Raw genomic sequence first — 72,089 nt, forward strand, 5'->3', positions numbered from 1 at the left:
GGTCACGAATTAAAGTCCTTTTCGCCCTAGGACGTATATTTAAGGAGATATGGGCAAAATAACTTTTTCATATAAAAATTGCAATTTTTTAGGTTTTGAGTGGATTATTAATTTTTTTGGGGTGTTACGAATTAAAGTCCTTTTCGCTCTAGGACGCGTATATACGAAGATATGGGCAAAATAAGTTTTTCAGATAAAAATTTCATTTTTTTTAGATTTTGGGAGGATTATTCAATTTTTTTGGGGATGGTCATGAATTAAAGTCCTTTTCGCGCTAGGGCGCTTAGTTTAGGAGATATGGGCAAAATAAGTTTTTCATATCAAAATTTAAATTTTTTTAGGTTTTGGGTGGATTTGTCAGTTTTTTGGGGGTGGTCACGAATTAAAGTCCTTTTCGCGGTAGGGCGCTTATTTTACGAGATATGGGCAAAATAAGTTTTTCATATCAAAATTTAAATTTTTTTAGGTTTTGGGTGGATTTGTCAATTTTTTGGGGGTGGTCACGAATTAAAGTCCTTTTCGCCCTAGGACGTATATTTAAGGAGATATGGGCAAAATAACTTTTTCATATAAAAATTGCAATTTTTTAGGTTTTGAGCGGATTATTAATTTTTTTGGGGTGTTACGAATTAAAGTCCTTTTCGCTCTAGGACGCGTATATACGAAGATATGGGCAAAATAAGTTTTTCAGATAAAAATTTCAATTTTTATAGATTTTGGGAGGATTATTCAATTTTTTTGGGGATGGTCATGAATTAAAGTCCTTTTCGCGCTAGGGCGCGTAGTTTAGGAGATATGGGCAAAATAAGTTTTTCATATCAAAATTTAAATTTTTTTAGGTTTTGGGTGGATTTGTCAATTTTTTGGGGGTGGTCACGAATTAAAGTCCTTTTCGCCCTAGGACGTATATTTAAGGAGAAATGGGCAAAATAACTTTTTCATATAAAAGTTGCAATTTTTTAGGTTTTGAGCGGATTATTAATTTTTTTGGGGTGTTACGAATTAAAGTCCTTTTCGCTCTAGGACGCGTATATACGAAGATATGGGCAAAATAAGTTTTTCAGATAAAAATTTCAATTTTTTTAGGTTTTGGGAGGAATATTGAATTTTTTTGGGGGTGGTCACGAATTAAAGTCCATTTCGCCCTAGGACGCATATTTAAGGAGATATGGGCAAAATAACTTTTTCATATAAAAATTGCAATTTTTTTAGGTTTTGAGTGGATTATTAAATTTTTTGGGGTGTTACGAATTAAAGTCCTCTTCGCTCTAGGACGCGTATATACGAAGATATGGGCAAAATGAGTTTTTCAGATAAAAATGTCTTTTTTTTAGGTTTTGGGAGGATTATTGAATTTTTTTGGGGGTGGTCATGAATTAGAGTCCTTTTCGCGCTAGGGCGCTTATTTTGCGAGATATGGGCAAAATAAGTTTTTCATATCAAAATTTAAATTTTTGTTTAGGTGTTGGGTGGATTTGTCAATTTTTTGGGTGTGGTCACGAATTAAAGTCCTTTTCGCCCTAGGACGTATATTTAAGGATATATGGGCAAAACAACTTTTTCATATAAAAATTGCAATTTTTTAGGTTTTGAGCGGATTATTAAATTTTTTGGGGTGTTACGAATTAAAATCCTTTTCGCTCTAGGACGCGTATATACGAAGATATGGGCAAAATAAGTTTTTCAGATAAAAATTTCAATTTTTTTAGGTTTTGGGAGGATTATTCAATTTTTTTTTTGGGTGGTCATGAATTAGAGTCCTTTTCGCGCTAGGGCGCTTATTTTGCGAGATATGGGCAAAATAAGTTTATCATATCAAAATTTAAATTTTTTAGGTTTTTGGTGGATTTGTCAATTTTTGGGGGTGGTCACGAATTAAAGTCCATTTCGCCCTAGGACGCATATTTAAGGAGATATGGGCAAAATAACTTTTTCATATAAAAATTGCAATTTTTTTAGGTTTTGAGTGGATTATTAAATTTTTTGGGGTGTTACGAATTAAAGTCCTTTTCGCTCTAGGACGCGTATATACGAAGATATGGGCAAAATAAGTTTTTCAGATACAAATTTCAATTTTTTTAGGTTTTGGGAGGATTATTGAATTTTTTTTGGGGGTGGTCATGAATTAAAGTCCTTTTCGCGCTAGGGCTCTTAGTTTAGGAGATATGGGCAAAATAAGTTTTTCATATCAAAATTTAAATTTTTTAGGTTTTGGGTGGATTTGTCAATATTTTGGGGGTGGTCACGAATTAAAGTCCTTTTCGCCCTAGGACGTATATTTAAGGAGATATGGGCAAAATAACTTTTTCATATAAAAATTGCAATTTTTTAGGTTTTGAGTGGATTATTAATTTTTTTGGGGTGTTACGAATTAAAGTCCTTTTCGCTCTAGGACGCGTATATACGAAGATATGGGCAAAATAAGTTTTTCAGATAAAAATTTCAATTTTTTTAGGTTTTGGGAGGATTATTGAATTTTTTTGGGGGTGGTCATGAATTAAAGTCCTTTTCGCGCTAGGGCGCTTATTTTACGAGATATGGGCAAAATAAGTTTTTCATATCAAAATTTAAATTTTTTAGGTTTTGGGTGGATTTGTCAATTTTTGGGGGTGGTCACGAATTAAAGTCCATTTCGCCCTAGGACGCATATTTAAGGAGATATGGGCAAAATAACTTTTTCATATAAAAATTGCAATTTTTTTTAGGTTTTGAGTGGATTATTAAATTTTTTGGGGTGTTACGAATTAAAGTCCTCTTCGCTCTAGGACGCGTATATACGAAGATATGTGCAAAATAAGTTTTTCAGATAAAAATTTCAATTTTTTTAGGTTTTGGGAGGATTATTCAATTTTTTTTGGGGGTGGTCATGAATTAAAGTCCTTTTCGCGCTAGGGCGCTTAGTTTACGAGATATGGGCAAAATAAGTTTTTCATATCAAAATTTAAATTTTTTAGGTTTTTGGTGGATTTGTCAATTTTTGGGGGTGGTCACGAATTAAAGTCCATTTCGCCCTAGGACGCATATTTAAGGAGATATGGGCAAAATAACTTTTTCATATAAAAATTTCAATTTTTTTAGGTTTTGAGTGGATTATTAAATTTTTTGGGGTGTTACGAATTAAAGTCCTTTTCGCTCTAGGACGCGTATATACGAAGATATGGGCAAAATAAGTTTTTCAGATACAAATTTCAATTTTTTTAGGTTTTGGGAGGATTATTGAATTTTTTTGGGGGTGGTCATGAATTAAAGTCCTTTTCGCGCTAGGGCTCTTAGTTTAGGAGATATGGGCAAAATAAGTTTTTCATATCAAAATTTAAATTTTTTTAGGTTTTGGGTGGATTTGTCAATATTTTGGGGGTGGTCACGAATTAAAGTCCTTTTCGCCCCAGGACGTATATTTAAGGAGATATGGGCAAAATAACTTTTTCATATAAAAATTGAAATTTTTTTAGGTTTTGAGTGGATTATTAATTTTTTTGGGGTGTTACGAATTAAAGTCCTTTTCGCTCTAGGACGCGTATATACGAAGATATGGGCAAAATAAGTTTTTCAGATAAAAATTTCAATTTTTTTAGATTTTGGGAGGATTATTCAATTTTTTTGGGGATGGTCATGAATTAAAGTCCTTTTCGCGCTAGGGCGCTTAGTTTAGGAGATATGGACAAAATAAGTTTTTCATATCAAAATTTAAATTTTTTTTAGGTGTTGGGTAGATTTGTCAATTTTTTGGGTGTGGTCACGAATTAAAGTCCTTTTCGCCCTAGGACGTATATTTAAGGAGATATGGGCAAAACAACTTTTTCATATAAAAATTGCAATTTTTTTAGGTTTTGAGCGGATTATTAAATTTTTTGGGGTGTTACGAATTAAAGTCCTTTTCGCTCTAGGACGCGTATATACGAAGATATGGGCAAAATAAGTTTTTCAGATAAAAATTTCAATTTGTTTAGGTTTTGGGAGGATTATTCAATTTTTTGGGGGTGGTCATGAATTAAAGTCCTTTTCGCGCTAGGGCGCTTAGTTTAGGAGATATGGGCAAAATAAGTTTTTCATATCAAAATTTAAATTTTTTAGGTTTTGGGTGGATTTGTCAATTTTTTGGGGGTGGTCACGAATTAAAGTCCTTTTCGCCCTAGGACGTATATTTAAGGAGATATGGGCAAAATAACTTTTTCATATAAAAATTGCAATTTTTTAGGTTTTGAGCGGATTATTAATTTTTTTGGGGTGTTACGAATTAAAGTCCTTTTCGCTCTAGGACGCGTATATACGAAGATATGGCCAAAATAAGTTTTTCAGATAAAAATTTCAATTTTTTTAGGTTTTGGGAGGATAATTCAATTTTTTTTGGGGGTGGTCATGAATTAAAGTCCTTTTCGCGCTAGGGCGCTTATTTTACGAGATATGGGCAAAATAAGTTTTTCATATCAAAATTTAAATTTTTTTTAGGTGTTGGGTGGATTTGTCAATTTTTTGGGTGTGGTCACGAATTAAAGTCCTTTTCGCCCTAGGACGTATATTTAAGGAGATATGGGCAAAACAACTTTTTCATATAAAAATTGCAATTTTTTTAGGTTTTGAGCGGATTATTAAATTTTTTGGGGTGTTACGAATTAAAGTCCTTTTCGCTCTAGGACGCGTATATACGAAGATATGGGCAAAATAATCTTTTCAGATACAAATTTCAATTTTTTTTTTTAGGTTTTGGGAGGATTATTGAATTTTTTGGGGGTGGTCATGAATTAAAGTCCTTTTCGCGCTAGGGCTCTTAGTTTAGGATATAGGGGCAAAATAAGTTTTTCATATCAAAATTTAAATTTTTTTAGGTTTTGGGTGGATTTGTCAATTTTTTGGGGGTGGTCACGAATTAAAGTCCATTTCGCCCTGGGACGCATATTTAAGGAGATATGGGCAAAATAACTTTTTCATATAAAAATTGCAATTTTTTTAGGTTTTGAGTGGATTATTAAATTTTTTGGGGTGTTACGAATTAAAGTCCTCTTCGCTCTAGGACGCGTATATACGAAGATATGGGCAAAATAAGTTTTTCAGATAAAAATTTCTTTTTTTTAGGTTTTGGGAGGATTATTGAATTTTTTTGGGGGTGGTCATGAATTAAAGTCCTTTTCGCGCTAGGGCTCTTAGTTTAGGAGATATGGGCAAAATAAGTTTTTCATATCAAAATTTAAATTTTTTTAGGTTTTGGGTGGATTTGTCAATTTTTTGGGGGTGGTCACGAATTAAAGTCCTTTTCGCCCTAGGACGTATATTTAAGGAGATATGGGCAAAATAACATTTTCATATAAAAATTGCAATTTTTTTAGGTTTTGAGTGGATTATTAAATGTTTTGGGGTGTTACGAATTAAAGTCCTCTTCGCTCTAGGACGCGTATATACGAAGATATGGGCAAAATAAGTTTTTCAGATAAAAATTTCTTTTTTTTAGGTTTTGGGAGGATTATTGAATTTTTTTGGGGGTGGTCATGAATTAAAGTCCTTTTCGCGCTAGGGCTCTTAGTTTAGGAGATATGGGCAAAATAAGTTTTTCATATCAAAATTTAAATTTTTTTAGGTGTTGGGTGGATTTGTCAATTTTTTGGGTGTGGTCACGAATTAAAGTCCTTTTCGCCCTAGGACGTATATTTAAGGAGATATGGGCAAAACAACTTTTTCATATAAAAATTGCAATTTTTTTCATATAAAAATTGCAATTTTTTTAGGTTTTGAGTGGATTATTAAATTTTTTGGGGTGTTACGAATTAAAGTCCTCTTCGCTCTAGGACGCGTATATACGAAGATATGGGCAAAATAAGTTTTTCAGATAAAAATTTCTTTTTTTTAGGTTTTGGGAGGATTATTGAATTTTTTTGGGGGTGGTCATGAATTAAAGTCCTTTCCGCGCTAGGGCGCTTAGTTTAGGAGATATGGGCAAAATAAGTTTTTCATATCAAAATTTAAATTTTTTTAGGTTTTGGGTGGATTTGTCAATTTTTTGGGGGTGGTCACGAATTAAAGTCCATTTCGCCCTGGGACGCATATTTAAGGAGATATGGGCAAAATAACTTTTTCATATAAAAATTGCAATTTTTTTAGGTTTTGAGTGGATTATTAAATTTTTTGGGGTGTTACGAATTAAAGTCCTTTTCGCTCTAGGACGCGTATATACGAAGATATGGGCAAAATAAGTTTTTCAGATACAAATTTCAATTTTGTTAGGTTTTGGGAGGATTATTGAATTTTTTTGGGGGTGGTCATGAATTAAAGTCCTTTTCGCGCTAGGGCTCTTAGTTTAGGAGATATGGGCAAAATAAGTTTTTCATATCAAAATTTAAATTTTTTTAGGTTTTGGGTGGATTTGTCAATTTTTTGGGGGTGGTCACGAATTAAAGTCCTTTTCGCCCTAGGTCGTATATTTAAGGAGATATGGGCAAAATAACTTTTTCATAAAAAATTGCAATCTTTTTAGGTTTTGAGTGGATTATTAATTTTTTTGGGGTGTTACGAATTAAAGTCCTTTTCGCTCTAGGACGCGTATATACGAAGATATGGGCAAAATAAGTTTTTCAGATAAAAATTTCAATTTTTTTAGGTTTTGGGAGGATTATTCAATTTTTTTTTGGGATGGTCATGAATTAAAGTCCTTTTCGCGCTAGGGCGCTTAGTTTAGGAGATATGGACAAAATAAGTTTTTCATATCAAAATTTAAATTTTTTTTAGGTGTTGGGTGGATTTGTCAATTTTTTGGGTGTGGTCACGAATTAAAGTCCTTTTCGCCCTAGGACGTATATTTAAGGAGATATGGGCAAAACAACTTTTTCATATAAAAATTGCAATTTTTTTAGGTTTTGAGCGGATTATTAAATTTTTTGGGGTGTTACGAGTTAAAGTCCTTTTCGCTCTAGGACGCGTATATACGAAGATATGGGCAAAACAAGTTTTTCAGATAAAAATTTCAATTTGTTTAGGTTTTGGGAGGATTATTCAATTTTTTGGGGGTGGTCATGAATTAAAGTCCTTTTCGCGCTAGGGCGCTTAGTTTAGGAGATATGGGCAAAATAAGTTTTTCATATAAAAATTTAAATTTTTTTTAGGTTTTGGGTGGATTTGTCAATTTTTTGGGGGTGGTCACGAATTAAAGTCCTTTTGGCCCTAGGACGTATATTTAAGGAGATATGGGCAAAATAACTTTTTCATATAAAAATTGCAATTTTTTTAGGTTTTGAGCGGATTATTAATTTTTTTTTGGGTGTTACGAATTAAAGTCCTTTTCGCTCTAGGACGCGTATATACGAAGATATGGGCAAAATAAGTTTTTCTGATAAAAATTTCAATTTTTTAGGTTTTGGGAGGATTATTCAATTTTTTGGGGATGGTCATGAATTAAAGTCCTTTTCGCGCTAGGGCGCTTAGTTTAGGAGATATGGACAAAATAAGTTTTTCATATCAAAATTTAAATTTTTTTTAGGTGTTGGGTGGATTTGTCAATTTTTTGGGAGTGGTCACGAATTAAAGTCCTTTTCGCCCTAGGACGTATATTTAAGGAGATATGGGCAAAACAACTTTTTCATATAAAAATTGCAATTTTTTTAGGTTTTGAGCGGATTATTAAATTTTTTGGGGTGTTACGAATTAAAGTCCTTTTCGCTCTAGGACGCGTATATACGAAGATATGGGCAAAATAAATTTTTCAGATAAAAATTTCAATTTTTTTAGGTTTTGGGAGGATTATTGAATTTTTTTGGGGGTGGTCATGAATTAAAGTCCTTTTCGCGCTAGGGCGCTTAGTTTAGGAGATATAGGCAAAATAAGTTTTTCATATCAAAATATAAATTTTTTTAGGTTTTAGGTGGATTTGTCAATTTTTTGGGGGTGGTCACGAATTAAAGTCCTTTTCGCCCTAGGACGTATATTTAAGGAGATATGGGCAAAATAACTTTTTCATATAAAAATTGCAATTTTTTTAGGTTTTGAGCGGATTATTAATTTTTTTGGGGTGTTAGGTATTAAAGTCCTTTTCGCTCTAGGACGCGTATATACGAAGATATGGGCAAAATAAGTTTTTCAGATAAAAATTTCATTTTTTTTAGGTTTTGGGAGGATTATTCAATTTTTTTTGGGGGTGGTCATGAATTAAAGTCCTTTTCGCGCTAGGGCGCTTATTTTACGAGATATGGGCAAAATAAGTTTTTCATATCAAAATTTAAATTTTTTAGGTTTTGGGTGGATTTGTCAATTTTTTGGGGTGGTCACGAATTAAAGTCCATTTCGCCCTAGGACGCATATTTAAGGAGATATGGGCAAAATAACTTTTTCATATAAAAATTGCAATTTTTTTAGGTTTTGAGTGGATTATTAAATTTTTTGGGGTGTTACGAATTAAAGTCCTTTTCGCTCTAGGACGCGTATATACGAAGATATGGGCAAAATAAGTTTTTCAGATAAAAATTTCAATTTTGTTAGGTTTTGGGAGGATTATTGAATTTTTTTGGGGGTGGTCATGAATTAAAGTCCTTTTCGCGCTAGGGCGCTTAGTTTAGGAGATATGGGCAAAATAAGTTTTTCATATCAAAATTTAATTTTTTTTTTAGGTTTTGGGTGGATTTGTCAATTTTTTGGGGGTGGTCACGAATTAAAGTCCATTTCGCCCTAGGACGCATATTTAAGGAGATATGGGCAAAATAACTTTTTCATATAAAAATTGCATTTTTTTTAGGTTTTGAGCGGATTATTAAATTTTTTGGGGTGTTACGAATAAAAGTCCTTTTCGCTCTAGGACGCGTACGAAGATATGGGCAAAATAAGTTTTTCAGATAATAATTTCAATTTTTTAGGTTTTGGGAGGATTATTCAATTTTTTTGGGGGTGGTCATGAATTAAAGTCCTTTTCGCGCTAGTGCGCTTAGTTTAGGAGATATGGGCAAAATAAGTTTTTCATATCAAAATTTAATTTTTTTTAGGTTTTGGGTGGATTTGTCAATTTTTTGGGTGTGGTCACGAATTAAAGTCCTTTTCGACCTAGGACGTATATTCAGGAGATATGGGCAAAATAAGTTTTTCAGATAAAAATTTCAATTTTTTTAGGTTTTGGGAGGATTATTAAATTTTTTTGGGGGTGGTCATGAATTAAAGTCCTTTTCGCGCTAGGGCGGTTAGTTTAGGAGATATGGGCAAAATAAGTTTTTCATATCAAAATTTATTTTTTTTTAGGTTTTGGGTGGATTTGTAAATTTTTTGGGTGTGGTCACGAATTAAAGTCCTTTTCGCCCTAGGACGTATATTCAGGAGATATGGGCAAAATAAGTTTTTCAGATAAAAATTTCAATTTTTTTAGGTTTTGGGAGGATTATTCAATTTTTTTGGGGATGGTCATGAATTAAAGTCCTTTTCGCGCTAGGGCACTTAGTTTAGGAGATATGGACAAAATAAGTTTTTCATATCAAAATTTAATTTTTTTTTTTAGGTTTTGGGTGGATTTGTCAATTTTTTGGGGGTGGTCACGAATTAAAGTTCTTTTTCGCCCTACGACGTATATTTAAGGAGATATGGGCAAAATAACTTTTTCATATAAAAATTGCCATTTTTTTAGGTTTTGAGCGGATTATTAAATTTTGTGGGGTGTTATGAATTAAAGTCCTTTTCGCTCTAGGACGCGTACGAAGATATGGGCAAAATAAGTTTTTCAGATAAAAATTTCAATTTTTTTAGGTTTTGGGAGGATTATTCAATTTTTTTGGGGGTGGTCATGAATTAAAGTCCTTTTCGCGCTAGGGCGCTTAGTTTAGGAGATATGGGCAAAATAAGTTTTTCATATCAAAATTTAATTTTTTTAGGTTTTGGGTGGACTTGTCAATTCTTTGGGGGTGGTCACGAATTAAAGTCCATTTCGCCCTAGGACGCATATTTAAGGAGACATGGGCAAAATAAATTTTTCATATAAAAATTGCAATTTTTTTAGGTTTTGAGTGGATTATTAAATTTTTGGGGTGTTACGAATTAAAGTCATTTTTGCTCTAGGACGCGTATATACGAAGATATGGGCAAAATAAGTTTTTCAGATTAAAATTTAATTTTTTTTAGGTTTTGGGAGGATTATTCAATTTTTTTGGGGGTGGTCATGAATTAAAGTCCTTTTCGCGCTAGGGCGCTTAGTTTAGGAGATATGGGCAAAATAAGTTTTTCATATCAAAATTTAAATTTTTTTAGGTTTTGGGTGGATTTGTCAATTTTTTGGGGGTGGTCACGAATTAAAGTCCATTTCGCCCTAGGACGTATATTTAAGGAGATATGGGCAAAATAACTGTTTCATATAAAAATTGCAATTTTTTTAGGTTTTGAGCGGATTATTAATTTTTTTGGGGTGTTACGAATTAAAGTCCTTTTCGCTCTAGGACGCGTATATACGAAGATATGGGCAAAATAAGTTTTTCAGATAAAAATTTCAATTTTTTTAGGTTTTGGGGTGGTCATGATTTAAGGTCCTTTTCGCGCTAGGACGCTTAGTTTAGGAGATATGGGCAAAATAAGTTTTTCATATCAAAATTTAAATTTTTTTAGGTTTTGGGTGGATTTGTCAATTTTTTGGGGGTGGTCACGAATTAAAGTTCTTTTCGCCCTACGACGTATATTTAAGGAGATATGGGCAAAATAACTTTTTCATATAAAACTTGCCATTTTTTTAGGTTTTGAGCGGATTATTAAATTTTGTGGGGTGTTATGAATTAAAGTCCTTTTCGCTCTAGGACGCGTACGAAGATATGGACAAAATAAGTTTTTCAGATAAAAATTTAATTTTTTTTTAGGTTTTGGGAGGATTATTCAATTTTTTTGGGGGTGGTCATGAATTCAAGTCCTTTTCGCGCTAGGGCGATTAGTTTAGGAGATATGGGCAAAATAAGTTTTTCATATCAAAATTTAAATTTTTTTAGGTTTTGGGTGGATTTGTCAATTTTTTGGGGGTGGTCACGAATTAAAGTCCTTTTCGCCCTAGGACGTATATTTAAGGAGATATGGGCAAAATAACTTTTTCATATAAAAATTGCAATTTTTTTAGGTTTTGAGCGGATTATTAAATTTTTTGGGGTGTTACGAATTAAAGTTATTTTCGCTCTAGGACGCGTATATACGAAGATATGGGCAAAATAAGTTTTTCATATAAAAATTTCAATTTTTTTAGGTTTTGGGAGGATTATTAAATTTTTTTTGGGGGTGGTCATGAATTAAAGTCCTTTTCGCGCTAGGGCGCTTATTTTACGAGATATGGGCAAAATAAGTTTTTCATATCAAAATTGAATTTTTTTTAGATTTTGGGTGGATTTGTCAATTTTTTGGGGGTGGTCACGAATTAAAGTCCATTTCGCCCTAGGACGCATATTTAAGGAGATATGGGCAAAATAACTTTTTCATATAAAAAGTGCAATTGTTTTTAGGTTTTGAGCGGATTATTAAATTTTTTGGGGTGTTACGAATTAAAGTCATTTTCGCTCTAGGACGCGTATATACGAAGATATGGGCAAAATAAGTTTTTCATATCAAAATTAAAATCTTTTTAGGTTTTGGGTGGATTTGTCAATTTTTTGGGGGTGGTCATGAATTAAAGTCCTTTTCGCACTAGGACGTATATTTAAGGAGATATGGGAAAAATAACTTTTTCATATAAAAATTGCAATTTTTTTAGGTTTTGAGCGGATTATTAAATTTTTTGGGGCGCTTAGTTTAGGAGATATGGGCAAAATAAGTTTTTCATATCAAAATTTAAATTTTTTAGGTTTTGGGTGGATTTGTCAATTTTTTGTGGGTGGTCACGAATTAAAGTACATTTCGATCTAGGACGCATATTTAAGGAGATATGGGCAAAATAACTTTTTCATATAAAAATTGCAATTTTTTTAGGTTTTGAGTGGATTATTAAATTTTTTGGGGTGTTACGAATTAAAGTCCTTTTCGCTCTAGGACGCGTATATACGAAGATATGGGCAAAATAAGTTTTTCAGATAAAAATTTCAATTTTTTAGGTTTTGGGAGGATTATTCAATTTTTTGGGGGGTGGTCATGAATTAAAGTCCTTTTCGCGCTAGGGCGCTTAGTTTAGGAGATATGGGCAAAATAAGTTTTTCATATAAAAATTTAAATTTTTTTTAGGTTTTGGGTGGATTTGTCAATATTTTGGGGGTGGTCACGAATTAAAGTCCTTTTCGCCCTAGGACGGATATTTAAGGAGATATGGGCAAAATAACTTTTTCATATAAAAATTTCAATTTTTTTAGGTTTTGAGCGGATTATTAATTTTTTGGCGTGTTACGAATAAAAGTCCTTTTCGCTCTAGGACGCGTATATACGAAGATATGGGCAAAATAAGTTTTTCAGATAAATATTTCAATTTTTTTAGGTTTTGGGAGGATTATTCAATTTTTTTGGGGGTGGTCATTAATTAAAGTCCTTTTCGCGCTAGGTCGCTTTGTTTAGGAGATATGGGCAAAATAAGTTTTTCATATCAAAATTTAAATTTTTTTAGGTTTTGGGTGGATTTGTCAATTTTTTGGGGGTGGTCACGAATTAAAGTACATTTCGCCCTAGGACGCATATTTAAGGAGATATGGGCAAAATAACTTTTTCATGTAAAAATTGCAATTTTTTTAGGTTTTGAGTGGATTATTAAATTTTTTGGGGTGTTACGAATTAAAATCCTTTTCGCTCTAGGACGCGTATATACGAAGATATGGGCAAAATAAGTTTTTCAGATAAAAATTTCAATTTTTTTAGGTTTTGGGAGGATTATTCAATTTTTTGGGGGGTGGTCATGAATTAAAGTCCTTTTCGCGCTAGGGCGCTTAGTTTAGGAGATATGGGCAAAATAAGTTTTTCATATCAAAATTTAATTTTTTTTTTTAGGTTTTGGATGGATTTGTCAATATTTTGGGGGTGGTCACGAATTAAAGTCCTTTTCGCCCTAGGACGTATATTTAAGGAGATATGGGAAAAATAACTTTTTCATATAAAAATTTCAATTTTTTAGGTTTTGAGCGGATTATTAATTTTTTGGGGTGTTACGAATTAAAGTCCTTTTCGCTCTAGGACGCGTATATACGAAGATATGGGCAAAATAAGTTTTTCAGATAAATATTTCAATTTTTTTAGGTTTTGGGAGGATTATTCAATTTTTTTGGGGGTGGTCATGAATTAAAGTCCTTTTCGCGCTAGGGCGCTTTGTTTAGGAGATATGGGCAAAATAAGTTTTTCATATCAAAATTTAAATTTTTTTAGGTTTTGGGTGGATTTGTCAATTTTTTGGGGGTGGTCACGAATTAAAGTCCATTTCGCCCTAGGACGCATATTTAAGGAGATATGGGCAAAATAACTTTTTCATATAAAAATTGCAATTTTTTTAGGTTTTGAGTGGATTATTAAATTTTTTGGGGTGTTACGAATTAAAGTCCTTTTCGCTCTAGGACGCGTATATACGAAGATATGGGCAAAATAAGTTTTTCCGATAAAAATTTCAATTTTTTTAGGTTTTGGGAGGATTATTCAATTTTTTTGGGGGTGGTCATGAATTAAAGTCCTTTTCGCGCTAGTGCGCTTAGTTTAGGAGATATGGGCAAAATAAGTTTTTCATATCAAAATTTAATTTTTTTTAGGTTTTGGGTGATTTGTCAATTTTTTGGATGTGGTCACGAATTAAAGTCCTTTTCGCCCTAGGTCGTATATTTAAGGAGATATGGGCAAAATAACTTTTTCATATAAAAATTGCAATTTTTTTAGGTTTTGAGTGGATTATTAAATTTTTTGGGGTGTTACGAATTAAAGTCCTTTTCGCTCTAGGACGCGTATATACTAAGATATGGGCAAAATAAGTTTGTCAGATACAAATTTAAATTTTTTTAGGTTTTGGGAGGATTATTGAATTTTTTTGGGGGTGGTCATGAATTAAAGTCCTTTTTGGCCCTAGGACGTATATTTAAGGAGATATGCAAAATAATTTTTTCATATAAAAATTGTAATTTTTTTAGGTTTTGAGCGGATTATTAATTTTTTTGGGGTGTTACAAATTAAAGTCCTTTTCCCTCTAGGACGCGTATATACGAAGATATGGGCAAAATAAGATTTTCAGATAAAAATTTCAATTTTTTTAGGTTTTGGGAGGATTATTCAATTTTTTTGGGGGTGGTCATGAATTAAAGTCCTTTTCGCGCTAGGGCGCTTAGTTTAGGAGATATGGGCAAAATAAATTTTTCATATCAAAATTTAATTTTTTTAGGTTTTGGGTGGATTTGTCAATTGTGTGGGGGTGGTCACGAATTAAAGTCCATTTCGCCCTAGGACGCATATTTAAGGAGATATGGGCAAAATAACTTTTTCATACAAAAATTGCAATTTTTTTAGGTTTTGAGTGGATTATTAAATTTTTTTGGGGTGTTACGAATTAAAGTCCTTTTCGCTCTAGGACGCGTATATACGAAGATATGGGCAAAATAAGTTTTTCAGATAAAAATTTCAATTTTTTTAGGTTTTGGGAGGATTATTATACCCTTCACCACTACTGTGGTACGGGTATAATAAGTTTGTGCATTTGTATGTAACGCCTAGAAATATTGCTCATAGACCCATCTTTTAGTATACCGATCGGCTTATAATTAAATTCTGAGTCGATTTAGCGATGTCCGTCCGTCTGTCTGTCTGTCCGTCCGTCTGTCTGTCTGTCCGTCCGTCTGTCTGTCTGTCCGTCCGTCTGTCTGTATATGTAATTTTGTGCACAAAGTACAGCTCGCAATTTTAGTCCGATCGTCCTCAAGTTTGGCATAGGGCCGTTTCTTGGGACAGAGACAATCGCTATTGGTTTTGGAAAAAATCGGTTCAGATTTAGATATAGCTGCCATATATATTTATCCCCGATTTGGTCATAGTTAGCGTGTTTATCAACTGATTTTCTTGAAATATCGTTCATCCAAATATTTTACGAGTCTCGAAAATCTTGCAAAATATCAGCCAAATCGGTTCAGATTTAGATATAGCTCCCATATATATCTTTCGTCCGATTTAGACTCATATGACCACAGAGGCCAAAGTTTACTACCGATCTTCGTGAAATTTTGCACAGAGGGTAGAATTGACATTCTACCAATGCTTGGTAAATTTAATTGAAATCGGTTCAAATTTAGATATAGCTCCCATATATATCTTTCGTCCGATTTAAACTTATATGGCCACAAAAGCCAGAGTTTTGTCGTGATTTGCTTCAAATTTTGCACAAGGGGTACGTTTAATAGTATCGTTAAGTGTGTCAAATTTTGTTAATATCGGTTCAGATTTAGATATAGCTCACATATATATCTTTCACCCGATTTGGACTTATATGGTCTCAAAAGCCAGAGTTTTGCCCTGACTTACTTCAAATTTTGCACAAGCGGTACTTTTAACGATACTATTGTATGTGCTAAATATGGTCAAAATCGATTCAGATTTAGATATAGCTCCCTTATATATCTTTCGTCCGATTTGAACTTATATGGCCTCAAAATCCAGGGTTTTGCCGTGATTTGCTTCAAATTTCGCACAAGCAGTACGTTTAGTAGTATTGGTAATTGTGCCAAATTTAATTAAAATCGGATCAGATTTAGATATGGCTCCCATATATATCTTCCGTCCGATTTGCACTCATATGACCAGGGGACCAAAGTTATACTCCCATTTACGTGAAATTTCGCTTAGATAGCAGAATTATTATTCTAACTATATGTTACTTGTCAAATTTAGTCAAAATCGGTTCAGATTATATATAGCTCCCATATATATATAGCACCCCACTGTTATACATTTGAGACCCATTTTCAATGGAAGTTTCCTCCAATTAAGTGGATAGCGTTAGCCTATTTCCATTTTAATTCTAGAGATTTTGTAGAAGTAAAAAAATTGTCTCCTTTATATAGCTTCCAGCAAATGTGAAGTAGTTGAGATGGTAACACAAATTTTGGCCTACATAGGGGTGAAGGGTATAATATAATCGGCCCCGCCCGACTTTAGACTTTAATTACTTGTTCAATTTTTTTGGGGGTGGTCATGAATTAAAGTCCTTTTCGCGCTAGGGCGCTTAGTTTAGGATATATGGGCAAAATAAGTTTTTCATATAAAAATTTAATTTTTTTTAGGTTTTGGGAGGATTATTCAATTTTTTTTGGGGGTGGTCATGAATTAAAGTCCTTTTCGCCATAAGACGTATATTTAAGGAGATATGGGCAAAATAAATTTTTCATATCAAAATTTTTTTTTTTTAGGTTTTGGGTGGATTTGTCAATTTTTTGGGTGTGGTCACGAATTAAAGTCCTTTTCGCCCTAGCACGTATATTTAAGGAGATATGGGCAAAATAACTTTTTCATATAAAAAGTGCAATTTTTTTAGGTTTTGAGCGGATCATTAAATTTTTTGGGGTGTTACGAATTAAAGTCCTTTTCGCTCTAGGACGCGTATATACGAAGATATGGGCAAAATAAGTTTTTCAGATAAAAATTTCAATTTTTTTAGGTTTCGGGAGGATTACTCAATTTTTTTGGGGGTGGTCATGAATTAAAGTCCTTTTCGCGCTAGGGCGCTTAGTTTAGGAGATATGGGCAAAATAAGTTTTTCATATCAAAATTTAATTTTTTTTAGGTTTTGGGTGGATTTGTCAATTTTTTGAGGGTGGTCAAGAACTAAAATCCTTTTCGCCCTAGGACGTATATTTAAGGAAATATGCAAAATAACTTTTTCATATAAAAATTGCAATTTTTTTAGGTTTTGAGCGGATTATTAAATTTTTTGGGGCGTTACGAATTAAAGTCCTTTTCGCTCTATGACGCGTATATACGAAGATATGGGCAAAATAAGTTTTTCACATTGTTCGGGGATGAACTGATGAAGAGCTGGAATGTGAAATAATTTTGCCTTCCGAAATTATTACACGTGAAGAAATTTTAGTTTTAAATTTTAAAATTCAGGAATATTTATTTACAATTGGTTTAGGGTGTAATTTTAATCTAAATTCATTATTTATTATTAGATTTAAGTTTTAAATTAGATTTTGAGGTTTACAATTAGATTTAGAAATTATTTACAAAAGAAATTCAATTTTAGTTCAACTTTTGGAAAGGGTGTAATTAAGGGTTGTTTCAATTTAAATTCATTTGACAATAGGGAATTGTGCAATATAGTTTTAAGTGAAAATATTATGTGCAATTACATGGAATTTTTGTGCAATATAGTATTAAGGCAAATTAATGTATTTTTGTGTTGTGATTTTGTTCTGATGATTTTTTGTTGATGATGATTGTTGTTAGTGGCCGGCACTTTTCTTTTTGGGTTTATGAGTGGGGAATGGGTTGTTATGGTGTTGATGTGTCTTTATGTATCACTGTGTATTAATCGTCTTCACTAATAGTTTACCTGTAAATGTTCTTTATTTTTAAATGTTCACTTCAATGTTTATATGTTTCAAAGTTTGTTTTATTTTTTCAATAACGAATGTTTCACTACACTTGTTTATCACGGGGGAAGATCGGCAGCGCGCACGCGAGTTGATGGTTGGTTCAAGATTGGTTCGTTGCCCTCTTGAGTGATGCTTAGTAGCCGATGCAAAGCTTAGCGACAAAACTACAAGCATCGATCAAAGGGCAACTTTCCAGGTAAACAAATAGAAAAACAAAAGGATACGACGATTAAAAATTATTTGTGCCGCTACGCACAGTGTTTCAAACCGAGTTCAAACAAACTTTGAACATTCTGCCCCCCGCGAAAGAGTGTAGTTTACCTTACCTTATTGGTTGCTGACTTCGGTTGGACTACTGACGGGCCCCACGAAAACATAGCCCCAATCGGTGAGTTGGGCAAAAACTCTTCCCAGGCCCGTCTGTACGACTCCATCTCGCCGCAAGTAGGCATACGCACTTGCGCCCACTTCGACGTCAATTGACTCGTTGCCTCTGGGATCTATATCTGCCAGTTCATGAGCCTCCATATTTGTGGCTGGGTCCTCAAGGATGGGGTCTGAGTATGGGCGTCTGGGCAGGTCGCGGGTCACCAATGCTTTAAGTTTGTATACCAGCCGACTTCCATAGCGTCGTGCGCGTAATCTAATGGTGGCAAACGTACGACCATCCTTTTCCCTTGTTGGGATGCGAAGCCGGGTGACGGTCGATGCAGCGACTCGGGTGTGTGTGGCAGCTTGGCATAACAGTACTCTTACACTGGCCCAGTCCTCAGACTCCTCAGCCATCATATCCACCTGGGCTGTCGGAATAAAAACTGAAGACCGATGGTACGGTAGCTCTACAGGCGGTGGCGTATAGCGTCCAAAGGTTTCACGAAGCTGAGGAGCCCCATGCAACATCGTATGGTGACGGAGGTTGCATTCACGACACGCGGTGAGGACTGGGCAGTCCGGAGCCAAATGACTGCGCGCCAAGCAGTTACGGCAGTAGCTGCGCCTCTCGACTGCATCATACCGCTGGTAAGGGGTCTGTCGACGGAAAAAAGCACATGACCTGATTGGGTGGTCGTCTTGGCACAGCCCACATGCATACTGCCAGTGCGCAGGTCGGTGTCGTCGATTGGGGCGAAAGGGTCCATTTGGTGATGGGTCGCGAACTGGTAATACTCCGGCCATTTCTGTAACAAAAGTTTTGTGAGTACCGTGTTTTTTGATGAATTTGTGATATGCTAGTCAGTCCGAAAACAGTTTTACTATTTTCGTTATGGGTCGGCTGAGCATACCGCTAGCGGTTCTAATGTCTACTACACGAATATTTTTGTCAGCGCCTTCGTAGGTTTTGACAATCCTCCCTAGTTTCCATTCATTTGAAGGTAAGTGATCATCTTTTATAATAACTAAATCATTTATGGCAAGGGTTTGTTGTGGGTATTTCCATTTGTATCTACGGTGTAATTCATTCAAATATTCCGATTTCCATCTTTGACAAAAATTCTGAGAAATAACTTTTAATCGTGTCCACCGATTGATTAATGTCACATCCCCAACAGAAATATCGGGTTCGGCCGGGGTCAATAATGGAGAACCTATCAGAAAATGTCCTGGTGTCAAAGGCTCTAAGTCTGAAGGGTCATCACTAGTTGGACTAATCGGACGTGAATTAAGACAAGCCTCTATGCGGGCTAAAATAGTTGATAATTCTTCAAACGTAAAATTCATTTTTGGCATTGTTTTACGAAGGTGGGTCTTGAACGATTTAACCCCCGCCTCCCACAGACCTCCCATATGGGGAGCCCCTGGAGGAATAAATTTCCATTCTAAATTTTGATGCGTGTGTCTTTGAATAGTATTGTCTTGAATTGATTTCATAAATGCGATCCTATCTTTTTTAATAAGTTCCGCGGCACCTATAAAGTTTTTCCCATTATCCGAGAATATTTTTTCCGGACACCCTCTTCTGCCTATAAAGCGATCTAAAGCAGCTATGAAGGACTGGGTCGACAAATCACTAGTAGCTTCTAAGTGGATTGCGCGAGTCGGAAAACAAACAAATATACAGACATAACCCTTTGTAATAAGACAAGCTCGAGCAGTCAAACTTTTTATCCCAAAGGGTCCAGCAAAATCTACCCCCGTATTTTGAAAGGGTCTAGATAACATAGTGCGTTCTGGTGGCAGGGATGCCATAATTTGAGTTTGGGTCCGGTGTCGATGTATAGAACATATCCGACAATTGTGAATAACCTTTTTTACTAATTGTTTCACACGAAAAATCCAAAATTCCGATCGAATGACACGAACCATTAGTTGATTGCCACCGTGCATTGTGACCTTATGAACAAATTCTACAAATAAAAGAGCAAACCGAGAGTCGTATGGAATTAAGATAGGATGGCGCTCGCTATATGTAAGAGCCGGAGATTGAACTAAACGACCGTTTGATCTAAGCACTCCTTTTGAGTCGATGAATGGGTTAAACGATAAAATGCTACTGTTTGGCGAGAGTCGCTTCTTTTGAGTCAAAGCTAAATATTCTTCAGCAAAATAATGTTTTTGAGTAACGATGATTAGACGAGTCTTTATATCATTGAGTTCAGATGAGGATATGTCCTCCGACGCAATTCGAGACCGATTTGAACCTGTATTCCGCCAAAAACGCATTACATACGATAGCACTCGATAAGCGCGTGATAAAGATGAGAAGCGGGTCAAAGGGTCTTCGAAAACAGTTGTCGCGAAAACTTTAACTTGTTTAGCTTCAACATTCGTATCTGCGTTGAGTTGAGTTTTGGGCCACTGATCTCTGGGCAATTTCAACCATTCTGGCCCCGTCCACCACAAATGATGTTCTTTTAACTCATCTGGTGAACAACCACGACTCGCGATATCGGCTGGGTTCGATTCAGAGTCCACGTGATTCCAGTTTTCATTACCGACGCTTTCTAAAATTTCAGAAACCCGATTTCCAACAAAAGTGCTCCAAGAACACGGCGGTTTACGAAGCCATGCTAATACTATGGTGGAGTCAGTCCAGAAATGTGTCGTAAATTGCGCTATTTGTAGATTTGGAATGATTGCATTTGCTAACTTTGATAACATAACCGCTCCGCATAACTCTAATCTCGGTAAAGAAATTTTCTTTATTGGGGCCACACGAGTTTTGGCTGCTAAAAGAAAAGTGTCTACTTGGTTTCCGATTTCTACTCGAATATAAAGCGTTGCAGCGTACGCGCTTTCCGACGCGTCACAGAAACCGTGTAGTTCGACCGCGCTTGAGGGTGAAAATCGAATCCATCTTGGTACAGATATAGTATTAATAGTCGGGCTATTTTTCACAAAATTTCTCCAATTCATAGTAGTTACGGGTTTTAATGTGTCATCCCACCCTATTTTATCTAACCAGACTTGCTGCATCACTAATTTGGCAACTATAATGATCGGAGCAAGCCAGCCGCAAGGGTCGAAAAATTTAGCAATTGTCGATAAAACTTCGCGTTTAGTGAAAAGTTCTCTTTCTTCAACATTTGGCGCTTTAAATGAGAAAGCATCGGTCGCTACATTCCAACGAATGCCAAGGGTCTTGGTTGACGATCCTTCAGAAAGATCTAACCAATTGACAGGCAACAATAAATCATGATGTAGATCATTTAATAGACGTGGGTCGTTAGAGGTCCATTTCCTCAACTCGAAACCAGCAGAGTCTAAAACAGATGTCAATTGTTTTCTAGCGGCGATGGTGTCTTCAATCGTGTGTCCCCCCGCTAATACATCATCAACGTATAAATTTTCTTTGATTATTTTTGAGCCCAAAGGGTATGAGTCTTGTACATCTTCAGCTAATTGAAGCAGGGTTCTTATTGCCAAAAACGGTGCGCAATTTACGCCAAAAGTTACGGTTAACAATTCAAAATCTTCCACTGGATCATTTTCGGAGAATCGGAAAAGTATTCTTTGAAACGAAGCTTGATTTGGGTCTATTAATATCTGCCGATACATTTTTGTGACATCGGCGTTGAAAACGTATTTGAAAAAACGCCATTTTAAAATTTGTAACACCAAATCCTGTTGAAGAATAGGCCCTGTATGTAAAATATCATTAAGACTCTTTTTATTTGAAGTAGGGCTTGATGCATTAAATACCACTCTAAGTTTGGTGGTCGTTCTATCTGGTTTAATAACTGCGTGGTGCGGTAAATAGTAATGAGGGGTCTTGTAAATATTTTGTGGATCAACTTTTCGCATGTGTCCCAATTGAAGATATTCCCTAATAGCAGCGTCGTATTCCGCCTTTATATCAGGGGTCCTGGCCAATTTCTTCTCCATTCTGTGAAATTGTGCAAGTGCGATGTTTCGAGATGCACCAATTTCTGCGCAACTTTTGAATGGTAGAGTCACTATGTATCTTCCCGCTTCATTACGTCTCGTCGTAGACGTGTAATTTGTTTCACAATAAATATCTTCAGCTGACCTCAAAATCTTTTTTGGGGTTTCTTCCACCTCCCAAAAACGTGTGATTATTTTTTCCAAAGATGAGGCACTGTGAAGAGCAATTTTTCTAGTTGTCTCAATATTATGTTGAATGGGTCCGCCAACTATCCATCCAAATACAGTGTCTTGTGCCAATATTGAGCCAAAAGATTTCATAGGAACATCATGAGTGTATATGAACGGTCCTATATCAAGCCCGATGAGCATATCAACGGGTCGACTATCAAAGAACTGCGGATCGGCTAATCTAAGATGCCGGAACTCATCAAACAATGTTCGATCAAGAGTATGCGTTGGTAAATTAGACGGAAGAGTCTTTAACACGGGTGCCCAAACCTCTAATTCAAAAGTAGGGTCTATGCGTGAACAAAGATTAAAAACACAAGCCTTTGTAGATGTCTCAGCAACTGTGTCACTCAAACCTGTGACGTGAACTAAATTCCTGACTGTAGGAAGTTGTAATCTGTTTTTGATTCTTTCAGAAATAAATGTCGATTGTGACCCAGGATCAATGATTGCCCTGGCGTCATATCTCTGTCCCTTTGATTCGATTTGAACGATTGCGGTAAACAAAAGTGTAGTTTCGGGTCGTGGAGTGGGTCTATCTTCTTGCAACGTAAGAGTCGTTATACTAGGCGTTTCGTTAGTAGAAGTGGACTGTATACTAGATGAAATCGATGATTGAACTAGAGTGGAACAAGTGGCAGCACTTGCACTAGATTGTGCTCCACCTTGAACCTGATTAACAAATGTGTTGAGAGCGGCAGCACTAGTGCTAGGTTGTGCTCCGTCTCGTACTTGATGAACTAAAGTGTTGAGAGCAACAGCACTTGCACTAGATTGTGCTGCGTCTCGTGTGTGTGTTGTGTTGGTAGGGGTAGAGCCAACATTGCCCTTATGTAACAGACTGTGGTGTCGCTGATTACATTCCCTACAACTATAACGACTTTTGCATTCCCGAACTCCATGATCGGCCAATAAACAATTGTAGCAAAGATGATTTTGTTTTGTTATTTGTATTCTGTCATTGGGTGACCTTTCCAAAAATTTGGGACAGTTTCGCAACAAATGATTTGTCCGACAAATTGGACAAACGCTTTCATTTTGTTTGCGACTAGGATTATTAATATTTTTCGAATTATGGTTGGCTTGTGAATTACTATTGAGTCTTGAACCCGAAGGATTATGTCTCTGAGTGACATTTGTATGAAAACTATTAACGCGATTCCCCCTTCTATCATTATCCGATCTTGATTGATTATGTTTCGAATTTTGAATTTTAATATTCCCCACCGATTCCAAAGTTTTAAACTTGTGTGACAGAAAATCGTCTAATTTCTGCCAACTTGGAAGTGTCGAACAATCCTCTAAACTGTTCTCAAATTCTTCCAAAAACGTACGAGGTAATTTTGTTGAAACAAGGTATACTAATATCGGGTCCCATTCCCCCGTGTCTACTAGCAAAGACTCTAACGTTTGTGTACAAGTGTTAATTGTGCGTTGTAATTTTTGTATCGTTGACGCGTTTTCAACTGATACTGTAGGCAAATTAAACAGAATCCTAAGCTGTTCGTTAACTTGCATCCGTTTATTTTCGTATCTATTTTCTAAATTTCTCCATGCGATGTCGAAACCCTCATTAGTTAAGGGTACATTCGTTATAATTTCTCGCGCTTCTCCCGATGTCTTTTGGGTTAAATGGAATAATTTCTCGACTTTACTCAATCTTGGGTTATTAATGTAAATTGCAGAGAATAAATCTCTGAATGTAGGCCATTCGCTATACCCGCCCTTAAAAGTGTCGGTGTCGCATGGTGGTAATCGTAAATTTGGGGTCGAATTTGGGTCTACTGCCATATTTTGTGTCGTTAATGATTCCCTAGCTATTTTTTCCTGATTCTCCCGTTCCTGCCGCGCCGAGATCTGTGAGTTGATCGTACTTAAACCTGTCTTATAGACGTCCATACCGTTTTTATAATGACCGCGAAGCTTATCCTTATCTATAGGAGTCTCTCCCTCAACTGGAACCCTATCTCGACAGTTTACATAAGCCCGCCTAACTTGGTCCCATAACGTATTTAGCTCCACTCGAGCCGCTTCCAACGCGTGTAAATCTTCGGTGGCCGCCTTAACAGATAAAACGCTTTCAACATCCACGAGATCATTTAAACAATTGGCAAATTTTTCTTTCAAAATTCTATCCATAATGTATTTTAAACTTTTTTGCACCGGTCAAAAAACTAAAATATATTATAACTCGCGAAAGAATCAAAAACTAGTTTTATTCAGAAAAAGCACGAATTTTCTACAATAAACTATTTCAAATCAAAATATTCTTTCAAACGGGACAAAACTTGTAGTGTCGAAAATATTTTCTAATCAAGAAAAATTAAAAACGAGTCAAATTTAACAAAAAAATTGGGTCAGTAGACAAATTGGGCCAAAATTACGTAAAACCAAAAAAAAATCCCAAAAATTTACGTTTACAACGAATGTTCCAAAGAATTTCCAAAAAAAATCTCGAAAAAAAATTTAACGAAAAATTTCCCAAACACACAAAAAATCAAAAAACAGAAAAGCAATATTTTGTTAAAGCACGATGCTCAAAAATATATGGATTTTAGCAATTTTGCAATACAAATAAACGAAATTAAAAAAAAGCTGAAAAAATTTGTTTAAAAAAAAAAATGTGTCAAAAAATTTCAAAAACCAACTATCTCCTACCTTTTTGTGGGTCAGAGGGTCGAATAGATAGATTGGCTTTGAAATAAAGGTTGATAAAAAATATAAATAGAAAATAAATTGTTTTCTTCAAAAAAAGTTTAAATTGTTGCCGATTGATTCAATGGTAAATTTTTCCAGGGTCTCTTTTTTTTACGGTGTACGGGAAATAAAATGATAAATTCCCAATTAAATAATTCCAAAATCCAAAAAAAATCAAAAATCGATTTGATGAAAAAAAATCCAAAATTTTTATGAATTTTCCAATTTGATGTTTTTTTATGATTGAAGAAAACAAAATAAATTAAATTTTTTGAGCAAAAATAAAATTTAAAAAATGTTTGTAATTTTTTCCAACAAGAATTGAGGAAAAAATTTCTTTTAGTGTAACCGCTTTTTTTCCAAAATCATTCGTTTTCCAATTTTTTCTCAAATTACGTAATAAAATATATGTCCAAATGTATGTGTCATGAGCATATCACAAACTCTAAGTTTTTTACTTTTTTTTACGGGTTATACAGGGTCTTTGCAACAACAAGCTCCCAACTATGAGCTCAGCAAAAACTGTATACCAAAAAATCCACAAAAAAAATCAAAAAATAGGTACTCACTTTGAAGCTTTGTAAATTTGTATGTATGTGTGTAATTGGATGTATAAAAATGGCGTCTGCTTTCTGCCGCTGTGTTGTTGTGTCGCTTTGTAGTGCTGTTGAAGATTTTGTTGTGTCGCTAGGGACTGTTTGTGTCGTGAAAAACTGTAAGTTTTATTGTTGGACAAAATGTAGTTTTTAAAAAACCGTTGTTACGGTTTTGTCCAAATTCACCAAAAATGTCCAAAGTTCAATGTTTATTTTTTGTTGTTGTTTTATTTTACACGACCGAACCGAGAATTGATTGTTATAAAAATGCACAAAAACTTGGGTTAATTTTGTATGGGTCACTTGTATGTAATTTTTTGACCAATTTTGCAAAAAACTGATTTTTTAAAATATCACAAATAGAAAATTTTACTTATGCCAAAAAATACATAAATTCACTTTTTCATTGTTTTTTACAGTGTAAATCAGTTTTTCTTTGATTAATTGATCAAAAAATTACGAAAAAACACTTTTGTATACTGGGTCACTAAATTTTGAAAATTTCGAAAAAAACACTTTTTTCTTTAATATACACTATTTTTCCAAAAAAGTACATAATTTTTACGAAAAACACTTCAAAATTATTATTGTCCACAATTTTTTACTATTTTTCAAACATTTTACTTAAATGTCATAACCTTTTATTTTTACAGTGTAGTATTAATGTCATTACCCTTTATTTGCCTTCTCTCTATGCTTTATATGTTTGTATGTACGTATGTGTGTTTGAATATTTTTTTTTGCTGTCCGCTTGTTGGTCAGTCAATGCATCACTAGCTGTGTGGTCACCGTATGTTGTTGTTGTTGTTTATTTTGTTTTGCATAGAGTTACTTACATTTGAAGGGCATGGGCATTTGAATATTTTTTGACTCTTGGGTTTTTTGTTTGTTGTTGTATTACACTGGGGTTTTTGATATTAATATTACACTGGGTTATGATCACTTAATAATTTTTTCTTTTTTTATATACTACAGTTTTTTTTTCTTTTTTAAAAACAACACTATTGGGTCACTGGGTTTTTGAACTTTTACATTTAGAACAAAATCACAATACACTTGGAGAAAAAATTTTATATTATTTTTTAATCAATTTTATTGTTTTTAATAATTTAAAAAACACAAATCCGGTTCGCAATGGACCAAAATGATCGGGGATGAACTGATGAAGAGCTGGAATATGAAATAATTTTGCCTTCCGAAATTATTACACGTGAAGAAATTTTAGTTTTAAATTTTAAAATTCAGGAATATTTATTTACAATTGGTTTAGGGTGTAATTTTAATCTAAATTCATTATTTATTATTAGATTTAAGTTTTAAATTAGATTTTAAGGTTTACAATTAGATTTAGAAATTATTTACAAAAGAAATTCAATTTTAGTTCAACTTTTGGAAAGGGTGTAATTAAGGGTTGTTTCAATTTAAATTCATTTGACAATAGGGAATTGTGCAATATAGTTTTAAGTGAAAATATTATGTGCAATTACATGGAATTTTTGTGCAATATAGTATTAAGGCAAATTAATGTATTTTTGTGTTGTGATTTTGTTCTGATGATTTTTTGTTGATGATGATTGTTGTTAGTGGCCGGCACTTTTCTTTTTGGGTTTATGAGTGGGGAATGGGTTGTTATGGTGTTGATGTGTCTTTATGTATCACTGTGTATTAATCGTCTTCACTAATAGTTTACCTGTAAATGTTCTTTATTTTTAAATGTTCACTTCAATGTTTATATGTTTCAAAGTTTGTTTTATTTTTTCAATAACGAATGTTTCACTACACTTGTTTATCACGGGGGAAGATCGGCAGCGCGCACGCGAGTTGATGGTTGGTTCAAGACTGGTTCGTTGCCCTCTTGAGTGATGCTTAGTAGCCGATGCAAAGCTTAGCGACAAAACTACAAGCATCGATCAAAGGGCAACTTTCCAGGTAAACAAATAGAAAAACAAAAGGATACGACGATTAAAAATTATTTGTGCCGCTACGCACAGTGTTTCAAACCGAGTTCAAACAAACTTTGAACACACATAAAAAATTCTTTTTTTTTAGGTTTTGGGAGGATTATTCAATTTTTTTGGGGGTGGTCATGAATTAAAGTCCTTTTCGCGCTAGGGCGCTTAGTTTAGGAGATATGACCAAAATAAGTTTTTCATATCAAAATTAAAATTTTTTTTAGGTTTTGTGTGGATTTGTCAATTTTTGGGTGTGGTCACGAATTAAAGTCCTTTTCGCCCTAGGACGTATATTTAAGGAGATATTGGCAAAATAACTTTTTCATATAAAAATTGCAATTTTTTTAGGTTTTGAGTGGATTATTAAATTTTTTGGGGTGTTACGAATTAAAGTCCTTTTCGCTCTAGGACGCGTATATACGAAGATATGGGCAAAATAAGTTTTTCAGACAAAAATTTCAATTTTTTAAGGTTTTGGGAGGATTATTCAATTTTTTTGGGGGTGGTCATGAATTAAAGTCCTTTTCGCGCTAGGGCGCTTAGTTTAGGAGATATGGGCAAAATAATTTTTTCATATCAAAATTTAAATTTTTTTTAGGTTTTGGGTGGATTTGTCAATTTTTTGGGTGTGGTCACGAATTAAAGTCCATTTCGCCCTAGGACGCATATTTAAGGAGATATGGGCAAAATAACTTTTTCATATAAAAATTGCAATTTTTTTAGGTTTTGAGTGGATTATTAAATTTTTTGGGGTGTTACGAATTAAAGTCCTTTTCGCTCTAGGACGCGTATATACGAAGATATGGGCAAAATAAGTTTTTCAGATAAAAATTTCAATTTTTTTAGGTTTTGGGAGGATTATTCTATTTTTTTGGGGGTGGTCATGAATTAAAGTCCTTTTCGCGCTAGGGCGCTTAGTTTAGGAGATATGGGCAAAATAAGTTTTTCATATCAAAATTTAATTTTTTTAGGTTTTGGGTGGATTTGTCAATTTTTTGAGGGTGGTCAAGAACTAAAATCCTTTTCGCCCTAGGACGTATATTTAAGGAGATATGGGCGAAATAACTTTTTCATATCAGTCTGTCTTTGACCTTCTTCGTGAGCAGTCATAAGTCGCGCTTGAATACACTGATTGTGCCGTTGGCAATTAATTAGTAGAGAACCGTTATAAAACTCTCTTTCAGTTTAAATTTTAAGAAAAACAAAAACAAATATCTAATAAAGTGAGAAAGGATTTACGTGTGAAAGAATAACAAAAGATAAATAAGTGAAGTGTTTCTGATAAAAAATTGGATTTTTAAATAAAAAGGAAAAAACACAAATAGTTAAAAAAGAAGATATTCAATTTTTATGTTAAATTTGTGATACAAAATGGGTGAACCACTTGACCCTCATCTCTCAACGAGGATTGACAAGACAAATAAATTAAAAAAACATTTCTATGGGACCAAAATATTTGGTAATGAGCAGAGTTAATAGTGAAAATAATACATAATCTCAAGTTTCCCCATTCTTGTTAAAGAAAACAATTGACTATGTTTGTAATGGTGAAATTTAAAGTTGCAAAAAATTAAGAAATGGTAACATTTTGCTAAAAACCAAAAACTTAACTCAAGCAACCAAACTCGTGCAGCTTACATCTCTTACCCCTTCCATTGAAGTAGAAGTCAAAGAACACGAATATTTGAACAGTTCTAAAGGCGTTATATATTCAGGTGATTTGATTGGTACGAAAGATGAAGAAATTCTTGAAGAAATGAAGCCTCAGAGTGTCTCTGAGATAAGACAAATAATGAGAAAAGATGGTGAGCGATTAAATGAAACGGGACTTATCATTCTTACATTTTCGAAGCCAAAACACCCAGAAGAAGTAAAGGTTGGTTACGAAATTACGCCTGTTCGTACATTTATTCCCTTTCCCCTGAGATGTTTCAAGTGTTTTAAATTTGGTCACCCAACAAAATATTGTAATGCAGAGAAAAAATGCTGCAATTGCTCTTTGCCATTCCATACAGATCCAGATAAAAACGAATTGTGTCAAAATGAGAAACGCTGCATCAATTGTGATGCCCATAATATGGAGAATAAGAACCACAACACAATGGATAAAAAATGTCCAATATTCTTAAAAGAGAAAGAGATCCAAGCAATAAAAACAACTAAAAAAGTCGACAACAAAAAAGCAAGAGAAATATATCTCGAAAGACATCAAACCCACTCTTCCTTCGCTTCTGTAGTCCGACCATCGGTTAGCTATAGCAACATTGATATGTTTGATAAAAGTATGACGTCATCAAACCTTCCATCGGGCTCCATGCCCCCATCGAACATGTCCACTCATACCAGTTGTTCAAACCATAGCCAACCTACTCCAAGCAGTATACCACACACAGCAACAACAACAACAAAGCACACAACCCCATCGAAATCATCAACAATAAAAATTGCACCCAAGAATTTGTCTAGACGAAAACAATTGGAGCTCAAAGCCAAACTTCGAAAGACAACAACACCAACAACTAAAGCGTCGAAAATAAAAAGCACACCAATGAAGTCTCCGCTGCCAATGGACATTCTTTTATCAGATGGTGAAGAAATTTTTGATATCACATAGAATTTTCTTTTTAATTTTTTATTAAATAACTTATTTTAGTTAGTATATTTTAAACAATTTTCTTTTTTATATATATAGTTTATAATGCCATTAAAAATAATTCATTGGAACATGAAAGGATATTTGAATAATTATCAAGAATTGCAACTTATCATTAAGTCTCATAGCCCACACATCATTGCTTTGCAGGAAACACATTTACAAACAACATTGGGAATTCCAGTGCCTTTAAATTACACACTTTATAGTAAAAATAGTTCTGATAATTCTTATGGAGCTTCAGCAATTCTGGTGCATGCTCAAATTCAGCATAATGTACACGACATAGAGTCGAATTTTGATATAGTTTCGATAACTGTCGAATCAAAAGTAAAATTTATGATGACATCGGCATATATTTCTCCTAGTACGACTTTTGACAAGGACACTCTAGAAGAACTTTTTCCATATTCGAACCAACAACATTTTGTAGTTGGGGATTTTAACGGCTGGAATCGCCTTTGGGTATCTTCGGCCAATAATAGTAGAGGTAATAAAATTGCCTCATTTTTAAATGATTCTAATTACATTTTGCTCAACGACGGCAGTCCAACACATTTTACCACTCATGGTACGTTTACTCATATTGATTTGACATTTTGTTCTCCAAGACTAGCTTTGAACAGTCAGTGGCAAATCTTAAATGATTTGCACGGGAGTGATCATTATCCGATTTTGACCACACTTTTCCCTCGAGAATTTAGTAAAAATATTAGACTTAAGCCCAGATTTAAGACGGATCTAGCAAATTGGGATGCTTATATGGAAAACGTCAGCAGGTTTAGCGCAGAAATTCCTATATCTGAAGAAGTAAATAAGGAGGCAGCAAATTTGACTAGGATTATACATCGTGCCGCAAATATTTCCATACCACAAAACCATAATAGACAGAGTAGTTTTCAAGTTCCTTGGTGGAATAAAAAGCTAGAAAAATTAAAGAAGGAGCGAAATAGTATGTGGAACATTGTTAAAAGGGACATATCGAGTGTAAATATTATTAATTTTAAACGGGCAAACGCTATTTTTAAACGGGAATTGAAATTATCTAAGCGATTAAGCTTAGACAAGTTCACTTCAGAAATTAATTCTAAAACTTCCACTTCGACGGTATGGAGAAATATAAGGCGCTTGTGTGGCGTCAAAATGCGAGCTGGTATTCATTGTATCAGAGCACACTGAAAAAAAAGCATACTCGGTTCCAAAGATTTTGTCTTTACTTTAAAAAATTTGGTATTGATTCCGAGCCAAAGAAGCGGAGAATACAAGTAAGGATACTTTTAAGACACAATTCTCTTTTAAATTTAGGTTTTGTGTACATGCTTCTAGGAAGCAAATTTTAATTTTTCGCTTTCTCAGTTTTTTTTCTTCATATGCTATCAAAGTCCTTTAAAACCGAGTTAACGGCAACTTTATTTTCCAAATTAGGACTCGACTCCAGTAGAAATTATGCTATGTTTGAAGTAAAAAACTTCTTTAAAACAAAGTTTTGAAAAACATGTCCTATATTTGAACGATTTTTTGCTTTGTAGTCAAGATGCAAAAAGACAACAAATTTAAAGACAATTTCATTAAATTTAAAGAATTTTTCTGAATTATTAAAGTCAAGTTGACCTTAGCCTTTTTTTCTTTCATGTTAAGATACCCATTTTTAAATCAAATCACTTAATTATAAGGACAATACGACTTCATTGAAAAGTTTATCGACTTTTGGACAAGGAAAATAACTTTATTTTAGAGAAATGCGTCTTCTATGCTAAGCAAAATTTGTATTCGTATTTTAAAGACATGAAATCTTTGACCTCACGACAATATTTTTTTCAGTGCAGAAAATGAGCCTGACAGAGGAATTACCGACAAAGTAGAGATTGCGAATTTGTTTGGAAATTATTGGTCTAATGAGTCAAGGGATAACAATTTTGATCAAACTTTTAAAGAACGGAAATCAGCTATAGACTTATCTATTGATTACGTACCCCTCCGAAGATCTCGTATTATAGATGGGAACATAACCTATTTAGAGATGAACTCGATTATTGAAAGTTTTAGGGGAAGGACTCCAGGAAAGGATCGCGTAAATTATGCTATGATTAAGAATTTACCGTATGACGTTAAAAGGAGACTATGTGGGTTATTCGATAATATTTTCCATAGCTATATACCTCAGTCCTACAACCGAAGTCTTGTAACTCCGGTTTTGAAACCTAATTCCAGCAAGGAGATACTAACTAGCTATAGACCCATATCCCTAAACTCATGTTTTTCAAAGGTTCTTGACAAAATTGTGGCGAAAAGACTATGGTGGTTTGTTAATACATACAAACTTATTAGTAGTCAGCAAATCGCATTTAGACAAGGAAAGTCAGTAGCTGATAATCTACTTTATGTAGATAATCTGATTACTGATTCGCTTTCAAGGAAAGGACACTTATCCATAATATCATTAGATTTTGCTAAGGCATTCGATAGAATTGGTGTGCATACGATTATTGACCAGCTTAAGGAATGGAAGCTAGGACCGAACATAATTAAATATATTTTTAATTTCATGACTAAGAGACAATTTAGGGTTAAAATAGGAAATAACACATCTGATACTTTCAATGGAATACCCCAGGGTTCGCCTATCTCAGTTATTTTATTTTTAATATCTTACGAAAAATTATGTTCCAAGCTTACTCTTTATAAGGATATTTCATTTTGTGCATATGCAGATGATTTTTTAATTATAAAAGTGTTCCGAGGACGATCCAATAGATGCAACTTGGATCATGTTTTTCGTGAAATATCTGATTGGTCCAAGTATTCTGGTGCCCGACTTTCGATACCGAAAAGTATGCATCTACACATATGTCGGAAACGTATTTGCACTATATCTGTTCCTTTACGCAATAATTCTATCGAACGAGTCCTGTCTCTGAAGATTTTGGGAGTTACTATTGACTCTCGATACAGATGGCTATCACACATAGAACACTTAATTTCCTCTCTAATGAAGCGGTTAGATATAATTAAATGTCTTTCTTCATTAAAGTTCAAATGTGACATCCTTTCAATTTTAGGAGTTATTAATGCGATGATTAGAAGTAAAATAGTTTATGGTATCTACCTTTACGGTTATACAACCAAGAGAAACTTAGACAAGGTAAAGGCTATATACAACAGCGGTATACGTATAGCACTAGGAGCATTCAAATCAACCCCAATCCGTAATTTATATTTTGAAGCGGAAATGCCCTCTATCGAGGACCTTAGATCACATGCTACAGCAAAGCTATATAAATCTATATTATACTCTTACAGCACGCCCAATCATTCGCACTTGAAAAAGATTTTTGGAAGGAAAAGACCTACGAGAATTGAAACGACTAATCAGAAAGTTATTCGAATTTGCAGGCGATATGACTTACCCTATAAGCCATTCACCGTTGACAAATTCAAAAATCCCCCATGGCATTTACAGGATTCTATATTAGAATCATTACGTTTACACAGAAAGGACAATACACCACAAGAGATATATCAACAGAATTTTAAAGAATTACAAAACAAACTGCAAGAATACGCATTTTTATACACGGACGGATCAAAAGATGAATTTAGTACCGCTTTCAGCGTGACTAAAATTGACAGTACCATTACCACATCATTATTACCTCATTATAGCTCTGTATTTACTGCAGAGATTATAGCAATTTTTAAAGCCATACAATACATTAAAGACATAGATGAGAAACACGTGATTTGCACGGATTCTTTATCAGCCATTGATGCAATCAAGAATATCAACAATCGTGATTACTATCCATCCCATATTAGAGGAGAATTGATTGACCATTATCCAAATATTAAAATTATGTGAATTCCCGGTCATGTGGGCATAATCGGAAACGAACATGTGGATTCTATGGCACGTAGTGCCAAATCATCGCCAGTATCAATGATACCAAACTTTAATACAAGAGATATCAACCGGTTATTAAATTCCAAACTTAGAGAGAAAGTTCACTTTGGACTGAACAATACCACAGAATGGTACAAGAAGGTAAACGTTGAGAAAAATACAATTAAGAAACTTGCCCATGCTAATATTGACAGATACGAAATGACCAAAATCGTACGACTAAGACTCGGACATACGTTGATCACACATCAAAAATACATGGATAGAAATAACCCGACCGATTGCCCTCTTTGTCATGTGGAAGATGTTGGTGTTGAGCATATATTGGATATATGCCCAAATCTCCACAAAATTAGAACTGAAATATTTAACTCTCAGAAACCTTCATTGGTTTTAAATTATGAAGACAATGATAACACACATAAACTTCTTGAATTCCTTAGACAAACAAATTTGATGCATTCTATTTAGTTAAGTTTAACTGACTTTTTATGTTCCATTGTGCTTAGGGCCGCCGTTGCCATAGCCCTAATTAATTTAGTTTGTAATTTTAATTATAATCTAAATATGTAAATAAATAAATAAATAAATAACTTTTTCATATAAAAATTGCAATTTTTTTAGGTTTTGAGCGGATTATTAAATTTTTTGGGGTGTTACGAATTAAAGTCCTTTTCCCTCTAGGACGCGTATATACGAAGATATGGGCAAAATAAATTTTTCAGATAAAAATTTCAATTTTTTTAGGTTTTGGGAGGATTATTCAATTTTTTTGGGGTGGTGACGAATTAAAGTCCATTTCGCCCTAGGACGCATATTTAAGGATATATGGGCAAAATAACTTTTTCATATAAAAATTGCAATTTTTTTAGGTTTTGAGTGGATTATTAAATTGTTTGGGGTGTTACGAATTAAAGTCCTTTTCGCTCTAGGACGCGTATATACGAAGATATGGGCAAAATAAGTTTTTCAGATAAAAATTTCAATTTTTTTAGGTTTTGGGAGGATTATTCAATTTTTTTGGGGGTGGTCATGAATTAAAGTCCTTTTCGCGCTAGGGCGCTTAGTTTAGGAGATATGGGCAAAATAAGTTTTTCATATCAAAATTTAAATTTTTTTAGGTTTTGGGTGGATTTGTCAATTTTTTGGGGGTGGTCACGAATTAAAGTCCATTTCGCCCTAGGACGCATATTTAAGGAGATATGGGCAAAATAACTTTTTCATATAAAAATTGCATTTTTTTAGGTTTTGAGTGGATTATTAATTTTTTTGGGGTGTTACGAATTAAAGTCCTTTTCGCTCTAGGACGCGTATATACGAAGATATTATTTTTTTTTTATCATTTAAACATAAAACGATTGCTTAAATATATGCACTACAACTAGTCTTTAATTTCAAGTAAGACTAACTAGTAATTTATTTAGGTTAAATTATAAGTTAAGTGCAGCTTAGATTAGTTTGTTTAATGTATTTGCTGGGTGAAACGCTGCTTCAAATCATTGGGCTTGAATGGTCCCAATCGACGCAGTATTTGTTTGTCATCTAAGAGATTTGGGATTTCCTCATTTTTATGGGAAATAAGTCTTTTTTCGTGGGATTTTGCCAGAAGAGTTATTTCGTCTCTCACTGAATTTATTTTGAGGTCTCGGTGTAAATCCGTATTTCGTATGTACCATGGCGCTTTGACTACATTCCTCAATACTTTATTTTGGAATGTTTGAATAATATTAATAGTCTCGTCTTTGGCACAGCCCCAGAGTTGACTTCCATATGTCCACACTGGCTTTAGTACTTGCTTGTAAATCATTAATTTGTTCTGAGTGGAGAGTCTAGAATTTCTACCCATAAGCCAATTTACGAAGATATGGGCAAAATAAGTTTTTCAGATAAAAATTTCAATTTTTTTAGGTTTTAGGAGGATTATTCAATTTTTTTGGGGGTGGTCATGAATTAAAGTCCTTTTCGCGCTAGGGCGCTTAGTTTAGGAGATATGGGAAAAATAAGTTTTTCATATCAAAATTTATTTTTTTTTAGGTTTTGGGTGGATTTGTCAATTTTTTGGGTGTGGTCGCGAATTAAAGTCCTTTTCGCCCTAGGGCGTATATTTAAGGAGATATGGGCAAAATAACTTTTTCATATAAAAATTTGCAATTTCTTTAGGTTTTGAGCGGATTATTAAATTTTTTGGGGTGTTACGAATTAAAGTCCTTTTCGCTCTAGGACGCGTATATACGAAGATATGGGCAAAATAAGTTTTTTCAGATAAAAATTTCAATTTTTCTAGGTTTTGGGAGGATTATTCAATTTTTTTGGGGGTGGTCATGAATTAAAGTCCTTTTCGCGCTAGGGCGCTTAGTTTAGGAGATATGGGCAAAATAAGTTTTTCATATCAAAATTTAAATTTTTTTTAGGTTTTGGGTGGATTTGTCAATTTTTTGGGTGTGGTCACGAATTAAAGTCCTTTTCGCCCTAGGACGTATATTTAAGGAGATATGGGCAAAATAACTTTTTCATATAAAAATTGTAATTTCTTTAGGTTTTGAGCGGATTATTAAATTTTTTGGGGTGTTACGAATTAAAGTCCTTTTCGCTCTAGGACGCGTATATACGAAGATATGGGCAAAATAAGTTTTTCAGATAAAAATTTCAATTTTTTTAGGTTTTGGGAGGATTATTCAATTTTTTTGGGGGTGGTCATGAATTAAAGTCCTTTTCGCACTAGGGCGCTTAGTTTAGGAGATATGGGCAAAATAAGTTTTTCATATCAAAATTTAAATTTTTTTAGGTTTTGGGTGGTGTTAGAGCCTGTAAGCTTTTTTACAGGCTAGTGCGAAAAAATAAAACAACGAAATTTTTAAAGTTTTCGATCGAATTGGTTTTATTTGAATTCTGCTTGGCAACTAAAAACTAAAAATCAAAATTCAATATGCAAATGAAATGTTTGTATGTATATTGCATTGATCGTTTTCTTTTTGGTTACACCGCTAGATTTTATGGCCCTTAACAATGCAATGCATGTAGGTGTGTTTGGTTGACAATTGCAATTTAGCTAGCAATGTAAAAGTCATACACACAGCGATGTACATACTAATTCGAAGATGAGAGCACGCATAGCGATGCACCAATGCTTTGGGCATTTGATGCTGCTGTTGTCGCTGCATATATTTCTGCTGCTAATTATTTGGACAATTTTGCTCGCACAGTGGTTTCTCAAAACATCCTCCCCCCGTTGGAAGGCTTTGACTTTCAACAGTGTTATCTTCGATGGGTAAAGGGGCTAGTTTGGACACCGAGCGACGTGAAACACCATTTGATGTCTTAACAATAAAGACTCTCACTATGCCATCACTGCCACATATAGTTTCCACAATCCGACCCAGTTTCCATTTTAGTGGTGGAAGATTATCGTCTTTCACGAGAACCATAGCCCCAGTTGCAATATTATTTTTGCTACTCTTCCATTTCGTACGTTCTTGCAATAGGTTTAAATATGAACAGCTCCACTTTTTCCAAAAAATTTGTTGTATATAGCAAACCTTTTGCCATGTAGATAAGGTGTTTATATTCAAACTGCCGATGTCAGGTTCTGGAAAACTTGTTAGTGGTGCACCTACTAAAAAGTGACCGGGGGTCAATACTTCTAAATCATTTGGATCATCTGTAAGTGGAATCAATGGTCGAGAATTTAGTATTGCTGAAATTTGGCATATCAAGGTTCGCAATTCATCGAATGTTAAAATGTTTTTGCCGACGGTGCGGTAAAAATGGTACTTAGCCGACTTCACTGCGGCCTCCCAAAGGCCGCCGAAGTGTGGTGAACGAGGAGGTATAAATTTCCACTCAATTTCATCCTCCAAGCACTGAGTGTAAATTCGCTCCATTTGACATTGGTCGAAAAATAACTGCCGAAGGTCTGCTAATTTGTTTTTTGCCCCGACAAAATTTGTGGCATTATCAGACCAGATAGTTTTTGGCTTTCCACGAATTGAAATAAATCTTTTGAGCGACAATAAAAAAGATGAAGTTGACAAGTCTGGCGCTGGTTCTAAGTGTGTCGCCTTTGTTGTGAAACACACAAATATACAAACATACGATTTTATAGGAGATCGATTCCTTACTTCCGACTTATAATAAAACGGTCCACAAAAATCTAGTCCAGTTACTTGAAATGCTCTACTTGGCTTCACTCGTTCTTCTAGCAAATTTCCCATTAAGTGTTCGGCTATTGTTGGCTCAATTTGAAAGCATCGAATGCATTTATTTATAACTGTACTTACATATTTTCTGCCTCCAATGGGCCAATATTTCTGACGAATGTTGGCAAGTAAACATTGTGCCCCAGCATGCAATAAATTTTGATGGTAATGCATAATCAACGATGAAGTGACGGGATGTGATTTTGGTATTATAATTGGGTGTTGTGCTTCAAACGACAAAATTGAATTCAGCAAACGCCCGCCTACTCTGATCAATCCATTTGAATCTAAAAAGGGCGAAAGTGAAAAAAGTTTACTGGATGATGGTATATTTTCATTTTTTGTTAAAGCCTTGAACTCCATGGTAAAATTAGTTCGCTGTATATTTCGAATCAATAGATATGTACCCATCTTTATTTCGTATTCTGACAATTTTCCAAAATTTTTCATTTTTATGGAATTCAAAAATCTAAACACGTAAGCAAATATACGTTGAATCTTAGGAAATGAGTTGGCGTACTTGCATGTAATCGATAAATCATAATTTGATGAGATTAATAGGGCAACACGACGACGTTCTGGAAGATTTTCAATGAAGTTAAAAGATTTTGGCCATAGCTCTGGACCTTTAGTCAAAAAATCTGGACCCTCTTTCCATAGACTGGATTTAAGGAGTTCTTCAGGAGTAGCTCCTCTTGACAAAATATCGGCTGGATTGAATGCCGTCGGAACATGGTGCCATATCATATTTTTTGTTATCTTTTGTATGAGACTTACTCTGTTAGCGACGAATATGTTATAGTTGGATGATTCCTCCCGAAGCCATGACAAAACGATCATTGAATCAGTCCAACAGTGATATTGGTATTCAGTACCAAGCGCAGATGAAATGGTTTGTAAAAGTTCTGCAAGCAGCGCTGCAGCAGATAACTCTAACTTAGGTATTGTTAGAACCTTCAATGGGGCTACACGCGATTTTGAGCATAGCAACACAATTTTCACCTGGCCTTGCAATTCTGATCTTGCATACACACACGCTCCATATGCAGAAAGACTGGCATCGCGTGGATTTGAACACTGGAGCCTGCAATGGAAACAAATCTTGGAAATACAAATTTATCAACAATATTAAATGTGGATACGTATTGCTGCCAAACCGAGTGCAAATTTTGGGGCAAACTTTCATCCCACTCTAATTTATCCTTCCATAGCATTTGCATAAAAACTTTCGCCCTTGTTATTATAGGTCCAACTAGTCCCAGCGGGTCATAAAATCGGGCGATGGATGATAAAATATTTCTTTTCGATATTGGCTTGTTGTCACTAATGTGCGAAAATGTTAAAACAAAGTTGTCTAAGTCTGGATTCCATACCAGTCCTAACGTCTTAGTGATATCCGTGCCATCATGAAATTCCAGGAAGGTCTCACGATCAGCAAGTGGCACTTCATCTAAAACAGAGCAGTCATTTGAGCACCATTTCCTTATTTGAAAATTGCCTTTTTGTAATAGATGAGAAACTTGCTTCCTAATTTCATAAACTTCGGCCACTGAATTTCCGCCCGATATCAAATCATCGACATAAAAGTCACGCCTGACAATTTCTAGTGGGAAAGAATCTTCTTCATCTATAGAAAGCTGATGCATCGCACGAATTGCGAGAAATGCTGCAGGTTTTGTTCCGTATGTAACGGTGTTTAATATGTAAATTTGGATTTCGTTTTGTGGGTCATTTCTCCATAAAATGCATTGTAGGTAATCATCTGGGTGTGTGACATAAACACACCGATACATTTTGCATATATCCCCACTCAGGGCAATTTTAAAGAAACGAAATCGAATTAGTATGTCAAAAAGTTTCGATTGTATGGTTGGTCCCGAATGTAGGGTGTCGTTAAGTGATAAACCTGTTGTTGTTTTAGCCGAACCATCGAAGACAACTCTAAGCTTTGTTGTTGTACTATCTTCCTTATGAACATAATGGTGGGGAAGAAAATACGTGTTTGTTGATTTGGGCATAGATACAATTGGCGACATATGTTCTAGCTGGGCATATTCGTTCATGACGGCAATATACTTTTCCTTAGTTTGTGGCATCTTTTTGAGCTTGTTCTCAAGATTCATAAAACGCTTGAGGGCGCGATTATAAGATTCGCCAAGTTCATTAAAGTTTTGGTTTTTTGGTAAAACAACAGAATATGCTCCAGATTTCAAACGCGAAGTATTTTTCTTAAAATGTTCTTCACAAAAAATATCGTCTACCGACTGTTTTGAGCTCTTTTCGAAGTTGTGTTCTACTTCCCAGAAACTTTTAAGAATATCTTCCAAATTTTCATTTGTCATATTTGAATGGGTTTTACCCGCCACTGTTAATGAGTATGACTTTGATAAGCTGGATCCTCCCCCCGATACCACCCAACCCAGCTGAGTCTTTTGCAAAATTGTTGAAGTGTTTGCGCATCTTATTTGACCCACACTCATTAGATCAAAAAAGAGACCGGCTCCAATTAAAATATCAATTCTACCCTTTTTGTAAAATTCTGGATCAGCTAAGCTTACATTTTGGGAATTTTCATTTGGTTTACATCAATATTGGGATTAGGTTGATATTCTGTTATTGTTGGAATAACAACGGCAACAAAGGAAGCAGAATAATTATTATGGCAAGATTTGATCAAAATTTCTACGGATTTATCAGCTACTAAATTACCCTCTCCAATACCAGATATGGAAAATTGTGATGGATTTAATTTAAGTTGGGCTTGAGCAGCAAAACGGCTGGTAATGAAGTTTAACTGAGAAGCCGAATCTAAAATTGCTCGGCAGGGAACAAAGGTACCAAATTTATTTTTTTCCAGAATGATGGCCGTAGCTAATAAAACATCATTATTTGAAAGAGAGCCTGTGGGTTGTTGCGATGGGTTAAATGAAACAAGAGAGGATTGGGATATTGTTGCAGTTTGGGGAGTTGTTGTTTGTGGATGGTTAGTTGGGTGATTGGAGGTTTGTTGTAATGCAAAATTCTCTGAAATGCTATTCACCATATGTAATAATGAATGATGCTTCATAGCGCAATATCGACATGTACTAGATTTACATTTTGAAAGTCGATGGCCTTTTCTTAAGCCATTAAGGCAGAGATCTAGCTTTTTAGCCTCTTTAAAACGCAATGTTGGCGAAAGATTTGAGAACTTAGAGCAATTTGTAATTAAATGATCCTTACCGTCACAAAAGTTACAAATTTGGAGTGCATTTCCAGATGTCACAAGTGAGCTTCGAATGCTATTAGATTTTTATTTCCATTTGAGTGGGTACTTTCAATATTGATGAGTGTTCCAGATTTTCGAGCATTCGAAACCGTTTGTCAAGAAAGTTTGTCATAGATGACCATGTTGGCAGCTGATCGTTTTGGAGGCCTTCTTCCTATTTGGCTTGTGTTGGAGTATCGAGCTTCGAAGTGACTAAAAAAATCAGTAGTCCGTCCCCTATTTCATCTTTCTTGCACATTGTTCCAAGAGCCCTCATATGTGCGTTCAGTTTGACGCTCAGTTGTCGAAGACTTGAGGCAGAACCCTTGATGACAGGCTTAAGTGCAAATATTTTTTTAATATGTGCCTGAAAGTTAAGAAGCTTGTTATCAAATCTATTTTTTAGCAATTGTATAGCTTCGTCGTAGCTTGCTCTGATGGTTCCAAAGATGAAATTGCATCCAGCGCAGATCCAACTAAACATGCACGGAGATGCTGGAATTTTTCTAATTTTGTAATTTCCATGTCATTGGCTACCACAGTGGTAAACATGGCAAAGAAATCGGGCCAATCAGTATATGCGCCGCTGAACTGGGGAAGTTTTAGCTCAGGCAATCTGCTTCTACGTACAATTGGGGGTTCATCCAACGAAAATTGTCGAAGTGTTGATGATGGGGGATGGCATGGAGCGCTGCGACTTGTATTCAACTTACGCTTAATTTTTGCTTTGACTTCGAAGAAGGATGTTAAAAACTCTGAACGAATGGAGTGGTCCACATCTCCTTCGCCACTTTCTTCGAGGGATACAATGGACTGATCGAAACGAGAATGCAAATTTTCGACGTAATCAAGACGAACGATAAGGTCTGAATCATCCATATTATTTAATTCTTCTGGAGTCAAACGAGCATTTATATCGGCCAACTGTTTACCAATAGAGGCAACTCGATTAAGACATTGGGTCATATCAGACCCTTCTTTTCCACTTTCATTAATTGACGACATGGTATTTTTGGGCATAATTATGTAAATTTTTACAAGCCGAAATCACAACTTTTTTGGTACAAAATCCGAATTGATTTTTATTGCGAATGGAAAAATCGTGAAATCCAACCAAAGGAGTAAATTAATATCCAAATTGATATCAATTATCGACGAAATGCTTTGGAGGATCACGTCGGGGTCACCAAATGTTAGAGCCTGTAAGCTTTTTTACAGGCTAGTGCGAAAAAATAAAACAACGAAATTTTTAAAGTTTGCGATAGAATTGGTTTTATTTGAATTCTGCTTGGCAACTAAAAATCGAAATTCAATATGCAAATGAAATGTTTGTATGTATATACATGCATTGCCCTTAACAATGCAATGCATGTAGGTATGTTTGGTTGACAATTGCAATTTAGCTAGCAATGTAAAAGTCATACACACAGCGATGTACATACTAATTCGTAGATGAGAGCACGCATAGCGATGCACCAATGCTTTGGGCATTTGATGCTGCTGCTGTCGCTGCATATATTTCTGCTGCTAATTATTTGGACAATTTTGCTCGCACAGTGGTTTCTCAAAACAGGTGGATTTGTCAATTTTTTGGGGGTGGTCACGAATTAAAGTCCTTTTCGCCCTAGGACGTATATTTAAGGAGATATGGGCAAAATAAATTTTTCATATAAAAATTTAAATTTTTTTAGGTTTTGAGCGGATTATTAAATTTTTTGGGGTGTTACGAATTAAAGTCCTTTTCGCTCTAGGACGCGTATAGACGAAGATATGGGCAAAATAAGATTTTCAGATAAAAATTTCAATTTTTTTAGGTTTTGGGGGGATTATTCAATTTTTTTGGGGTGGTCATGAATTAAAGTCCTTTTCGCGCCAGAGCGCTTAGTTTAGGAGATTTGGGCAAAATAAGTTTTTCATATCAAAATTTAAATTTTTTTTAGGTTTTGGGTGGATTTGTCAATTTTTTGGGGGTGGTCACGAATTAAAGTCCATTTCGCCCTAGGACGCATATTTAAGGAGATATGGGCAAAATAACTTTTTCATATAAAAATTGCAATTTTTTTAGGTTTTGAGTGGATTATTAAATTTTTTGGGGTGTTACGAATTAAAGTCCTTTTCGCTCTAGGACGTGTAATACGAAGATATGGGCAAAATAAGTTTTTCAGATAAAAATTTAAATTTTTTTAGGTTTTGGGAGGATTATTCAATTTTTTTAAGGAGATATGGTCAAAATAACTTTTTCATAAAAAAATTGAATTTTTTTTAGGTTTTGAGTGGATTACTAAATTTTTTGGGGTGTTACGAATTAAAGTCCGTTTCGCTCTAGGCCGCGTATATACGAAGATATGGGCACAATAAATTTTTCAGATAAAAATTTATTTTTTTTTAGGTTTTGGGAGGATTATTCAATTTTATTGGGGGTGGTCATGAATTAAAGTCCTTTTCGCGCTAGGGCGCTTAGTTTAGGAGATATGGGCAAAATAAGTTTTTCATATCAAAATTTAAATTTTTTTAGGTTTTGGGTGGATTTGTCAATTTTTTGGGGGTGGTCACGAATTAAAGTCCTTTTCGCCCTAGGACGAATATTTAAGGAGATATGGGCAAAATAACTTTTTCATATAAAAATTGCAATTTTTTTAGGTTTTGAGTGGATTATTAAATTTTTTGGGGTGTTACGAATTAAAGTCCTTTTCGCTCTAGGACGCGTATATACGAAGATATGGGCAAAATAAGTTTTTCAGATAAAAATTTAAATTTTTTTAGGTTTTGGGAGGATTATTCAATTTTTTTGGGGGTGGTCATGAATTAAAGTCCTTTTCGCGCTAGGGCGCTTAGTTTAGGAGATATGGGCAAAATAAGTTTTTCATATCAAAATTTAATTTTTTTAGGTTTTGGGTGGATTTGTCAATTTTTTGGGGGTGGTGACGAATTAAAGTCCATTTCGCCCTAGGACGCATATTTAAGGAGATATGGGCAAAATAACTTTTTCATATAAAAATTGCAATTTTTTTAGGTTTTGAGTGGATTATTAAATTTTTTGGGGTGTTACGAATTAAAGTCCTTTTCGCTCTAGGACGCGTATATACGAAGATATGGGCAAAATAAGTTTTTCAGATAAAAATTTATATTTGTTTGGGTTTTGGGTGGATTTGTCAATTTTTTGGGGGTGGTCACGAATTAAAGTCCATTTCGCCCTAGGACGCATATTTAAGGAGATATGGTCAAAATAACTTTTTCATATAAAAATAGCAATTTTTTTAGGTTTTGAGTGGATTATTAAATTTTTTGGAGTCCTTTTCGCTCTAGGACGCGTATATACGAAGATATGGGCAAAATAAGTTTTTCAGATAAAAATTTCAATTTTTTTAGGTTTTGGGAGGATTATTCAATTTTTTTGGGGGTGGTCTTGAATTAAAGTCCTTTTCGCGCTAGGGCGCTTAGTTTAGGAGATATGGGCAAAATAAGTTTTTCATATCAAAATTTAAATTTTTTTTTAGGTTTTGGGTGGATTTGTCAATTTTTTCGGGGTGGTCACGAATTAAAGTCCATTTCGCCCTAGGACGCATATTTAAGGAGATATGGGCAGAATAACTTTTTCATATAAAAATTTAAATTTTTTTAGGTTTTGGATGGATTATTAAATTTTTTGTGGTGTTACGAATTAAAGTCCTTTTCGCTCTAGGACGCGTATATACGAAGATATGGGCAAAATAAGTTTTTCGGATAAAAATTTCAATTTTTTTAGGTTTTGGGAGGATTATTCAATTTTTTTGGGGGTGGTCATGAATTAAAGTCCTTTTCGCGCTAGGGCGCTTAGTTTAGGAGTTATGGGCAAAATAAGTTTTTCATATCAAAATTTAATTTTTTCAGGGTTTTGGGTGGATTTGTCAATTTTTTTGGGGTGGTCACGAATTAAAGTCCTTTTCGCCCTAGGACGTATATTTAAGGAGATATGGGGAACGTAACTTTTTCATATAAAAATTGCAATTTTTTAGGTTTTGAGCGGATTATTAAATTTTTTGGGGTGTTACGAATTAAAGTCCTTTTCGCTCTAGGACGCGTATATACGAAGATATGGGCAAAATAAGTTTTTCAGATAAAAATTTATATTTGTTTGGGTTTTGGGTGGATTTGTCAATTTTTTGGGGGTGGTCACGAATTAAAGTCCATTTCGCCCTAGGACGCATATTTAAGGAGATATGGTCAAAATAACTTTTTCATATAAAAATAGCAATTTTTTTAGGTTTTGAGTGGATTATTAAATTTTTTGGAGTCCTTTTCGCTCTAGGACGCGTATATACGAAGATATGGGCAAAATAAGTTTTTCAGATAAAAATTTCAATTTTTTTAGGTTTTGGGAGGATTATTCAATTTTTTTGGGGGTGGTCTTGAATTAAAGTCCTTTTCGCGCTAGGGCGCTTAGTTTAGGAGATATGGGCAAAATAAGTTTTTCATATCAAAATTTAAATTTTTTTTTAGGTTTTGGGTGGATTTGTCAATTTTTTCGGGGTGGTCACGAATTAAAGTCCATTTCGCCCTAGGACGCATATTTAAGGAGATATGGGCAGAATAACTTTTTCATATAAAAATTTAAATTTTTTTAAGGTTTTGGATGGATTATTAAATTTTTTGTGGTGTTACGAATTAAAGTCCTTTTCGCTCTAGGACGCGTATATACGAAGATATGGGCAAAATAAGTTTTTCGGATAAAAATTTCAATTTTTTTAGGTTTTGGGAGGATTATTCAATTTTTTTGGGGGTGGTCATGAATTAAAGTCCTTTTCGCGCTAGGGCGCTTAGTTTAGGAGTTATGGGCAAAATAAGTTTTTCATATCAAAATTTAATTTTTTCAGGGTTTTGGGTGGATTTGTCAATTTTTTTGGGGTGGTCACGAATTAAAGTCCTTTTCGCCCTAGGACGTATATTTAAGGAGATATGGGGAACGTAACTTTTTCATATAAAAATTGCAATTTTTTAGGTTTTGAGCGGATTATTAAATTTTTTGGGGTGTTACGAATTAAAGTCCTTTTCGCTCTAGGACGCGTATATACGAAGATATGGGCAAAATAAGTTTTTCATATAAAAATTGCAATTTTTTTAGGTTTTGGGAGGATTATTCACTTTTTTGGGGGGTGGTCAGCCCGGCTAGTTCAACCGTCGAACGGAACGGACGTGTTTTTCAATAGCGGATAAACTCATCGTAATAGGTACCTACTACGAATTTCAAGTGTGGTGGGATATTAAGCCACCATGCAGCGAAATTCCAAGTCATCCACTGGGTTGCTAACTTCAGGGCCCAGTGGACGAGTATCGACTGGAGTTATAGATTTGGGCAATGACCAAGAGTTAGGCCCAATTAGTCGACCTGTAGACGGGTCGACAGGTGGCGACAATTTGACAAGTCGGACCTTTTCCAAGGTAACGGCATCAAAAGGAGGTAATCCCTCACGAAAGAGATTCAAAGAACGCAGAAATGCTTTGTTTATCCTAAAGAAATTAGGATCAGTCGACCCAAGCACGCTGTCGGCTAAACAAAGCGATTCCTTAAAATGGGCTCAAGGAATTCTTGAGACTGGAAAAAGGGAACGATCGCCGGATGAGCTGCCATCCTCCAAAAGGGATCAAAGATCGTTTGCCTCAGTTGCTAAAGACAGCCTTGTGATGGCTATCATTAATAAAGGAGCATTGGACGGTATGGTTCCAAAGCAAAAATTGGGGGAAATTGAGAATGCTCTGTCTGTCGTCTACTCACAGGTGCTGGAAAAGTTTCCCGGCCCAGATCCTCGACACCAAGAGGCTGGTTGGTATCAAGGACGATTTAAGCTAGTCGCATTTGAGGACCAGAGGTCTATAGAATGTTTTAAAGCTGCTCTGATACTAATTGGAGAAGTTTGGGAAGGAGCTGCTCTAGAGTTAGTCGAGAAGAAAGACATACCGGCTAGACCTAGAGCACATGCCTGGATACCTGCAAACCCTTCTGACCCTGAATCTATTTTAAATAGACTGAAACGATGCAATCCAGATCTTCCAACAGCTGATTGGAAGGTTGGCCGTTTGGATGAAGTGGATGGACCAAGACGGCATGTAGTGTTTATATTGAACACTCAGTCTTTGCCACATCTGGCAAAGTCCCAGGGCCGTGTATGTTATGGCTTTCATTATATCCAAATGAAGGTGTATAAAAACGATCAGCTAAAGGATTCAGAAATGGACAAGCCTCTGTCTGAATCAGAAGTAAGCGGATCCTCTTGCGAAGTCGAGGGAGATACCAAAGTTGAAGACATAGATAGATACCGTATGCATGAGGAGGCTTCTATTGCCTCAGAACTCACCAAAGTCGAACCTATGGTTATTGCGAGAGTCACCGATATCTCTGAAGAGGACATTCTTGATGACTCGATTGAAGCGGCTGATGTGACGGTTGTTGAAAATCTCGATGGTCCTACGGATCCTCCAGATAAATCTTCATCATTGTAAGGCTGCATGTGCTGCCTTAAAAGTTCTCCTGATGAAAGGGGACATAGACATAGTTCTTATTCAAGAACCATATGTTTATAGAAACAAAATATGTGAATTAAGTACTCCGGGGTACAAACTATTGCAGTATACTTGTAATGATGTAATTCGAGCCTGTATAATTGCTAAAAACGAGCTTAACTTGTTTCTACTTCCTTCAATGTGCAATGCAGACACTGTCGTTGCCAATTTAGAAATAGCCAAATGCAAATATTTGGTATCTTCGGTCTATATGGGACATGACAGGGAGATGCCTCCATGTGCCGTTAAGACTTTAGTTGAGGAGTCACTGAAAACAAAGACGAAACTCATTATGGGATGCGATGCGAATGCGCATCATAGTATATGGGGAAGTAGTGATACTAATGCAAGGGGAGAGTCGCTAATAGAGTTTATTTTGCGTACTAATCTGGTAGTTTGCAACAAGGGAGATGCCCCAACCTTTGTCACTAAAAACAGGCAAGAGGTTTTGGACATCACCTTGGCCTCGCAAGAACTGAATGGAATGATATCTGAGTGGCATGTTTTAAGTGAACACAGCTTCTCAGATCATCGCTACATCAGTTTCAAATTTGATGTTCATATCACCAAGACCATATTTTCGCCAAATGTTAGGAAAGCTGACTGGAATAGGTATAGGGAATCGTTCAATATGATGATACCGGAAATAACAGAGACAAATATGAGAAATGTGCAAGATATCGAACACGCAGTGGAGCGGATTACTAAGGCCTTCAACATCTCACTGAAAGCTGCATGCCCTAGAGGAAAGCCAAGGGGGAAACATCGACCACCATGGTGGTCTACGGAATTAAGTAATATGAGGAAATCCTGCAGGAAGCTCTTTAACAAGGCAAAGTCCACCAGAGCCCCTGAGGATTGGGACGCTTACAAGAGGAATCTGAGAGGATACAAGCGAGAACTGAGAAAGGCTCAGCATAACTCTTGGAATGACTACTGCAGCAGTATTGAGAATACGTCCGAGGCTTCCAGACTACGGAAGGTTCTGGCATCCACCAACTCCGCTCCAGGTTTCATTAAAACATCGGAGGGAAATTGGACAACGTCCAGTGAGGAGACGCTGGAGGTACTATTGGACACACATTTTCCTGGAAATCAGACGGTTGAACCATGTACTGGCGGTGCCACAGTTGCTCAGCGGTCGTTTCCTGTCGAGGAAATTGTATCGGAAACTAGAATAAGATGGGCGCTAAATAGCTTTGGACCATTCAAATCCCCCGGACCTGATGGAATTACTCCGGCGGAGTTACAAGCTGTAACTGACAAAATTATCCCCTGGTTGTCAGTGATATATAAAGGATGTATCAACTTATCATATATCCCAGGAAAGTGGAGGGAAACAAAAGTCGTTTTCATACCTAAAGCGGGAAAGGCCTCTCACTCGAGGGCGAAGGATTTCCGACCAATCAGCTTATCCTCATTCCTACTTAAGACTCTGGAGAGGATGATAGATATTTATCTTAGAACTAGCATCGATTCAAGGTTGTTCTCGAAACGACAGCATGCATACTCGAAGGGCAGGTCTACTGAGACCGCACTACATGAACTAGTCAGCTTTATTGAAAGCTCACTATCTGTCAAAGAATACACAATCGTGGCGTTTCTAGACATCGAAGGGACGTTCAATAATGTCCATCCGAGCTCGATATTAAATGGACTGACAACTCTGAATGTTGATCCATGTATACTCAGGCTGTTAGACGAACTGCTAATGAAGAGACGTATTTCAGCCACACTAGGCCAAGCAAACATACAAAGGTATGTGAACAGAGGCACTCCCCAAGGAGGAGTTCTATCACCTCTTTTTTGGAATGTTGCTATAAATAGCCTTCTGGTTACTCTAGAAAAAGAAAGGATAAAAGTGGTGGCATACGCAGATGATGTGGCTCTGGCAGTCAGGGGAAAATTCCCATCCACAATCAGAGATATTATTCAGAGGGCCCTCCGGATGACTGAGAAATGGGCGAAAGACAATGGTCTTGGGGTAAATCCTGCAAAGACAGAATTAGTCATGTACTGCAACGATCGCAAAACTCCCACGGTTAGGCCTATTTCCTTAGGGGGTATTGAAATTCCCTTTGGTGAATGTGCAAAATACCTTGGCGTTATTTTGGACAGGAAGCTGAACTTTAAGCTTAATATTGAAGAAAGGGCGAGAAAGGCAACTGTAGCTTTGTACTCGTGCAAAAAGGCAATAGGAAAAAAGTGGGGACTGAAACCAAAAATTGTGCATTGGCTATACACGGCAGTGGTTAGACCTATAATGCTATATGGTGTTGTAGTCTGGTGGCCGGCACTTCAGAAACCGACTTGTTTAGATAAAGTTCAGCGTATGGCGTGTTTGTGTATTTCAAGCGCATTCAGCAAGACAGGAACAAATTCCCTTAATGTCGTGCTGCATCTATTGCCTTTAGACATTTTGGCCAAACAGTCAGCTGCAACAACGGCTGTGCGGTTGCGCGAACTATCGCTGTGGTCGGAAAAAGGTTACGGTCACAGTTCTGTCCTCAAAATAATGCCAGATGTGCCTAACGTAGTGGATTACACTTTGGCGAGTCCACTTTTCGACAAAAAGTTTGAGACTCTAATCCCCAACAGTGAGGCGTGGTGCACACCGACCCCGGGGAATAAAGAATATATAGATTTCTACACTGATGGCTCCAAATTGGATGGACAAGTGGGGTTCGGAGTATATTCTAATGATCTGGAACTTCGAATAGCGAAAAGATTACCTAATCACTGTAGTGTTTTTCAGGCTGAAATATTAGCAATAAGAGAGGTGGCGAATTGGCTGAGAAGTAATGTTCCAAAAAATGTGGGCATTAATATATACTCAGACAGTCAACCTGCAATAAAATCCTTGGACTCTGTGTTCCTCAACTCGAAAACGGCCATCGACTGCCGCAAATCTCTCAATGAGATGGCTGAGCAGTACAATATTCACCTAATATGGGTGCCTGGCCATAGGAACATACCGGGGAACTGCGAAGCGGATGAGTTGGCAAGGCTAGGGATTACCTTACATATTCCAGGGGAACTAGAATTTGTTGGTATGCCCCTAGCTACCTGCAAGCTCATGCTGCGTGAGAAGGCTGTTATGATGGCAAATGTTCGATGGGAGAATTGCAAGGGTTGTAACGACACCAAGCAAATATGGCCCCATTTCAACTTAAACCGCACACTAGATATGCTAATGTTCTCGAGACGTCAGATATCACTCCTGATATCTGCTATAACGGGTCGCTGCCTGATAGGCGATTTTGCAAAAACTATTGGCGCGAAGTATAATGACTATTGTATGAGCTGTCATGATGCGGAGGAAAAAGAATCAATTAAACACCTCTTGTGTGAGTGTCCTGCATTTTGTGTAAAGCGCAAGCAACTTTTAGGAGCATATAGCTTCAGATTACTGGCGGATCTGGAAAACGTTAACTTAAGCAGTCTGCTACTGTTTTTGGAACAATCTGGTTGGTTCAACAAAGAAAAATAATCAGGAAGGTTCAGCGGTTAAAACTAGAAGTGCCAATATGTAATAGGTACTTTTAGTTAATGTGGTATCACAATGGACTGAATAGTCTAAGTGAGCCTGAATCTTAATCGGGCTGCCACTTTAACCTAACCTTGGGGGGTGGTCATGAATTAAAGTCCTTTTCGCGCCAGGGCGCTTAGTTTAGGAGATATGGGCAAAATAAGTTTTTCATATCAAAATTTAAATTTTTGTTTAGGTTTTGGGTGGATTTGTCAATTTTTTGGGGGTGGTCACGAATTAAAGTCCATTTCGCCCTAAGACGCATATTTAAGGAGATATGGTCAAAATAACTTTTTCAAATAAAAATAGCAATTTTTTTAGGTTTTGAGTGGATTATTAAATTTTTTGGAGTCCTTTTCGCTCTAGGACGCGTATATACGAAGATATGGGCAAAATAAGTTTTTCAGATAAAAATTTCAATTTTTTTAGGTTTTGGGAGGATTATTCAATGTTTTTGGGGTGGTCTTGAATTAAAGTCCTTTTCGCGCTAGGGCGCTTAGTTTAGGAGATATGGGCAAAATAAGTTTTTCATATCAAAATTTAATTTTTTTTTTAGGTTTTGGGTGGATTTGTCAATTTTTTGGGGGTGGTCACGAATTAAAGTCTATTTCGCCCTAGGACGCATATTTAAGGAGATATGGGCAAAATAACTTTTTCATATAAAAATTGCAATTTTTTTAGGTTTTGAGTGGATTATTAAATTTTTTGGGGTGTTACGAATTAAAGTCCTTTTCGCTCTAGGACGCGTATATACGAAGATATGGGCAAAATAAGTTTTTCAGATAAAAATTTCAATTTTTTTAGGTTTTGGGAGGATTATTCAATTTTTTTGGGGGTGGTTATGAATTAAAGTCCTTTTCGCGCTAGGGCGCTTAGTTTAGGAGATATGGGCAAAATAAGTTTTTCATATCAAAATTTAATTTTTTTTTTTGGTTTTGGGTGAATTTGTCAATTTTTTGGGGGGTGGTCACGAATTAAAGCCCATTTCGCACTAGGACGCATATTTAAGGAGATATGGGCAAAATAACTTTTTCATATAAAAATTGCAATTTTTTTAGGTTTTGAGTGGATTATTAAATTTTTTGGGGTGTTACGAATTAAAGTCCTTTTCGCTCTAGGACGCGTATATACGAAGATATGGGCAAAATAAGATTTTCAGATAAAAATTTCAATTTTTTTAGGTTTTGGGAGGATTATTCAATTTTTTTGGGGTGGTCATGAATTAAAGTCCTTTTCGCGCTAGGGCGCTTAGTTTAGGAGATATGGGCAAAATAAATTTTTCATATCAAAATTTAAATTTTTTTAGGTTTTGGGTGGATTTGTCAATATTTTGGGGGTGGTCACGAAATAAAGTCCTTTTCGCCCTAGGACGTATATTTAAGGAGATATGGGCAAAATAACTTTTTCATATAAAAATTGCATTTTTTTAGGTTTTGAGCGGATTATTAATTTTTTTGGGGTGTTACGAATTAAAGTCCTTTTCGCTCTAGGACGCGTATATACGAAGATATGGGCAAAATAAGATTTTCAGATAAAAATTTCAATTTTTTTAGGTTTTGGGAGGACTATTCTGGGGGTGGTCATGAATTAAAGTCCTTTACGCGCTAGGGCGCTTAGTTTAGGAGATATGGGCAAAAAAAGTTTTTCTTATCAAAATTTAAATTTTTTTAGGTTTTGGGTGGATTTGTTAATTTTTTGGGGGTGGTCACGTATTAAAGTCCATTTCGCCCTAGGACGCATATGTAAGGAGATATGGGCAAAATAACTTTTTCATATAAAAATTGCAATTTTTTTAGGTTTTGAGTGGATTATTAAATTTTTTGGGGTGTTACGAATTAAAGTCCTTTTCGCTCTAGGACGCGTATATACGAAGATATGGGCAAAATAAGTTTTTCAGATAAAAATTTCAATTTTTTTAGGTTTTGGGAGGATTATTCAATTTTTTTGGGGGTGGTCATGAATTAAAGTCCTTTTCGCGCTAGGGCGCTTAGTTTAGGAGATATGGGCAAAATAAGTTTTTCATATCAAAATTTAATTTTTTTTTAGGTTTTGGGTGAATTTGTCAATTTTTTGGGGGGTGGTCACGAATTAAAGCCCATTTCGCACTAGGACGCATATTTAAGGAGATATGGGCAAAATAACTTTTTCATATAAAAATTGCAATTTTTTTAGGTTTTGAGTGGATTATTAAATTTTTTGGGGTGTTACGAATTAAAGTCCTTTTCGCTCTAGGACGCGTATATACGAAGATATGGGCAAAATAAGATTTTCAGATAAAAATTTCAATTTTTTTAGGTTTTGGGAGGATTATTCAATTTTTTTGGGGTGGTCATGAATTAAAGTCCTTTTCGCGCTAGGGCGCTTAGTTTAGGAGATATGGGCAAAATAATTTTTCATATCAAAATTTAAATTTTTTTAGGTTTTGGGTGGATTTGTCAATTTTTTGGGGGTGATCACGAATTAAAGTCCATTTCGCCCTAGGACGCATATATAAGGAGATATGAGCAAAATAACTTTTTCATATAAAAATTGCAATTTTTTTAGGTTTTGAGTGGATTATTAAATTTTTTGGGGTGTTACGAATTAAAGTCCTTTTCGCTCTAGGACGCGTATATACGAAGATATGGGCAAAAAAAGTTTTTCAGATAAAAATTTCAATTTTTTTTTGGTTTTGGGAGGATTTTTCAATTTTTTTTGGGGTGGTCATGAATTAAAGTCCTTTTCGCGCTAGGGCGCTTAGTTTAGGAGATATGGGCAAAAAGTTTTTCATATCAAAATTTATATTTTTGTAGGTTTTGGGTGGATTTGTCAATATTTTGGGGGTGGTCACGAAATAAAGTCCTTTTCGCCCTAGGACGTATATTTAAGGAGATATGGGCAAAATAACTTTTTCATATAAAAATTGCATTTTTTTAGGTTTTGAGCGGATTATTAATTTTTTTGGGGTGTTACGAATTAAAGTCCTTTTCGCTCTAGGACGCGTATATACGAAGATATGGGCAAAATAAAATTTTCAGATAAAAATTTCAATTTTTTTAGGTTTTGGGAGGGCTATTCTGGGGGTGGTCATGAATTAAAGTCCTTTTCGCGCTAGGGCGCTTAGTTTAGGAGATATGGGCAAAAAAAGTTTTTCTTATCAAAATTTAAATTTTTTTAGGTTTTGGGTGGATTTGTTAATTTTTTGGGGGTGGTCACGTATTAAAGTCAATTTCGCCCTAGGACGCATATGTAAGGAGATATGGGCAAAATAACTTTTTCATATAAAAATTGCAATTTTTTTAGGTTTTGAGTGGATTATTAAATTTTTTGGGGTGTTACGAATTAAAGTCCTTTTCGCTCTAGGACGCGTATATACGAAGATATGGGCAAAATAAGTTTTTCAGATAAAAATTTCAATTTTTTTAGGTTTTGGGAGGATTATTCAATTTTTTTGGGGTGGTCATGAATTAAAGTCCTTTTCGCGCTAGGGCGCTTAGTTTAGGAGATATGGGCAAAATAAGTTTTGCATATCAAAATTTAAATTTTTTTTAGGTTTTGGGTGGATTTGTCAATTTGTTGGGGGTGGTCACGAATTAAAGTCCTTTTCGCCCTAGGACGTATATTTAAGGAGATATGGGCATAATAACTTTTTCATATAAAAATTGCAATTTTTTAAGGTTTTGAGTGGATTATTAAGTTTTTTGGGGTGTTACGAATTAAAGTCCTTTTCGCTCTAGGACGCGTATATACGAAGATATGGGCAAAATAAGTTTTTCAGATAAAAATTTCAATTTTTTTAGGTTTTGGGAGGATTATTCAATTTTTTTGGGGGTGGTCATGAATTAAAGTCCTATTCGCGCTAGGGCGCTTAGTTTAGGAGATGTGGGCAAAATAAGTTTTTCATATCAAAATTTAAATTTTTTTAGGTTTTGGGTGGATTTGTCAATTTTTTGGGGGTGGTCACGAATTAAAGTCCATTTCGCCCTAGGACGCATATTTAAGGAGATATGGGCAAAATAACTTTTTCATATAAAAAGTGCATTTTTTTTAGGTTTTGAGTGGATTATTAAATTTTTTGGGGTGTTACGAATTAAAGTCCTTTTCACTCTAGGTCGCGTATATACGAAGGTATGGGCAAAATAAGTTTTTCAGATAAAAATTTCAATTTTTTTAGGTTTTGGGAGGATTATTCAATTTTTTTGGGGGTGGTCATGAATTAAAGTCCTATTCGCGCTAGGGCGCTTAGTTTAGGAGATATGGGCAAAATAAGTTGTTCATATCAAAATTTAAATTTTTTTAGGTTTTGGGTGGATTTGTCAATTTTTTGGGTGTGGTCACGAATTAAAGTCCATTTCGCCCTAGGACGCATATTCAAGGAGATATGGGCAAAATAACTTTTTCATATAAAAATTGCAATTTTTTTAGGTTTTGAGCGGATTATTAAATTTTTTGGGGTGTTACGAATTAAAGTCCTTTTCGCTCTAGGACGCGTATATACGAAGATATGGGCAAAATAAGTTTTTCAGATAAAAATTTCAATTTTTTTAGGTTTTGGGAGGATTATTCAATTTTTTTGGGGGTGGTCATGAATTAAAGTCCTTTTCGCGCTAGGTTAGGTTAGGTTAAAGTGGTAGCCCGATTAAATTTCAGGCTCACTTAGACTATTCAGTCCATTGTGATACCACATTAACTAAAAGAACCTATTACATATGGGCACTTCTAGTCTTAACCACTGAACCTTCTCTATTATTTATTTTGTGGAACCAACCAGATTGCTCCAAAAAATTAACAAACTGCTTAAGTTAACGTTTTCCACGTCAGCGAGTAATCTAAAGCTATATGCTCCTAAAATTCGCTTACGCCTTACACAAAAAGCAGGACACTCACTCAAGAGGTGTTTAATTGATTCCTTTTCCTCCACATCATGACAGCTTATACAATAGTCATTATACTTCGCACCTATAGTTTTTGCAAATTCGCCTATCAGGCAGCGACCCGTTATAGCAGATATCAGGAGTGCTATCTGACGCCTTGAGAACACTAGCATATCTAGTGTGCGGTTTAAGTTAAATGGGGCCATATTTTCTTGGTGTCGTTACAACCCTTGCAATTTTCCCATCGAATATTGGCCATCATAACAGCCTTCTCACGCAGTAAGAGCTTGCAGGTGGCCAGAGGCATACCAACAGATTCTAGTTCCCCTGGAATATGTAAGGTAGTTCCTAGCCTTGCTAACACATCTGTTTCGCAGTTCCCCGGTATGTTCCTATGGCCAGGCACCCATATTAGGTGAATATTGTACTGCTCAGCCATCTCGTTGAGAGATTTGCGGCAGTCTATGGCCGTTTTCGAGTTAAGGAACACAGAGTCCAAGGATTTTATTGCAGGTTGACTGTCTGAGTATATATTAATGCCAATATTTGTTGGAACATTACTTCTCAGCCAATTCACCACCTCTCTTACTGCCAATATTTCAGCCTGAAAAACACTACAGTGATTAGGTAATCTTTTCGCTATTCGAATTTCCAGATCTTTAGAATATACTCCGAACCCCACTTGTCCATTCAATTTGGAGCCATCAGTATAGAAATCTATATATCTTTTATTCCCCGGGGTCTGTGTACACCACGCCTCACTGTTGGGAATTAGAGTTTCAAACTTTTTGTCGAAAAGTGGTTTTGCCAGGTTGTAATCCACTACGTTAGGCACATCTGGCATTACTTTGAGGACCGAACTATGACCGTACATTTTTTCCGACCACAGCGATAGCTCGCGCAACCGCACAGCCGTTGTTGCAGCTGACTGTTTGGCCAAAATGTCTAAAGGCAATAGATGTAGCATGATATTAAGGGAGTCTGTTCCTGTCTTACTAAATGCGCCTGAGATACATAAGCTCGCCATACGCTGAACTTTATCTAAACAAGTCGGTTTCTGAAGTGCCGGCCACCAGACTACAACACCATATAGCATTATAGGTCTAACTACTGCCGTGTATAGCCAATGCACAATTTTTGGTCTTAGTCCCCACTTTTTCCCTATTGCCTTTTTGCACGAGTACAAAGCTACCGTGGCTTTTCTCGCCCTCTCTTCAATATTAAGCCTAAAATTCAGCTTTCTGTCCAAAATAACGCCAAGGTATTTTGCACACTCACCAAAGGGAATTTCAGTACACCCTAAGGAAATGGGCCTAACCGTGGGAGTTTTGCGATCTTTGCAGTACATGACTAGTTCTGTCTTTGCTGGATTTACACTAAGACCATTATCTTTCGCCCATTTCTCAGTCATCCGGAGAGCTCTCTGTATAATATCTCTGATTGTGGATGGGAATTTTCCCCTGACTGCTAGCGCCACATCATCTGCGTATGCCACCACTTTTATCCTCTCTTTTTCTAGGGAAACCAGAAGGTTGTTTATAGCAACATTCCAAAGAAGAGGTGATAGAACTCCTCCTTGGGGAGTGCCTCTATTCACATACCTTTGTATGTTTGCTTGTCCTAGTGTGGCTGAAATACGTCTCTTTATTAGAAGTTCGTCTAACAGCCTAAGTATACCTGGATCAACATTCAGAGTTGTCAGTCCATTTAATATCGCGCTCGGATGGACATTATTGAACGCCCCTTCGATGTCTAGAAACGCCACGATTGTGTATTCTTTGACAGATAGTGAGCTTTCAATAAAGCTGACTAGTTCATGCAATGCGGTCTCAGTAGACCTGCCCTTCGAGTACGCATGCTGTCGTTTCGAGAGCAAACTTGAATCCACGCTAGTTCTAAGATGCATGTCTATCATCCTCTCCAGGGTCTTAAGCAGGAATGAGGATAAGCTGATTGGTCGGAAATCCTTCGCACTCGAGTGAGAGGCTTTTCCTGCTTTAGGTATGAAGACGACTTTTGTTTCCCTCCACTTTTCTGGAATATATGATAAGTTGATACATCCTTTATATATCACTGACAACCAGGGGATAATTTTGTCAGTTACAGCTTGTAACTCCGCCGGAGTAATTCCATCAGGTCCGGGGGATTTGAATGGTCCAAAGCTATTTAAAGCCCATTTTATTCTAGATTCCGACACAATTTCCTCAATAGGAAATGATCGCTGAGCCTCTGTTACACCGCCGGAACATGGTTCAACCGTCTGATTTCCAGGGAAGTGTGTGTCCAAAAGTACCTCCAACGTCTCCTCACTGGACGTTGTCCAATTTCCCTCCGATGTTTTAATGAAACCTGGAGCGGTGTTAGTGGATGCTAGTACCTTCCGTAGTCTGGAAGCCTCTGACGTATTCTCAATACTGCTACAGTAATCATCCCAAGAGTTTTGTTGAGACCTTCTCAGTTCTCGTTTATATTCTTCAGATTCATCTTGTAAGTGTCCCAATCCTCCGGAGCTCTTGTGGACTTTGCTTTGTTAAAGAGCTTCCTGCAGGGTTTCCTCATATGACTTAACTCCGTAGTCCACCATGGCGGCCGATTTTTTCCCCTTGGCTTTCCTCTAGGGCAAGCAGCTTTCAGTGAAATGTTGAAGGCCTTAGTAATCCGCTCCACTGCGTGTTCGATATCTTGCACAGTGTTCATATTTGTCTCCGGCATTTCCGGTATCATCAAATTGAACGATTCCCCATACCTATTCCAATCAGCTTTTCTAACATTTGGCGGAAATATGGTCTTTGAAGTACGAACAGCCAATTTGAAACTGATGTAGCGATGATCTGAGAAGCTATGTTCCCTCAAAACTTGCCACTCAGATATCTTATCATTCAGTTCCGGAGAGGTCAACGTTACGTCCAAAACCTCTTGTCTGTTCCTGGTGACGAAGGTTGGTGCATCTCCCTTATTGCAAACTACCAGGTTAGTACGCAAAATAAACTCTATTAGCGACTCTCCCCTTGCATTAGTATCACTACTTCCCCAAATACTATGATGCGCATTTGCATCGCATCCCATAATAAGTTTTGTCCTTGTTTTTAGTGACTCCTCAACTAAGGTCTCAACGGCACAGGGTGGCATCTCCCTATCATGTCCCATGTAGACCGAAGATACCCAATATTTGCATGTGGATATCTCTAGACTGGCTACGACAGTGTCTGCATTGCTCAATGAAGGAAGCAGAAACAAGTTTAGTTCGTTTTTAGCAATTATACATGCTCGATTTATATCGTTACCGGTATTATGCAAAAGTTTGAAACCCGGAGTGCTTAATTCACAGATCTTGTTCTTATATATGTATGGTTCTTGAATATGAACTATATCTATGTCTCCTTTCATCAGGAGAACTTTTAAGGCAGCACAAGCGGCCTTACAATGGTGAAGATTTATCTGGAGGAACCGTAGAACCATCCAAATTTTCAACCACCGTCACATCAGCCGCTTCAATTGAGTCATCAAGGGCTTCCTCTTCACAGATCTCGGTGACTCTCGCAACAATCCGCGGTTCAGCTTTGGTGAAGCTTGAGCCTGTAGAAACTTCCCGCATATGATTTTCGCCATAGTCTGCAGGTTTTATGTCTCCTTCGGCTTCGCTAGGAGATTTTTTCACTGCTGACTCTACCGGAGGCTTGTCCGTTTCGGAATCCTTTGGCTGATCGCTTTTGTATACCTTCATATGGATATCATGAAAGGCATAACTTACGCGTCCTTGGGTCTGGGCTAGATGTGGCAGCGACTCTATGTTTAATATAAACACCGCATGTCGCCTTGGTCCATCCACCTCATCCAAACGACCAACCTTCCAATCGGCGGTTGGAAGATCTGTGTTACATTCTTTTAGTCTCTCTAGTATTGACTCAGGATCAGGAGGGTTTGCCGGTATCCATGCATGTGCTCTAGGTTTAGCCGGTATGTCTTTTTTATCGACTAACTCCAAAGCGGCTCCTTCCCAAACTTCACCAATTAGCATCAATGCAGCTTTAAAGCAATCCATAGACCTCTGGTCTGCAAAAGCTATTAACTTATATCGTCCTTGATACCATCCAGCATCTTGCCGTCGAGGACTTGGTCCGGGAAACTTTTTTCGCACCTCTGAGTAGACACCAGACATCGCGTTCTCAATTTCCCCCCATTTTTGCCTTGGAATCATACCGTCCAAGCTCCTTTATTAATAATAGCCATCACAAGGCTGTCTTTTGCAACTGAGGCAAACGATCTTTGATCCCGTTTAGAGGATGGCAGCTCATCCGGTGATCGTTCTCTTTTTCCAGCTTCAAGAATTCCTTGAGCACATTTTAAGGAATCGCTTTGCTTAGCCGACAACGTGCTTGGGTCGACTGATCCTAATTTCTTTAGGATAAACAAAGCATTTCTTCGTTCCTTGAATCTCTTTATAGAGGGATTGCCTCCTTTTGATGTCGTCACCTTAGAAAAGGTTCGACTTGCCAAAGTGTCACCGCCAGTCGACCCGTCTACAGGTCGACTAATTGGGCCTGACTCTTGGTCGCTGCCCAAATTTATAACTTCAGTCGTTACAAGTCCACTGGGCCCTGAAGTTAGCAACCCAGTGGATGACTTTGAATTTCGCTGCATGGTGGTTTATTATTTCCGCCACACGTGAAATTCGTAATAAGTACTTATTACGATGAAATACTCCGCTATTAGAAAAAACGTCCGTTCAGTTCGACGGTTGAATAGCAATCGCGCTAGGGCGCTTAGTTTAGGAGATATGGGCAAAATAAGTTTTTCATATGAAAATTTAAATTTTTTTAGGTTTTGGGTGGATTTGTCAATTTTTTGGGGGTGGTAACGAATTAAAGTCCTTTTCGCCCTAGGACGTATATTTAAGGAGATATGGGCAAAATAACTTTTTCATATAAAAATTGCAATTTTTTAGGTTTTGAGCGGATTATTAAATTTTTTGGGGTGTTACGAATTAAAGTCCTTTTCGCTCTAGGACGCGTATATACGAAGATATGGGCAAAATAAGTTTTTCAGATAAAAATTTCAATTTTTTTAGGTTTTGGGAGGATTATTCAATTTTTTTGGGGGTGGTCATGAATTAAAGTCCTTTTCGCGCTAGGGCGCTTAGTTTAGGAGATATGGGCAAAATAAGTTTGTCATATCAAAATTTAAATTTTTTTAGGTTTTGGGTGGATTTGTCAATTTTTTGGGGGTGGTCACGAATTAATGTCCATTTCGCCCTAGGACGCATATTTAAGGAGATATGGGCAAAATAACTTTTTCATATAAAAATTGCAATTTTTTTAAGTTTTGAGTGGATTATTAAATTTTTTGGGGTGTTACGAATTAAAGTCCTTTTCGCTCTAGGACGCGTATATACGAAGATATGGGCAAAATAAGATTTTCAGATAAAAATTTCAATTTTTTTAGGTTTTGAGAGGATTATTAAATTTTTTTTGGGGGTGGTCATGAATTAAAGTCCTTTTCGCGCTAGGGCGCTTAGTTTAGGGGATATGGGCAAAATAAGTTTTTCATATCAAAATTTAAAATTTTTTAGGTTTTGGGTGGATTTGTCAATTTTTTGGGGGTGGTCACGAATTAAAGTCCATTTCGCCCTCGGACGCATATTTAAGGAGATATGGGCAAAATAACTTTTTCATATAAAAATTGCATTTTTTTAGGTTTTGAATGGATTATTAAATTTTTTGGGGTGTTACGAATTAAAGTCCTTTTCGCTCTAGGACGCGTATATACGAAGATATGGGCAAAATAAGTTTTTCAGATAAAAATTTCAATTTTTTTAGGTTTTGGGAGGATTATTCAATTTTTTTTGGGGTGGTCATGAATTAAAGTCCTTTTCGCGCTAGGGCGCTTAGTTTAAGAGATATGGGCAAAATAAGTTTTTCATATCAAAATTTAAATTTTTTTAGGTTTTGGGTGGATTTGTCAATTTTTTGGGGGTGATCACGAATTAAAAACCTTTTCGCCCTAGGACGTATATTTAAGGAGATATGGGCAAAATAACTTTTTCATACAAAAATTGCAATTTTTTTAGGTTTTGAGCGGATTATTAAATTTTTTGGGGTGTTACGAATTAAAGTCCTTTTCGCTCTAGGACGCGTATATACGAAGATATGGGCAAAATAAGTTTTTCAGATAAAAATTTCAATTTTTGTAGGTTTTGGGAGGATTATTCAATTTTTTTGGGGGTGGTCATGAATTAAAGTCCTTTTCGCGCTAGGGCGCTTAGTTTAGGAGATATGGGCAAAATAAGTTTTTCATATCAAAATTTAAATTTTTTTAGGTTTTGGGTGGATTTGTCAATTTTTTGGGGGTGGTCACGAATTAAAGTCCATTTCGCCCTAGGACGCATATTTAAGGAGATATGGGCAAAATAACTTTTTCATATAAAAATTGCAATTTTTTTTAGGTTTTGAGTGGATTATTAAATTTTTTGGGGTGTTACGAATTAAAGTCCTTTTCGCTCTAGGACGCGTATATACGAAGATATGGGCAAAATAAGTTTTTCAGATAAAAATTTCAATTTTTTTAGGTTTTGGGAGGATTATTCAATTTTTTTGGGGGTGGTCATGAATTAAAGTCCTTTTCGAGCTAGGGCGCTTAGTTTAGGAGATATGGGCAAAATAAGTTTTTCATATCAAAATTTAAATTTTTTTAGGTTTTGGGTTGATTTGTCAATTTTTTGGGTGTGGTCACGAAGTAAAGTCCTTTTCGCCCTAGGACGTATATTTAAGGAGATATGGGCAAAATAAGTTTTTCATATAAAAATTGCAATTTTTTTAGGTTTTGAGCGGATTATTAAATTTTTTGGGGTGTTACGAATTAAAGTCCTTTTCGCTCTAGGACGCGTATATACGAAGATATGGGCAAAATAAGATTTTCAGATAAAAATTTCACTTTTTTTAGGTTTTGGGAGGATTATTAATTTTTTTTTGGGGTGGTCATGAATTAAAGTCCATTTCGCGCTAGGGCGCTTAGTTTAGGAGATATGGGCAAAATAACTTTTTCATATAAAAATTGCAATTTTTTAGGTTTTGAGTGGATTATTAAATTTTTTGGGGTGTTACGAATTAAATATCATTTTCGCTCTAGGACGCATATATACGAAGATATGGGCAAAATAAGTTTTTCAGATAAAAATTTCAATTTTTTTAGGTTTTGGGAGGATTATTCAATTTTTGTTTTGGGTGGTCATGAATTAAAGTCCTTTTCGCGCTAGGGCGCTAAGTTTAAGAGATATGGGCAAAATAAGTTTTTCATATCAGAATTTAAATTTTTTTAGGTTTTGGGTGGATTTGTCAATTTTTTGGGGGTAGTCACGAATTAAAGTCCTTTTCGCCCTAGGCCGGATATTTAAGGAGATATGGGCAAAATAACTTTTTCATATAAAAATTGCAATTTTTTAGGTTTTGAGCGGATTATTAAATTTTTTGGGGTGTTACGAATTAAAGTCCTTTTCGCTCTAGGACGCGTATATACGAAGATATGGGCAAAATAAGTTTTTCAGATAAAAATTTCAATTTTTTTAGGTTTTGGGAGGATTATTCAATTTTTTTGGGGGTGGTCATGAATTAAAGTCCTTTTCGCGCTAGGGCACTTAGTTTAGGAGATATGGGCAAAATAAGTTTGTCATATCAAAATTTAAATTTTTTTAGGTTTTGGGTGGATTTGTCAATTTTTTGGGGGTGGTCACGAATTAAAGTCCATTTCGCCCTAGGACGCATATTTAAGGAGATATGGGCAAAATAACTTTTTCATATAAAAATTGCAATTTTTTTAGGTTTTGAGTGGATTATTAAATTTTTTGGGGTGTTACGAATTAAAGTCCTTTTCGCTCTAGGACGCGTATATACGAAGATATGGGCAAAATAAGATTTTCAGATAAAAATTTCAATTTTTTAGGTTTTGGGAGGATTATTAAATTTTTCATGAATTAAAGTCCTTTTCGCACTAGGGCGCTTAGTTGAGGAGATATGGGCAAAATAAGTTTTTCATATCAAAATTTAAATTTTTTTAAGTTTTGGGTGGATTTGTCAATTTTTTGGGGGTGGTCATGAATTAAAGTCCATTTCGCGCTAGGGCGCTCAGTTTAGGAGATATGGGCAAAATAACTTTTTCATATAAAAATTGCAATTTTTAGGTTTTGAGTGGATTATTAAATTTTTTGGGGTGTTACGAATTAAAGTCATTTTCGCTCTAGGACGCGTATATACGAAGATATGGGCAAAATAAGTTTTTCAGATAAAAATTTCAATTTTTTTAGGTTTTGGGAGGATTATTCAATTTTTTTTTTTTGGTGGTCATGAATTAAAGTCATTTTCGCGCTAGGGCGCTAAGTTTAAGAGATATGGGCAAAATAAGTTTTTCATATCAGAATTTAAATTTTTTTAGGTTTTGGGTGGATTTGTCAATTTTTTGGGGGTGGTCACGAATTAAAGTCCTTTTCGCCCTAGGACGTATATTTAAGGAGATATGGGCAAAATAACTTTTTCATATAAAAATTGCAATTTTTTAGGTTTTGAGCGGATTATTAAATTTTTTGGGGTGTTACGAATTAAAGTCCTTTTCGCTCTAGGACGCGTATATACGAAGATATGGGCAAAATAAGTTTTTCAGATAAAAATTTCAATTTTTTTAGGTTTTGGGAGGATTATTCAATTTTTTTGGGGGTGGTCATGAATTAAAGTCCTTTTCGCGCTAGGGCGCTTAGTTTAGGAGATATGGGCAAAATAAGTTTTTCATATCAAAATTTAAATTTTTTTAGGTTTTGGGTGGATTTGTCAATTTTTTGGGGGTGGTCACGAATTAAAGTCCATTTCGCCCTAGGACGCATATTTAAGGAGATATGGGCAAAATAACTTTTTCATATAAAAATTGCAATTTTTTTTAGGTTTTGAGTGGATTATTAAATTTTTTGGGGTGTTACGAATTAAAGTCCTTTTCGCTCTAGGACGCGTATATACGAAGATATGGGCAAAATAAGTTTTTCAGATAAAAATTTCAATTTTTTTAGGTTTTGGGAGGATTATTCAATTTTTTTGGGGGTGGTCATGAATTAAAGTCCTTTTCGAGCTAGGGCGCTTAGTTTAGGAGATATGGGCAAAATAAGTTTTTCATATCAAAATTTAAATTTTTTTAGGTTTTGGGTTGATTTGTCAATTTTTTGGGTGTGGTCACGAAGTAAAGTCCTTTTCGCCCTAGGACGTATATTTAAGGAGATATGGGCAAAATAAGTTTTTCATATAAAAATTGCAATTTTTTTAGGTTTTGAGCGGATTATTAAATTTTTTGGGGTGTTACGAATTAAAGTCCTTTTCGCTCTAGGACGCGTATATACGAAGATATGGGCAAAATAAGATTTTCAGATAAAAATTTCACTTTTTTTAGGTTTTGGGAGGATTATTAATTTTTTTTGGGGGTGGTCATGAATTAAAGTCCATTTCGCGCTAGGGCGCTTAGTTTAGGAGATATGGGCAAAATAACTTTTTCATATAAAAATTGCAATTTTTTAGGTTTTGAGTGGATTATTAAATTTTTTGGGGTGTTACGAATTAAATATCATTTTCGCTCTAGGACGCATATATACGAAGATATGGGCAAAATAAGTTTTTCAGATAAAAATTTCAATTTTTTTAGGTTTTGGGAGGATTATTCAATTTTTGTTTTGGGTGGTCATGAATTAAAGTCCTTTTCGCGCTAGGGCGCTAAGTTTAAGAGATATGGGCAAAATAAGTTTTTCATATCAGAATTTAAATTTTTTTAGGTTTTGGGTGGATTTGTCAATTTTTTGGGGGTAGTCACGAATTAAAGTCCTTTTCGCCCTAGGCCGGATATTTAAGGAGATATGGGCAAAATAACTTTTTCATATAAAAATTGCAATTTTTTAGGTTTTGAGCGGATTATTAAATTTTTTGGGGTGTTACGAATTAAAGTCCTTTTCGCTCTAGGACGCGTATATACGAAGATATGGGCAAAATAAGTTTTTCAGATAAAAATTTCAATTTTTTTTAGGTTTTGGGAGGATTATTCAATTTTTTTGGGGGTGGTCATGAATTAAAGTCCTTTTCGCGCTAGGGCACTTAGTTTAGGAGATATGGGCAAAATAAGTTTGTCATATCAAAATTTAAATTTTTTTTAGGTTTTGGGTGGATTTGTCAATTTTTTGGGGGTGGTCACGAATTAAAGTCCATTTCGCCCTAGGACGCATATTTAAGGAGATATGGGCAAAATAACTTTTTCATATAAAAATTGCAATTTTTTTAGGTTTTGAGTGGATTATTAAATTTTTTGGGGTGTTACGAATTAAAGTCCTTTTCGCTCTAGGACGCGTATATACGAAGATATGGGCAAAATAAGATTTTCAGATAAAAATTTCAATTTTTTAGGTTTTGGGAGGATTATTAAATTTTTCATGAATTAAAGTCCTTTTCGCACTAGGGCGCTTAGTTGAGGAGATATGGGCAAAATAAGTTTTTCATATCAAAATTTAAATTTTTTTAAGTTTTGGGTGGATTTGTCAATTTTTTGGGGGTGGTCATGAATTAAAGTCCATTTCGCGCTAGGGCGCTCAGTTTAGGAGATATGGGCAAAATAACTTTTTCATATAAAAATTGCAATTTTTAGGTTTTGAGTGGATTATTAAATTTTTTGGGGTGTTACGAATTAAAGTCATTTTCGCTCTAGGACGCGTATATACGAAGATATGGGCAAAATAAGTTTTTCAGATAAAAATTTCAATTTTTTTAGGTTTTGGGAGGATTATTCAATTTTTTTTTTTGGTGGTCATGAATTAAAGTCATTTTCGCGCTAGGGCGCTAAGTTTAAGAGATATGGGCAAAATAAGTTTTTCATATCAGAATTTAAATTTTTTTAGGTTTTGGGTGGATTTGTCAATTTTTTGGGGGTGGTCACGAATTAAAGTCCTTTTCGCCCTAGGACGTATATTTAAGGAGATATGGGCAAAATAACTTTTTCATATAAAAATTGCAATTTTTTAGGTTTTGAGCGGATTATTAAATTTTTTGGGGTGTTACGAATTAAAGTCCTTTTCGCTCTAGGACGCGTATATACGAAGATATGGGCAAAATAAGTTTTTCAGTTAAAAATTTCAATTTTTTTAGGTTTTTGGGAGGATTATTCAATTTTTTTGGGGGTGGTCATGAATTAAAGTCCTTTTCGCGCTAGGGCGCTTAGTTTAGGAGATATGGGCAAAATAAGTTTTTCATATCAAAATTTAAATTTTTTTAGGTTTTGGGTGGATTTGTCAATTTTTTGGGGGTGGTCACGAATTAAAGTCCATTTCGGCCTAGGACGCATATTTAAGGAGATATGGGCAAAATAACCTTTTCATATAAAAATTGCAATTTTTTTAGGTTTTGAGTGGATTATTAAATTTTTTGGGGTGTTACGAATTTAAGTCCTTTTCGCTCTAGGACGCGTATATACGAAGATATGGGCAAAATAAGATTTTCAGATAAAAATTTCAATTTTTTTTAGGTTTTGGGAGGATTATTCAATTTTTTTGGGGGTGGTCATGAGTTAAAGTCCTTTTCGCGCTTGGGCGCTTAGTTTAGGAGATATGGGCAAAATAAGTTTTTCATATCAAAATTGCAATTTTTTTAGGTTTTGAGTGGATTATTAAATCTTTTTGGGGTGTTACGAATTAAAGTCCTTTTCACTCTAGGACGCGTATATACGAAGATATGGGCAAAATAAGTTTTAAAGATAAAAATTTCAATTTTTTTAGGTTTTGGGAGGATTATTCAATTTTTTTGGGGGTGGTTATGAATTAAAGTCCTTTTCGCGCTAGGGCGCTTAGTTTAGGAGATGTTTATTCTCCATGATTTTTTATTTTGTTTTGACAAAATAAAATAAATCTCCAATAGAATAAAATTAAAATCTGCTGCTCTTTTCATTCTTTCTATATTGCAGCCAATCCAAAGGTGGTAATTCATATGTCAGGTATTGAATGGCACGCGCAAGAACATTTCCCTTGCGTATGCTATTCAAGCTACCAGCCAAATAATATGAAATTCAACACCAGTCATTGGCTTCATATGGAAAAAGAATTTAACTGCAGCATAAGCAATTCCGGCAAATAATTCGACTATGTTATTTTTCTTTTACTTTTTGTTGTTATTACTACTTACTTGTATTTAGTATATAAGGCTGAATAAATTTAATAAAGATGATCACTACGATTAAACCTCTTGGTGTTTCAATTGGCGTGATTATATTCTTTCTTGGTGTACCACCGAGTAAAGAATTTTAAACTCCCCTTAAAAGAAAGTTCTGGTGCACTACCAGGACTGTCATTAAACCATTTATTCTGGTGTACCGCCAGAATATCCGCTGAGCAAACGCGCTCAAGCAATAACAGGAGATATGGGCAAAATAAGTTTTTCAGATAAAAATTTAAATTTTTTTAGGTTTTGGGTGGATTTGTCAATTTTTTGGGGGTGGTCACGAATTAAAGTCCTTTTCGCCCTAGGACGTATATTTAAGGAGATATGGGCAAAATAACTTTTTCATATAAAAATTGCATTTTTTTAGGTTTTGAGCGGATTATTAAATTTTTTGGGGTGTTACGAATTAAAGTCCTTTTCGCTCTAGGACGCGTATATACGAAGATATGGGCAAAATAAGATTTTCAGATAAAAATTTCGATTTTGGGTGGATTATTCAATTTTTTGGGGGGTGGTCATGAATTAAAGTCCTTTTCGCGCTAGGGCGCTTAGTTTAGGAGATATGGGCAAAATAAGTTTTTCATATAAAAATTTAAATTTTTTGTAGGTTTTGGGTGGATTTGTCAATTTTTTGGGTGTGGTCACGAATTAAAGTCCTTTTCGCCCTGGGACGTATATTTAAGGAGATATGGGCAAAATAACTTTTTCATATAAAAATTGCAATTTTTTTAGGTTTTGAGCGGATTATAAATTTTTTGGCGTGTTACGAATTAAAGTCCTTTTCGCTCTAGGACGCGTATATACGAAGATATGGGCAAAATAAGTTTTTCAAATAAAAATTTCAATTTTTTTAGGTTTTGGGAGGATTATTCAATTTTTTTGGGGGTGGTCATGAATTAACGTCCTTTTCGCGCTAGGGCGCTTAGTTTAGGAGATATGGGCAAAAAAAGTTTTTCATATCAAAATTTAAATTTTTGTAGGTTTTGGGTGGATTTGTCAATTTTTTGGGGGTGGTCACGAATTAAAGTCCATTTCGCCCTAGGACGCATATTTAAGGAGATATGGGCAAAATAACTTTTTCATATAAAAATTGCAATTTTTTTAGGTTTTGAGCGGATTATTAATTTTTTTGGGGTGTTACGAATTAAAGTCCTTTTCGCTCTAGGACGCGTATATACGAAGATGTGGGCAAAATAAGTTTTTCAAATAAAAATTTCAATTTTTTTAGGTGTTGGGAGGATTATTCAATTTTTTTGGGGGTGGTCATGAATTAAAGTCCTTTTCGCGCTAGGGCGCTTAGTTTAGGAGATATGGGCAAAATAAGTTTTTCGTATCAAAATTTAAATTTTTTTAGGGTTTGGGTGGATTTGTCAATTTTTTGGGGGTGGTCACGAATTAAAGTCCATTTCGCCCTAGGACGCATATTTAAGGAGATATGGGCAAAATAACTATTTCATATAAAAATTGCAATTTTTTTAGGTTTTGAGTGGATTATTAAATTTTTTGGGGTGTTACGAATTAAAGTCCTTTTCGCTCTAGGACGCGAATATACGAAGATATGGGCAAAATAAGTTTTTCAGATAAAAATTTCAATTTTTTTAGGTTTTGGGAGGATTATTCAATTTTTTTGGGGGTGGTCATGAATTAAAGTCCTTTTCGCGCTAGGGCGCTTAGTTTAGGAGATATGGGCAAAATAAGTTTTTCATATAAAAATTTAAATTTTTTTTTGGTTTTGGGTGGATTTGTCAATTTTTTGAGTGTGGTCACGAATTAAAGTCCTTTTCGCCCTAGGACGTATATTTAAGGAGATATGGGCAAAATAACTTTTTCATATAAAAATTGCAATTTTTTTAGGTTTTGAGCGGATTATTAAATTTTTTGGGGTGTTACGAATTAAAGTCCTTTTCGCTCTAGGACGCGTATATACGAAGATATGGGCAAAATAAGTTTTTCAAATAAAAATTTCAATTTTTTTAGGTTTTGGGAGGATTATTAAATTTTTTGGGGGTGGTCATGAATTAACGTCCTTTTCGCGCTAGGCGCTTAGTTTAGGAGATATGGGCAAAAAAAGTTTTTCATATCAAAATTTAAATTTTTGTAGGTTTTGGGTGGATTTGTCAATTTTTTGGGGGTGGTCACGAATTAAAGTCCATGTCGCCCTAGGACGCATATTTAAGGAGATATGGGCAAAATAACTTTTTCATATAAAAATTGCAATTTTTTTAGGTTTTGGGTGGATTATTAAATTTTTTGGGGTGTTACGAATTAAAGTCCTTTTCGCTCTAGGACGCGTATATACGAAGATATGGACAAAATAAGTTTTTCAGATAAAAATTTCAATTTTTTTAGGTTTTGGGAGGATTATTCAATTTTTTTGGGGGTGGTCATGAATTAAAGTCCTTTTCGCGCTAGGGCGCTTAGTTTAGGAGATATGGGCAAAATAAGTTTTCAGATAAAAATTTAAATTTTTTTAGGTTTTGGGTGGATTTGTCAATTTTTTGGGGGTGGTCACGAATTAAAGTCCTTTTCGCCCTAGGACGTATATTTAAGGAGATATGGGCAAAATAACTTTTTCATATAAAAATTGCATTTTTTTAGGTTTTAAGCGGATTATTAAATTTTTTGGGGTGTTACGAATTAAAGTCCTTTTCGCTCTAGGACGCGTATATACGAAGATATGGGCAAAATAAGATTTTCAGATAAAAATTTCAATTTTTTTAGGTGTTGGGAGGATTATTCAATTTTTTTGGGGGTGGTCATGAATTAAAGTCCTTTTCGCGCTAGGGCGCTTAGTTTAGGAGATATGGGCAAAATAAGTTTTTCATATCAAAATTTAAAATATTTTAGGTTTTGGGTGGATTTGTAAATTTTTTGGGGGTGGTCACGAATTAAAGTCCATTTCGCCCTAGGACGCATATTTAAGGAGATATGGGCAAAATAACTATTTCATATAAAAATTGCAATTTTTTTAGGTTTTGAGTGGATTATTAAATTTTTTGGGGTGTTACGAATTAAAGTCCTTTTCGCTCTAGGACGCGTATATACGAAGATATGGGCAAAATAAGTTTTTCAGATAAAAATTTAAATTTTTTAGGTTTTGGGAGGATTATTCAATTTTTTGGGGGGTGGTCATGAATTAAAGTCCTTTTCGCGCTAGGGCGCTTAGTTTAGGAGATATGGGCAAAATAAGTTTTTCATATAAAAATTTAAATTTTTTTTAGGTTTTGGGTGGATTTGTCAATTTTTTGGGTGTGGTCACGAATTAAAGTCCTTTTCGCCCTAGGACGTATATTTAAGAAGATATGGGCAAAATAACTTTTTCATATAAAAATTGCAATTTTTTTAGGTTTTGAGCGGATTATTAAATTTTTTGGGGTCTTACGAATTAAAGTCCTTTTCGCTCTAGGACGCGTATATACGAAGATATGGGCAAAATAAGTTTTTCAAATAAAAATTTCAATTTTTTTAGGTTTTGGGAGGATTATTCAATTTTTTTGGGGGTGGTCATGAATTACGTCCTTTTCGCGCTAGGGCGCTTAGTTTAGGAGATATGGGCAAAAAAAGTTTTTCATATCAAAATTTAAATTTTTTTAGGTTTTGGGTGGATTTGTCAATTTTTTGGGTGTGGTCACGAATTAAAGTCAATTTCGCCCTAGGACGCATATTTAAGGAGATATGGGCAAAATAACTTTTTCATATA

The 72,089-nt window shown here is 35.3% G+C and overlaps 2 protein-coding genes across 2 annotated transcripts; both read right to left on the bottom strand.

Annotated features, from left to right (window-relative positions):
- Positions 1-18,689: 18,689 nt before the first annotated feature.
- On the bottom strand, positions 18,690-28,911 carry LOC142235549 (uncharacterized). The gene is made up of 3 exons (XM_075306799.1): positions 28,903-28,911; positions 21,995-24,071; positions 18,690-21,946 (listed from the first exon to the last, which is right to left on the bottom strand). The coding sequence occupies exons 1-3, from the start codon at positions 28,909-28,911 to the stop codon at positions 18,690-18,692; spliced, it is 5,343 nt and encodes a 1,780-aa protein (XP_075162914.1).
- Positions 28,912-36,982: 8,071 nt separating this feature from the next.
- Positions 36,983-40,485, bottom strand: LOC142235550 (uncharacterized). Its single transcript, XM_075306800.1, has 3 exons — positions 39,389-40,485; positions 37,973-39,089; positions 36,983-37,867 (listed from the first exon to the last, which is right to left on the bottom strand). Exons 1-3 carry the CDS (start codon positions 40,483-40,485, stop codon positions 36,983-36,985), a joined length of 3,099 nt encoding a protein of 1,032 aa, XP_075162915.1.
- Between the last annotated feature and the right edge of the window lie 31,604 nt (positions 40,486-72,089).

The sequence above is a fragment of the Haematobia irritans genome, chromosome 4 (assembly GCF_050003625.1).
Source record: "Haematobia irritans isolate KBUSLIRL chromosome 4, ASM5000362v1, whole genome shotgun sequence".
Taxonomy (NCBI): Eukaryota; Metazoa; Arthropoda; class Insecta; order Diptera; family Muscidae; genus Haematobia; species Haematobia irritans.

Excerpts from the sequence above, each read along its gene's own strand:
- LOC142235549 (XM_075306799.1), bottom strand. Across the intron at positions 21,947-21,994 it reads TAGAAAAATTGCTCTTCACA|AAACCCCAAAAAAGATTTTG; the intron begins GTGCCTCATCTT and ends GGGAGGTGGAAG.
- LOC142235550 (XM_075306800.1), bottom strand. The coding sequence starts at position 40,485 with ATGAGTGTGGGTCAAATAAGATGCGCAAACACTTCAACAATTTTGCAA. Across the intron at positions 39,090-39,388 it reads GGCACGGATATCACTAAGAC|GCTCCAGTGTTCAAATCCAC; the intron begins GTTAGGACTGGT and ends TTTCCATTGCAG. Across the intron at positions 37,868-37,972 it reads AGCCAAGTAGAGCATTTCAA|GCGACACACTTAGAACCAGC; the intron begins GTAACTGGACTA and ends TTCACAACAAAG.